The sequence below is a fragment of the Miniopterus natalensis genome, chromosome 5 (genome assembly GCF_054644295.1).
Source record: "Miniopterus natalensis isolate mMinNat1 chromosome 5, mMinNat1.hap1, whole genome shotgun sequence".
Taxonomy (NCBI): Eukaryota; Metazoa; Chordata; class Mammalia; order Chiroptera; family Miniopteridae; genus Miniopterus; species Miniopterus natalensis.
In genome coordinates, this window is record NC_142085.1 from 15,760,861 (window position 1) to 15,829,619 (window position 68,759).

Sequence of the window (68,759 nt, forward strand, 5' to 3'; positions counted from 1 at the left end):
CACTGGGTCTCCCCGCTGTAAGCATGGGACCCAGTCTGCTGTGCTCCTTGGTTAGCAAGTCTCCCCCACATTAAGTAGCATATGCCTCTTTGGGAAACACTTTCCCTACAGCCTGTTCACACATCATTTTCCTCTCCTTTTTTCATCGAGGTGTGTCACTGGTATTCACATCTCCAGTTTGTAGTTTGTCTACCTCCCTTCCTGTGGAGAGGACTTGTCTTCTCCCCTGACCTCCGCCGGTGCTTCCACAGCGCTTCCCCCAGTAACCCCTGGAGCATCTGTGCAGTGGTCCCGGGAAGGATGGAGCTCCCCTTCATCATATCTGCAAGGTGGTCCTGTGTCTTTGGCCCACTCCACTCACAGCCCCTCCCCACTCCCCCAGGTAGATGGCCCCCCCAGGCCAGGACCTGCGGACACCCCTCCCTCCGGCTGGCGGATGCAGTGCCTAGCGGCTGCTCCTAAGGACGAAACCAACATGAGTGGGGGAGGGGAGCAGGCCGACATCCTGCCGGCCAACTACGTGGTCAAGGATCGCTGGAAGGTGGTGAGTGACCCGCAGAGGGAGGGGCCGGGGGACGAGGCGAGGAGGGGAGGAGGGGGTCTGGAGACCCGTAAAAACAGGTGCCTTTAGCGCACCTGTCCTAAGAGGGAGGTGCTCCTGAGCTCATTTGCACACTGCTGGCAGGTCGTTATTTTTGCCTACACTTGTGGACAGTCGCTTTCTCCCAGGGCCCTCTCCTCAGCCCCGCCCTCTCTCACCCTTGCCCCGCTAGGTCACGCTGTCGGTCCCAGGCGGGAACGACTCCTGGTTGGAGGCCGGAGCTGGAGCTGCAGAGCTCCGTGGGGGAGGAGGGAGGGTGGGGGAGGGGGCTCTTTCTCCGCCGGACCTTGGGGAAGGGCGGCGAGTGAGCAGGTGCCCCTCCGCTTCCGCAGAGGACGGAAAGGCTTGGGTTCCGGGAAGAGGCCCCGCAGGCTGCTCCCACGGCATCTGCGCTCCATCTTCTCCATCCACCCTCCTCCCCTCACTGGTTCCTGCGGCAGGTGCAACACGCCGAGACTCCATCTCCCAGCGTGCCTTGCTCCTCCAGCCCAGGACTTCAGGCTGCTCGGCCTGCTGGGAGTTGTAGTCCGAGCCTCCTGGGGGTTTGGGTCTGGAGAGGAGGGGGACACTTGAAGGTTAGGGAAAAGTCTGTGCCTGGGGAACAGGACCTACTGTAAATCAATCCCTGTCCCACCCCCACCCCCCTTTTTTCCCGTCCCATAAGAGCTTCCTGCCTGCCTGCCTCTTTTGATTGTGGGGGCAGGCTCATGTGGAGTGGATTGCGGGGTGATAGTGTGTGAGCTGTGGGTCTGCACCTGGATAGGGAGCCAAGAGGAAGAGAGGGAGAACGGCACAGGTCAGGTCTATAGTGAGTCTGTGTGTGTGTGTGTGTTGGGGGAGAGGCTCAGCTCCCTTAGGGATTGAGAGGAGAGTGGGGCCTGCGTGCAGGTGGGTCTCCATGGCAACAACCACCCCACTGGGCAGGTCCCCTAGAGGCCCAGGGATAGGGGCAAAGGTGGCAGCCTTGTCAGAGATGTCTTGGAAGGGGGGCACTGGAGGAGCTGGAGAGCTGAGGGTAGGGGCTGTCTGTTTCTGCAGGGGGACCTCCTGAGAGGGAGAGTAACAAGACAGAGGTTGGGGGAGGAGGAGCCAGCCAGTAATCAAAGGAATGAAGGTCTGGTAAGGTGAGGAGTGTTACAAGAGCTTCTTGTGCTGGCAGATTGGAGGCAGGACATTTGCACTGAAGAGGTGAGAAAAAGATGGTGTTGGTGAGTTTGGGTTAGAGCTTTTTTGTGCTTCTTGAGGGAGGAACTGGGAGATGAGTGGCAAGAGACATGGTAAGTGGGAGTTGGGGAAGGGAGGCATGCATACAATCTGCCAGCTTTCCTGTCTACTTTCACTTACTCCCTGCCCCCTGGACAGCTAGAGATGGCGGGGTACCAGATGCTTCCCATCAGCGCATCTCCCTGTGAACAGGACCTACTGTGAAGGATGGGACAGAGGCATGAGGCAGAGCTCAGGAAACAAGAACAAGTTGCCCAGGGATGGGCTGTAGCCAGGAGAAAATGAGGATCAGTGACACTAGGTGGAGTATTTAAAAATTGTAACATTTTCTTCTTCTTGAGGCAGGCTTCTCAGAATTAGAATAGCAAACAATAATAGTAACAAAAACTTAGTATTTGTTTTGAGCACTTACTATTGCCAGACGCTGTGAAAAAATGTGGACACTGTTAGCCCCGTTTCACAGGTCTGAGAATAGAGGCACAGAGATTAGTTAATTTGCCAAGTTACCTTGGCTGGTAGATAGAAACAGGTCTGTCTGAACCCAGCCATGCTGGGTCAACAGTCATGCTTTCCAAGAATTAGCCCATCCAAGAATCAGGACCATAGAACTGATGGAGTCTGTGACCAATTCCAGTCCAACTCTCTCATGTTACAGAGGAGGAAAAGTGGAATCTAAGAAAATTTAAGAAACTCACCTCAGATCACCCAGAGCTGGGCGAAGAAACCAGGCTTCCTTTTTCTTAAGTGAATGCGGGTCCTATTATGTCATATTTCTCCTCCAGTTTAGGGAGGTTCTTCAGCAGGGAAGGGGATCATGAATAGGGTCTGGTGAAGGGGTTTGAGAGAATATTCCTGTTACTGGGCTGAGGGCAGGGCTGCATTATGGCTTTCGTGGGTCTGGGGCACTTCTTCTCCTTGGGCCCCTTCCTCAAAACTGTATTACTAAAAATTGTATTTTATGACTGCATTGGTATAAAAAGGAATAAATTAATATTACATATTAAAATTTTCTTTTTGACCTAAAAGTTTTTTCTCCTTCTGATTTTAAAAGAAACTAACACATTTTCATTGCCTCCTAAAAGTATTATGAGCCTAGTCTCTGTGCTTGCTGTGGCCCATGAATAAGTGCCCAGGGAAGAGGGGTGTTGGGTGAGTGGTGGGTGCAGATGCCTGGCTTCCCATCCCAGGGAGGCCCTGTAAAGGGTGGGGGTGGAGTAAGAATGGGACTAAGGAAGGAAAAACAGGCTCTGTTTGGAAGTGAAGGTGGTGGAGAAATACCGTTGGGCACCCTAGGAAGTTGGGGAGTAGGTGTGAGAAATGTCTTGGATGTCCCGGACCCTCCTTACCATCCCCAGCAAGGATTTTGAAGCCTAGTAGATCTGAGCTTGAATTTCAGTCCTGACAGTTTTAATCCCAGTGTGATCTACTGTCCCTATAGCATTGTGCTTCAAAGTGTGGGTTCTACGTCAGATTGCCTGGGTTTAAATGACTCCTGGCTTTGCTACGTACTAGCTCTGTGACCTGGGGCCAGGTACTTAACTCTGTGCAAGTGGTGAGTCCTGCGACCTTCCTCACCTGTGTTGCTGGGAACCTTTGGGGATGAGCTGAGATGACATCCCTGCCCTGGGATGCTGGAGGAGGAGCATCTAGAGGGTTAGATGTCCACTGCACTGCCCCAGGAATAAACAGATTCTTGCCAAACCTCCATCCCCACGTGCTCCCACAGTGTCCCCTGCCCCAAAGAGGGGGCTCACCTTGGTTTTGGGCACCTGAACAGAGGCCTAGGAAGTGATGTGAGCCTCAGTAGCAGGTATGGGCAGTGAGCACTCTTTCCTGAGTCTCCTCCCCCAAATACTCCCCCTACCAATACTCTGGTGGCACCTTTTAGGATTCTGCCAACCCCTTCCTGGAGGATCCGCCCTGAAGCTGGGAGGTTCTGGAAACTGGTTTTCCTTCTGGAGATTGCTCAGTCTGTGCAGGGGATTGAGGGGAGCATGATATTTATTGTCCTTCCAGAGAAGAAAAGATTCACGACAGCCCATTATCTCTTCAGAATCCCACATAACCTTGTCTCCATGTCTATATGAAGGCACACATGTCATACTCTTCCCCACTGCCCACTCTGACGCCTGGCCCTGTGTGTGTGTGTGTGTGTGTGTGTGTGTGTGTGTTTGTCTACCTGTGGGCTGAGCTGTCTGTCTCCAGCACTAGGAAAGGAGGTGGGGGCCCTGGTGGATGGGGCAAGGAAGGGAGACGTGAGGTCCTCCCCTCCAAGGGTGGCCCCTGCCCACATCAACAAAGGATATGACCCAGCAGTGGATGGGGTGAAGAGCTGCTCAGGCTGATCCCTCTGTCACCTATCCCCCCCACCCCAACCTGTCTCTAGCTGAAAAAGATTGGAGGCGGGGGCTTTGGTGAGATCTACGAGGCCATGGACCTGCTGACCAGGGAGAATGTGGCCCTTAAGGTGGAGTCCGCCCAGCAGCCCAAGCAGGTCCTCAAGATGGAGGTGGCTGTGCTCAAAAAGCTGCAAGGTGCGGGCCTAGGGCAGGAGGATGGGAGGGAAGAGGCGATGGAGCCAGGGGCTAGGAGAGGGGATGGGATAAGAAGCTGGGAGGAGGTGTAGAGGGGCGGAGGGAAGGGGCTAAGGGGGAGCTGATGGACAAGGTGAGATGGACCAGAGTCTAAGAGCAATGACGGGGCTTAAGGGCAGGGGGTGGTGGTAGGCAAAGTGGTCGTGGGGCCCGGGCTGGGGGCCCGGGAATCCAGAGCGCGCCAGGAGCCCACCTAAGGGTTGGAAGTGAGGAGAAGGGGTAGGAGTTGGGAGACGCCTGTCTGTGCCCCTCAGGGAAAGACCACGTGTGCCGGTTCATTGGCTGTGGCCGGAATGAGAAGTTCAACTACGTGGTGATGCAGCTCCAGGTGAGTCCCCGTGGTCCATCCTCCGTCCGTCTCACCCAAGGACTTGGGCTGCAACCCTGGTGGCCCCCCAGAGGAGTGGGGAGTGGGCACAAGCCTCAGTGGTGGTGGGTAGGATGGTCGATGAGCAGGGTTACGCCCCCACCCCCAGGGACGGAACCTGGCTGACCTGCGCCGCAGCCAGCCGCGAGGCACCTTCACGCTGAGCACCACGCTGCGGCTGGGCAAGCAGATCCTGGAGTCCATCGAGGCCATCCACTCCGTGGGCTTCCTGCACCGTGACATCAAGCCGGTGAGGGCCACCCCACCCCCTCTAAAGCACGCCCCCTCCTCTCCCTCTCTGGTCCCGGATTCTTCTCCAGAATAGTTTCTTCTCCATCCCAGGCCCCATCACTGCCCCTCACCTGCCTCGCAGGAGTACACACCCCTGCCCGCCCCTTGGCCATGCCCATGCCCATGCCCATGCCCCCTCCTGCGCTTCTCTTCTCTTCCTTTCCCTCATCCCTGACCTGAATAGTCCTTGAACATAGAAAGGTGAAGGGGTTGAGGAAGGATGGATGGGGGAGATTGAGAGAAGGGGACCAGGGGCTGGGGCTTTGTAAGGAATCCCAAATAGCTAATTTTGTGACATCTTGGATCTTGGTTCTGAAAAAAACCACCAATCTTAAGAGGTGAAAACTGGGGCCCAGAAGGGTTGGTTGAATGGCCCAAGGTCATATAGCAAGAACAATGTAGGTCCTGCTGCCTTAGTTAGACTAAGCCTGCTGAGGAGTCCCAAGGATTCAGAGCCAGACAGACCTTGTTTCAACTGTCAGCTGGGTCATCAGTTGCTGTGTGACCTTGGATAAGCCCCCTAGGCTCTTTGACCTTCAGCTTTCCTCATCTCTAAAATGAAGATAATCCCACCTGCCCCTCCAATGGGTACAGTAACGGGTCAGGGGTTTTACTCTTTCGTGAGTGTAGATGGGCTGAGGGCCCCTCCCCTGTTTCTTGGCTCCCCTTGAGGTGAGCTCACAGCTGCTGTCTCCCTGCAGTCAAACTTTGCCATGGGCAGGCTGCCATCCACTTACAGGAAGTGCTACATGCTGGACTTCGGGCTGGCCCGGCAGTACACCAACACCACGGGGGACGTCCGGCCCGTGAGTACCACTGCGCGCAGGAATCCTGGCCTCCCGGGATCCCTTCGCCAGGTTTCCCTGCAGCTGCCTGAATAGGCCTGGCTTGTGTTCAGTATCAGCAGCACCCAACTCTGTGCCCACACTCGCCATCCCCTCTCTCTAGCCTGGGCTCTTGATGGCAGCCACACCCACACTCTGTGGTCTGTCTGCCCACTCTGGCCAAGGACAGACACAGGGGCAGGCGGCAGGCTTAGGGCTGAGGATGGGTGTCAGGTTTGTTCCTGACCGGGCCAAGGTGGCGGGGGTGAGGGGGTGCCTTGGGGAGGCGGTCAGGGTTAAGCAGGCAGAGGTAGGCTTGGTAAGCAGGGTTGAGCAGGGCCAAGGTCAGGGGCAGCAGGTGAGGTTCCTGGTGGTGTTCTCTCCTCTGCAGCCTCGGAATGTGGCCGGGTTTCGAGGGACTGTTCGATATGCCTCGGTCAATGCCCACAAGAACCGGGTGAGTGGCAGAGCCAGGACTGAGGGGCCTAAGGGCAGTAACAGGACAGGGGTGGCGTGTGCCGCTGAGGGAGAGGGTGGGGAGGGCAGCTCTGGAGGTGGGAGAGAAGTCTGGGGCAGGGGCTGGAAGCTGCCACTCCAGAGACCCCTACTGGAAGAAGGCTCTGCCCTTGACTTCCCCTTCTTCCGTGTTTGTGGGGCTCCTCTCCTCTCTGTTCCCAGCACAAATCTCTGTGGGGTGAGAATGCACAAACGGAAGTTTTGACTGGGACTCTATGTGTGCTGGTCAGGGAGGGAGCCATGACTTCGGGGAGACCCCAGTTCTGCCCATAGAAGCCTGGGTGTCGAGCCTCCTTGACTCAGCAAAGGGTCAGTGCCCTGCTCCCAGGGGAGGACCTGAGAGCTGTGGGTCACCCCCCCCCGTTCCCCACCCCTAGGAGATGGGGCGCCACGATGACCTGTGGTCCCTCTTCTACATGTTGGTGGAGTTTGCAGTGGGGCAGCTGCCCTGGAGGAAGATCAAAGACAAGGTGAGCCCAGTGCAGCTGGACCTGCGGTGGGTGTGGATGGGCAGGGGGCCCCATCTGCCTGTGTCTCTCGCCTCCAGGAGCAGGTAGGGATGATTAAGGAGAAGTATGAGCACCGGATGCTGCTGAAGCACATGCCCTCTGAGTTCCACCTTTTCCTGGACCACATCGCCAGCCTTGACTACTTCACCAAGCCTGATTACCAGGTGGGAGCCTGCCGCCGCCTGCACCCCGGACACCTCTCTGTGGGCGACCGCTGCCAGCAGCACCCTCCTGCCGAGGCCCCACGCCCCTGCCGACTTGGCCCTGACCATCTCCCCCTGGTCCTCCAACTGCACGAAACTCTTTTGCGCTCTTACGAACAGTAGGCATAGCTAAGATTTATCAAGAGCTTACCTTGTTTTCAGTGCCTTCCATGCCTTCATTCATTTAAGCTTCAAAACAAGCCTTTGGTGATAATCGTGTGTTCCTTATGTTATTATTTTGGCATTCAACAATTAATTAAGCCAAGTGCTTTCAATTACTTTACGCCAAAACTGCAGGAGTCCAAGTGGGATGATTGTCTCCATGTCATAGATGAGAAAACTGAGGCCTGATAGCCTGGTTAGGAGCAGGCCTGGGCTCAGGCACATCTTCTGACTCCAAGTCCAGTGTTCTTTCCAAGGCGCCATCCCCAAACTCCTATGGGATCCATGACCCTGATCAGAGAGTGGGGAAAATGTCAGCAATGTTTGCCCAGGTTCCACTGTGTGCCACCATGGGGAGCACGGTGTCGGGCATACAGTGGGCACTCAATGAAGTGGGTCTTGCCAGCAGAGAGAACTTGCCCTGCATTCTGGAGAGAGCGAAGTCAGAGCGGAATGGTCTGGGGGCCTAAGAGGGTATACAACTGAGCACAGAGCCCTGGTTGCTGACAGAGATGCCTCACTTGGGGAATAGGAAGCCATACACACCCTAACCCCCCTTGCTCAGCCTCGTGGGGTCCCCCAGACCAAGCAGCTGAGAGCACACCCTGTGCTGGGCCCTGTGCTGGCTGCTAGAGATGTAGAGTCGGCAAGTAGGCGTGCAAACAGTTCTAGCCCATGCACTGTGCCCAACCAAGGGAGCTGAGAGGCGGGGGAATCAGGGAAGGCTTCAGGGAAGAGAGGTGGGTGGGAAAGGCATTGCAGGCAGAGGGAGCTGACTGCACACCCCTGACCCCAGGTGGTGGGTTTGGGAAACTACCAGTGGTTCTGGGCTGCTGTTGCTTCTGCTGAGATAATGGAAATAGCAAAGGAGTCTGCAGCCAGTGATCAGGGAACAGATTTCAGGGGGCTTCTATCCAGTCAGTGGGGCTTAAACCAAGATGATAATTTGCATGTCGATTTGCATATTGTGTGCATGTTTTCATTTAAAATCAATGTGCCCTTCTCCTTCCGATGCCTCTTCTTGGCCCACCCTGGAAGGCCCCTTTCTTTCCCCTGCAATCCCAGAAACTGTCACCTCCTCCTGGCTAGCCCCAGGGTCACCTCTCTGTCCTCCCCCAAACCCCCACCCCACCCCCTGCAGTTGATCATGTCGGTGTTTGAGAACAGCATGAAGGAGCGGGGCATTGCCGAGAATGAGGCCTTTGACTGGGAGAAGGCCGGCACCGATGCCCTCCTGTCCACGAGCACCTCTACCCCGCCCCAGCAGAACACCCGGCAGACCGCAGCCATGTTTGGGTGAGTCTCAGGAGGGGCGATGGCTGGGTGGGGGACCACATGACCGCTGCCTGGAGCTGTCATCCCAGAAGCCAGTTCTCTCCTCTCCTACCTGGACACACCTGGTTTGTCTCTCCTATTCTTGGTGCTGAACAGTAGGGTTCTAGAACCCCAGGAAGTTCTGCGACACCTGCACCCTCAATCTGGGCAGGAGTGGGATCCTCATTTGAAGCTATTGACCTCGGTGGGGATCAGGAAGCCCTGAGTGAAACTGCCCGAGCCCCACCATTTGTTATTTCTCACATGCGCTCATTTAGGGAACATGTCTTGAGCCCACACCGCTTGACCCGGTGGGAGCACAGGAAGAACGTGCAGCCCCTGCCTCTGCGTGCTCTCAATTGTGTCTATGGTGTTTGTAATTGATGGGTCAGCAATTTCAGAGCAATGTGACAAGCACAAAGACAAAGGTGGCCAGTGTGAGAAGAGGCTCTCCACCCAACTCCAGGAGCGAGCCAGGGAGAGACGTGGGCAGGTCCTCCAGGGACCTTTGGGAAGGAGGCTCAACAGGACTTGTCAGCACATTATGGTACTCAGTCTGTAAAGACATCGCTCTGGGAACTTCAGAGCGATCCTTGTCTTTAGCCCCACTCCTGGTCTAAAGGAAGCCAGGCAGTGAAATGCAGTGGCAATCCCTTAAATAGGGCTAGGTGGTGGTGTGCCCAACCCAGCAGCCACATCTTCTTACAACCCTCTGCCAACCCGAGGATGGCCTAGTCTCAGAGGTTTTGTGAGCCGGGTTGGTCATGGGCCAAAGGACACCCCCACTCCTGCTGGGGCCTCACCTGTGCCCACGCCCATCTGTGGCAGTGATCTCCAGGGCCTGTGCTGGTAGGAGAGGGCACCCATGCCAGCCTTGCCCATCGCCCCCTCCTGGCCTCTCCAGGGTGGTCAACGTGACACCAGTGCCTGGAGACCTGCTCCGAGAGAACACAGAGGACGTGCTGCAGGGAGAGCACCTGAGTGACCAGGAGAACGCACCCCCAATCCTGCCCGGGCGGCCCCCTGAGGGGCTAGGACCCGGACCCCACCTCATCCCCCATCCTGGTGGTCCTGAGGCTGAAGTCTGGGAGGAGACAGATGTCAACCGCAACAAACTCCGGATCAACATTGGCAAAGTAACTGCAGCCAGGGAGAAGGACAGGGGTGGCCTTCCCAACCTGCGCCCCCCCCACTGGTCCCCCTGACACCCTCTCCCCAGCTGCAAGCCTGCTTGCCCCGCCTCTGTGGCCTTGCCCCGTCTCAGGTCACCCGCATCCTTGTGCTCCACTTCCTCGTCTCCTTCACCCTGAGAAAACCACCCAACCCACAGCCGCCTTGTGAGCCCCAGCTCATGGAACTCCCCTCTCCTGCAGACCCCCTGTGTGGCTGAAGAGGAGCAGAACCGAGGTGTAGGGGTCCCCAGCTCTCCAGTGCGTGCACCCCCAGACTCACCGACAACCCCAGTCCGTTCCCTACGCTACCGGAGGGTCAACAGCCCTGAGTCAGAGAGGCTCTCCACTGCGGATGGGCGGGTGGAACTCCATGAGAGGAGGTGGGTCTGGGACCAGGGGGTGGTAGTGGTGGGGGGGCCCTGGTTCCCTCCCCCCTCATCTGGTTGGTCTGGAGGAAAGGTCAATTCCAGGCAGAGGTGGGGGACTCTGGGAGTGCTGAAAGGCTTGTACTTGGGTCTTTAGCCAGACTCAGAAAGAGTCAGTGACAGGGCTTGGAGTGTTGGTGAGTTTAGAGCTAAGATGAGCCTTGGGTGGCTGATGACCAGGAGGGACCAGGGCCAGATCTGGTGGGTGGGACAACCTCAGAGGGAAAGGAGATGTCCCTACCCTCACTTGGCTTTGGGTAGGGCTTCACCTCATAGCAGGGCTGAGGCCACTTTGCAGCAGGAAGGGGATCGCTTCCCCAGGCCCAGCTCTGGAGAGGCCCTTTCCACACGCAAGCAGTGCGGTTCTTCATGCTTCACCTCAGCCATGGCCCCTCCTCTGGTTTCTCCCAGAAACAACACCCCACCTCCAGGATGGGGCACAGTGCTCCTTTGGGGCATGGCGATGCCCGAGACAGAGGAGCACTATCCCCGTCTCTGTGGTGACAGGGAGATGGGGATCCTATCTTCAGGGAGCTGACAGCTCTCCCACTCACGTTCACACTCCTGCGGGTTGCCTGCATTTTCACCCTGGGCAGCCGGGTGGGTTCTGGGAACAGGGAGCGTGAGGGGGGCAGTGTGGAAAGGATGTGAGTGGAGGGGGGAGATGGGCAATGCTCTGAACAAGGACAGTCCTGAAGAGCCAATTGCTTTGGCTCAGAGTGAACCCTTGTTCCAGTGATGGTGGGTAAAGGAGAGAGGCGAGGAGGGATTTTTCTGGAAGGGAGTTTTCAGGATCTCATAGGCAGGGCAGAAGGGTTTGGGTGGGCTCTGGGGTACTGGGGAGTAGGGGGGTATGAAGCAGATGGGAATTGTTCCCCCCCCCTCAGCTTCTACGCCCCTCCTTGCCCCTGATCGTCAGCCCCTCTCCCCTTCGCTGCCCTCTCTCCTGTACGTCCACCAAAACAACGCTCAGGAAAGGAAGCGGCATCAGCCATTTACATGGGAGTATAAATGTCAGATCATGAGTGGCCTCCCTCAGGGGTGTTTTTATTTTAAGCCTTATTAAAAATTAATAAAAATATTGTGTAGAGTCCTAGTTGGCAGATCCTACGTGGGCAGTGGTGGCCTTATGTTGAGAAAGCCCCACAGGTGGCTTCCATCTGCACCCCTCCCCATCACAGGCTGGGGGGGCATGAAAGACAGCCCTCTGCCCCCAGGCTGAGTGTGAGGAAGACCCCACCCCAGATCCAAGCCTCCACGGCTCTCAGTGGGCGCTCCCCAGGCATTTGGGAAAGGACAGTTCTTTTGTAGTGGCCCGTCCTCCACACACTGTCATACATCCAGAAATATCCTCACGCTGGGGCCAGTACACCCCTGGTTGACAATCTCTGGAAGTAATGTGAGAGTCACAGCACAGTTTAATTTAACAACAAAGGAGATGTCTCAAGGCAGGATCCAGAGGTGAACAGTCAGATGGGCCCTGCCTGGCAGAGCTCACAACCCCTTGGGAGGCAGGTACGTAACCTCACATGTGCTCCTTTCTGTGATGAGAGGGGACACAGGAAGCACCAGGAGGGCAGACTAACCCCTGTGAAGGATGGAAAGGCTCCCTATGGAAAGTGACATCTGAGCTGGGATGGACAGCAAAGAGTAGAAGGACAGGTCTTGTGGAGGGAATGGCACGTGCAAAGGCACAGAGTTGTGAGCTCGTGGGCAATTTGGGGAAAGCGTATGAATTTGAGATGGGTCTGGCTGGCTAAGGGAATGGGGAACCGGGCTTTAGTCTGGCAGCCAAGGACCCTGAGTGCCAAACTAAGGAATTTTGACTTTGTCCTTGGGGCTGGGAGCCACTGGAGTTTGTTGGAGGTGAAACCAGCCAGGGAGGGCTGCACGGTGGGAGTAGAAGAGGCTAGAAAAACCATCTGTAAACTCAAGGGCCAGGTGGGCACTTGCCCTGGATGCAGCAGGAGCAAGGGCCTGATGGGGTGTGAGCACTGGACAGGCAAACAGAAAGCTGGCTTTAGGAAGATGAAGTTTCACTGCGGTGGTCTGGAGGAGAGAGCACTCTTGAGCACAGGAACCAGGCTTTATTTCCTGTATGTTTATATTCCTGGAATACAGTAAGCATTCAAAAACGTGTTGAGTGGATGTATGAATGAATAAATGAGATCTTCACAGGGAGTGAGGGTGGAGGGTGACAATCCAGGAGGCGACGGGGCCTCTCCCAGGGTGGGAGAGTGCCATGGTCAGGAGGGTCCAGGTGTCACGGTCCACCCTGTCACCTACATGGGGTCCTTGGGGCTCCAGAGAGGCCGGGCACTGAGCCGCACCTGGGGTGGCTTTGCAGGTCACGGATGGATCTGCCCGGCTCACCCTCGCGCCAGGCCTGCTCCTCGCAGCCGGCCCAGATGCTGTCAGTGGACACAGGCCAGGCCGACCGGCAGGCCAGCGGCCGCATGGACGTGTCGGCCTCCGTGGAGCAGGAGGCCCTGAGCAACGCCTTCCGCTCGGTGCCGCTGGCCGAGGAGGAGGACTTCGACAGCAAGGAGTGGGTCATCATCGACAAGGAGACGGAGCTCAAGGACTTCCCCCCGGGGGCCGAGCCCAGCACGTCTGGCACCACCGATGAGGAGCCCGAGGAGCTGCGGCTGCTGCCTGAGGAGGGTGAGGAGCGGCGGCGGCCAGGGCTTGAGCCCACCCTCCGGCCCCGGGGACGCAGCATGCAGACACTGGCTGAGGAGGACCTGCGACAGATGCCATCCCAGCTCCCACCACCCCAGCTGAGTCAGGCCGATGGCCGGTCAGAGACTTCGCAGCCCCCCACTCCAGGCAGCCCTTCACACTCGCCCCTGCACTCGGGACCCCGCCCTCGACGGAGAGAGTCAGATCCCACCGGCCCTCAGAGACAGGTAAGGTTGGGTTTGAACCCCACACCCCATCCCTGGACACCCAGTCTTGGTATGGTAGCTTGGAGTGCTCCTCATGTGCTCCACGGGGCTACCGACCAGCAACCAACAGTTGCATGTTGTGATGAAGGCAGACAGGTTTCAGGGCCTGAAATTATGCTTGGAGGGCAAGTGAGGCTTCCTAGTGGAAGTACTCCCCAAGTTCTGAGCTGAGTCTGGCATTATGAGCAGTGTCACCCAGGTGACAAAGCAGGAGAAAGGCCTCCCAGGTCAAGAGGACAGCACATGCAAAGGCCCAGAGGTGGCGATCAGAAAACACTGTGCTGAGTGCATGTTGCTGCAGATGAGGCCTCCAGGCAGGTCCTAGGGCCATGTGCTGGAGGCCTTGGGGCTAAGCTAAGGGGCTGGGGCCTGATCTGAGAGCTTGATAAGCCACCAAAGTCTTTTAAACAAGGGTACAACATGATTACATTGGCACTTTTTGAATGACCCCTGTGGAAAGTGGATTGGAAGGGCACAGAACTCTAAGCAGAAAGGCCACATGGCAGGCACCAGCAGGAGAGTCCCCTGTGGCTTGGATCAGGGTGGGGGCTCTGGATGTGGGGCAAGGTGGACGGAGCCAGAGGCATTGGGGCTATGACAGACTGGAGGGGGTCTTGGCTGGTGCCCAGCATTCTGGCTGGACGGTGGTGCCGTCACTGAGTGGTTCGAGGGGAACATGGACTCAGGTTTGAACACAGTGACCCCCTGGTACTATGGGATGTCCACATGGAGGCCTCAGAGCTCAGGAGAGATTTCAGCTGGAGACATGGATTTGGGAGTCATGGAAGCCACAGAAGTGGGTGATGTCACCCAAGACAGCTGTGTGGGGTGGGGAGAGCCAAGGGTGAGGGCAGAGCCAGGGAACACTCACCTCTGGGGGTGGAAGGGCGCTGAGAGGAAAGGAACTTTCGAGAAAGACTGAGAAAGAGGGACTAAAGTGTGGAAGGAGCACCTGGGCAGAGGAGTCCTGGACACCAGGGAAGGGGTGGCTGAAGGGGGTGAGGGCAGCAGGAGGGTGGGTGGTGAACCCTGAGAGCCAGGATGAACAGACAGTGATGGGAAGCAACAGAGCCAGGGCGGGAGGGACCCTAGACTGGGCACAGGGGCGGGCATGTTGGGGCCCTAGGAGGACCTGGTTAGGTGGCAGTGGCACTTTCTTGCATGGGAGGACTGAGGGACAAGGCTGGAAGGATAGGGGTGGGGGTGCCAGGCGGTGGCTGAATCATGAATGCCAGGCAGGCTGAGGCTCTGCAGCATTTCTCACGGTATTTTGGTTACTTTCTTCCTGCAAGGATGGGGCGTGAGAATAGGCAGAAGGCCACTGGCCTGGCCTGGCTTCTCTGTGTAGGGAAGAGGCCAATCTCTGTCTGATCCAGCAGGTGGCGCCAGCTCTTACCCTGGGTACTGAATGGGGCCCATGTTCTCTGAGAGGGATTGGGTGAGCCCAGGAGAGGATGCCGGAGGGCTCAGGGGCTGTGCCGCGTTCACTATATCGGGCCACACTGGAGACATGCACCAGGTGGCTCTAGGATATGTGAAGGTGCAGGGCCGGGGCCAGTCTGTTGCATGCTCAGTTGGGAGGTCGCACCTGGGAGCATGCAGGTGCCCTGGAGAAGGGCAGCTCCAGGCAGGGCTCTATTCAGACTCCATCCATGTGTCTAGGAGAGAGGACCTCTGAGTTTAGATCCTGAGGAGTGTGCATTCTGGCCTTGCCCTGGACTCTGGAAAATTGAGCCCTCACCCAGAGAGGACCTAGCCAGCGCTGGGGCAGGGTGTGGGCCAGCACGCCTGTGTTGCTGACCTGAACAGTGTCCCCCAGGACCTGTTCCTACTGCCCTGGGGAAGCAGTAAGAACAAGATCTGTTTGGGGCTTCTGCACTGCCCTCTCATTCATTCACTTATTCACTCATTCACTTGTTCATTCCATACCTACTGAGCACCTACTCTATGCAGGGTGCCTGAGGCATCAGAGATCATATGCACAATAGGTTGTCCCCACAGGAAGAGCAGTCTAGGAAGGAGCCAGACAGTAGTGGTGTGGGGCGGAAAGAAAGCCCAGAATTAGAGTCAGGCGGCCTGGGTCTGGCCCTGGGTTCTACCAGTCCCTTCTTGGTGACTGTATGACAATTGAGCCTCAGAATGAGGGAGCTGAACTGTCTGGGAGGTTTTTCTCACTTTCAGATTCCCATCCATCTCCTGGGAATCATCCTCACATTGGGGAACTCTGGCCAAGGGGGTGAGGAGAGATTTGGGGGAGCAGGCATGGGCCTATTGTACTGTCAGTCAGTCTTGGACTCAGTTTCTGGTTGTGACATGGGTAGGCACGGCTCGTCCCAGTGAACGATGGCTTGTGTGTCTGGAGGGGGTGTTTGGTGACTGCAGACCTTGGTTTACCCACAGAGGAGAGGATGATTAGCATTCTACAACATGTGTGTGCATTTCTCTGTCAGCTTAGCTCAAGAGTGCGATGGTGTGTGAGTGCGTCCACATGTGTGCACATGCGTGTGGGGCACACGGCAGTGCGCCTGTGTGAAGTCAGTAGTGGGTCTGCGAGTGTGTAGAGAACCACAGAAGCCTGGAACGTCAAAGCTGGAAGGAGACTAACAATCACAGCGATAATTCTAATGGCAATCACAGTAGCTGTCACTGTTCTGAGCACTTTCATATTTTGCATGTGTATTGCCCACAACAACACTGTGAATGGGCAGCCCCCATTTAAAAGGTAAGGAAATGGAGGCTCAGAGGAGCTAAGTTTTAGCTCAGGGTCACCAGCTGGTAAGTGGGAGGGCCGGGATTTGAATCCAGGCAGCTGACTGCAGGGTCATGCTCTGGGCCACTCAGTCTGAGGCCTGTGAGTTTAGGAGAGGCGCAGACACAGGCCTGAGAGAGCAGCGGGCTTGCGTGGGGTCAGAGACAGTTAGACTGGTGTGTGTGTGTATGTGTGCATATGTGTGTGTGTGTGTGTTGCATGCAATCCCTGGCTGGACCATGTCAGCAGGTATGCTGGTGGGCATGTCAGTGTGCATGGTGGCCTCTGTGTCTGTGTGTGAGCACATGGGGTGTGACTTGTTAACTGAGTATTTCAGTTCAGCAGGGTGGAGCAGAGACCTTCCTTGGTCAAGGGGATGGAAAGAGGGAAAAATGGACTGGCATATTTTTCCTTTTTTTTTTTTGTCTGGAGAGAGTCCTGAACTTGTCTCTGAGGGGGCTCCCAAACCTGGCTGCACATTGGAATCACAGTTAGTGGAACTCCCCTCCCTCCAGTCCTATAACTAGATTAAATGGCTTGGGACAGGCAGGAACTCCCACCCTGCCATCTCTTTTCAAGGAATCCCTCCTAGACCTAGCTCAGCCTGCTCAGAGTCGGATGTATGAACTTCCTCATAACAGCAGTCCTTAAAGAAAGAAGCACCTATGACTCTGTCACCTGTCCCCATGAGGAGCAGGGACAAGGATAATGTTGGACCAGGAACGAGTTTGGAACCAGGCACACCAGTAGTTTTTGGTGCCCCTGCCATGATGCTTTAAATGTTTTTCTTTACACACACCTCATGTTCTTCTCTGGGAATATAAGGTGCAAATTGGAAGTGGCTGGGAAGGCTAGGGTGGAGGGGAGAGTGTAGGTCAGTGTGTGGTTAGGGGTGGATGTTTGCGAGGTCATCTCCGGCTGATAACAAGGTCAGCATTCCCGGAGCACATGGACATTTGCTGGCAGCCGCTAGGACATTTCCCTGCCAAGTGCCACGCAGTGCACTAGGGGCTAGGGGACAAAGATAACAATGTGGCTTCCAGTCCTGCTCTTTCGGAGCTCGAAGTCAAGAGAAGTGGGATGCAGAGTGTAGACATGGAGGTTCATGATCAAGGGCCTGGGGAGAGAACAGAGAACTCTTCTTTGCCAGGAGCAGGGAGACTGCCTGGGAAGCTGGAGTGGTCTCCTAGAGGTGGTACTTCAGCTGGGCGTTGAGGACAATCACAGGAGGTACCTGGCCTGAATCCTCCTGGCAGCTGACCAAACTCTGGCTGGGCTGTTACACTCGAGCCACCCACATGTGCGTGAGAGGGGCTGTGGGCAACTGTGGGTGCCTCTGTCCCTTGGTGAGTCAGCGTGTGCCTTAGACTCCCACCTTCAGCGCTAACAGGACCAGCTCAGAGAGATCTGGTCTTGGCCAAAAAAGAAAAAAAAAAAAAAGAAAAAAAAAAGCTGGAAGGAAAAGCAGGGTGAGGGCAGAGCCAATCCTATCAGAGTATTCTCTCTCCACCCCTCCCTGCTGGAGGCTCCGTGTTGGGTCCCTTTGCCCCCATTTGACATCTGCAAGGGGACACTGAAGCTAAGTGTCCTGGGCCCCCTCCCCCTTGAACCCCTAACAGCTGGCCCAGCCAGTCCTCACTTTCTCCACCAAAAGCTAAACTGGCCTCAGTCCCAGGAAGAGGTAGGGGTCAGGACAGGGAAAATCTGGTGACACCCAAGCCACCATTTCCATCCTCACATGGCTGGGACACTCAGCCCCATTTTCCTTCTGAAGGCACAAGGGTAGTGAGGTGCCCAGGTCCCTGCCCCTGCTGCCTGGTGGCTCAGCCTTGGAGAGGACAGGGGAAGAGCCACTTCGGAGAAATGATTTCTGTTTGCCCCACCTCCCTCCAGCTTCTGTCCCTTTCCTCACTCTCAAGAGTGATTTAAAGTATAATAAAGCCGCTTACAGGACATAGCGTTTACTCCGTGGCAGGTGCCGTTCTAGTTGCTCTGCGTATTATAACATCTAATCACCGTAACAACCCTGTGAGGTAGGAGCTATTGTTACCCCATTTCACAGATGAGGAAGCTGAGGCATGGAGAAGCGAAGGAAGTAACTCGCTTGAGGTTCCCCCAGGTAGCAAGTGGTGGAGCTGGGATTCAGCCATGAGCAGTTGGACCCCAGAATCCTACCCTTATGATAGTTGTCGCTGAAACCCTAACACCCCCTGTGATGGGGTGGAGGTGCCAAGGCAGAGGGTGAGCGGTGAGAACATGGAGTCCAGCTGGGGACGCAGGCGGATGGGGAACAGCTGCTGACACCTGCATGGCAGGGACGGCTGCAGAGAGGATTCCCCAGCCCAGAGGGAACTCTGAGCTAGGTGGGGCTAAGCCAGGAAAGCTTCCTGAAGGAGGTGAGTGGCCAAGGCCTCTGCAAAGAGGCCGCAGAGAGGAGGAGAGGGATGGGCGCTGGAAGCCAGAGCCTAGGTTCCGAGGCAGGACGGGGCGGTCCGCGCCCCTCCCCCCGCCCGACGCTGCCCACCCGCCGGGACGCCGTCGCCGCAGGGGCTGTGCGCGGTGGGTGGTCCCCGAGACGGAGCCGTCGAGTCTGTGCCTGACACCTCTTTTCCCTCCACTCTCTTGGTCTCTTTCAGTCGGAGGAGGACAGACTCTCGGGGCACTCCCTCCCGCGGTACAGCCCCCTGCGACGACTGGCGTCCTCCGTGTTCTCCTCCTCCACGCTGGAGACCGAGCATTACCCTCACCCCGGCGGCGGCGGCTCCTCGGGCTCCTCCGGTTCCCTCATTCAGCGCAGCCGCTCGGCGGAGAGCAGCCCCGTGCGGGCGCCCCACCGGCGCCACGCGCCCCTCGCCGCCGGCAACCACAGACTCGTCCCCTCGGTGCTCCGCATCTCGCGGTCCCAGCTGCAGCAGGTGTGGGCCCGCTTCACCCACAAGACCTAGGCTGGGCCCCCCCCCTCCTGGAGGGGGCAGGTGGGGGGGGTGGGGAGCAGACAGAGACCGTGGTTCCTTCCCGGGACGCAATAATCACACTCACACGCCCCATCCGCCCCACCGTGCAATACAGCCCCCCTAACTTGGCCCAAGGTACTGTAATACCCCTCCCCCCGTCTCCCTTTGCCCCGTGCCAGCCACATGGTGCAGGAAGGGTGGTGCTGTCTGCAGTTTCAGGGACAGGACGGTGGTACTTGGCTGGAGTCGTCGGTGAGTCCAGAGTCCAGTAGAAACCAAGGTGTCAGGGAGATGGGTCAGAGTCAGTCTAGCGTGGGGTTGGTTCTGTTTAATCTTTGATCTCTTGGCATGGCTGGGCCCTGTCCGCTCAGGTGGGGGTGGCAGAACTGGGCCTCACGTGGCGGAGCGCGAGTGCCCGCCTGTCTGCTTGGGGCAAGGCAGCGGCCCCGTGTGTGAGATGGAGGCCTGGCCAGCCAGGCCTGGGGTTGCTGGGGAGTGCCTCTATACTCAGCGCTGCGGGGAGGCAGCCTGTGACCCGGCGAGCCTGTCACATGCCCCTGTCACAGAGGACACAGTCCCCGCCTCCCACATCTCAGCCCAGGAGGCCTGGCGCTGGGTCCGCTGCAGGCTGCCCCTTCCCCAAGGCGTGTGTGCTGTCACTCACTGGCGGGAGTGGTTGCCTGGTCTAGCTCCTTGGGAGCTGAGGACGGATGAATGCAGGCCTGAGATCTGCCCTCCGGAGGGAGCTGGCGCCTAGGGGAGAGGGTACACAGTCTAGAAGTAGTGACAGAGAGGGTGATTGTTAAGGATGAGGCAGGACCTGTGAGCTCAGGACAAGCCCCACCACTGCCCACCACTGCCCTCTCTGAGGGCGACTTCTTCCTGTAGGTGCTCAGCCAAGCTGGCTGGTCCCAAGGGACCACGGTGAAGTCAGCACGGGGGAGGCAGATCAGACGGGGACCTGGAGATAGGTGGGGGATCAGGATGCCAGATTGCTTATGCCCTTTCTGCCCATTTTTCAGCCCCTAACCTGTCAGTGCAAGGATCCCCAAGGTTCCCTTTCTTTATTCCTGCCCATGCCAGCCAGCACCTCTGTTCCCCGAGGTAATGAGGTAGTGATGAAGGACAACGCCTGTACAGGGACGGGAGGAGGGGGGGGGCCTGAAGGTGCGCAGAGCGTTTGCTGCAGTGAGACTGTGCCCGTGCCTGTGTGCATGCCTGTACGCTTGTGGGTGGGTGTGAGTCTGCTTCTATCTGAGCATCAGTGCGTGTGGCAGGGCTGCCGTGGGTGGTTGCTTAGGCTGTGCACTGCACAAGTCTGTGTGTGGGTGTGCGTGGGTGTGTTAGGGAGTCAGGAAGATATCTGTGCAGTCCTCGATAGTTTCCTATGCACCTACTCTCATCCTGGCTCTTCTCTCTACCCCCATCTCCCCGACCTCTGCTGCCCTCCCAGCTCTCCTCCGTCCACTCCCCAGCTATCTCTGACTGGAGTAGAGGCCTCAGGGACCTCCCCCCCAGCCACGTCTGGGCCAGGAGCACCTTCCCCATCTAGGAAGGAAACTTGTCCCCCACCCCACCCCAGTCCTGGTTGTTCATTCTTAGGCCTTCTCTCTGGGCTATTTTGAGTCACAGAAGCTAGAGGGGGGGTCAGGGTAGAACCTTCTTAAGAAAGGACAGAAAACACAAAGCACAAAGGTGAGAGGTGGGCGAACAGTAGCCCCACTCCCGCCTTCCTGCACTGCCCGCCCCCCTCTGGCCCTATCCGGTCCTCCCCAGCTAGCGGCAGGGTGAAGTGAAGGGGAGTCAGTCCACCAGCCGCTCCAAAAGTTGGCGGCAGTGGGGGCAGGCTGAAACCAAGCACTCTCTTATCCGGCATTCCCTTCTAGAGGGTTCCACTACCCAACCCTGAGCACAGCTCCCACTCAGTGACCAGAACCCTGAGGTACTCTAAGATCCCAAAGTGCCTTGTGACTTATCAAAGACGGTGGCACTACCTTCAGCCTTGTTTTAGCATTAAGTGCATATTACTGTTTCCAAAGCCTTTGGAGGTGGGGAATCCATTCCAAAGGTGGCTGAACTTCCACACACACACACACACACACACACGCACACACACACACACACACGCACACACACACACACACACGCACACACTCACACACACACACACACCCAGAACTGATACCTGTGGGAGAGGGCGTGTCCTTTAAAGTAAGATCGTGATTCAAAACATTTTGTCCTTTGGGGAACACTCTTTTGCATGCCCTCTGTGTGAGGGAAAGAGTGTCTTATAAGCCATAAAGCTCTGAGCTAACTGGAGGTGATCTTGATAATATTATCTTTTGAGGGTGGCTTTGACTTTTGGAAACAGCTAAGTCCATTTGAAGCCACTTGTTCAAGTTCACATGAAGCTTGGCAGAGCCCTGCCTGGTTTGGAGTTGAGTCACTGTCTCCAGGTCGCAGGCTGGGCGGGGAAGCTGTGAGCCTGCGGTGTTGTCAGGCTCTTCTTTCTGAAGGTTTTCCCAAAGAGGAGAAGTGATACTCTGCTCTGGGAAAGTGCATAGCCTCCCCAAAGTCAGCTTTGAAAGGAGGCAGTGCTCTTGGTTGTACTTTGGAAATGCTGTTTTCATACTTTATAGTCACACCCAGCATACTGGATTGACTTCCAGTTATTTATTTTTTATCTTATTTAACAGTCACTGGCACCCAGGGCTTATTATGTGCCAGGCAGTGGTCTAAGCACTTTACAAAATTAACTCATTTAATCCTCATAATAGTCTATGAGGGAGATCCCAGTATTATCTTCATTTAATGGATTAATTAGAATGTTTAACTTACAAAAACTTATTTTAAAAACACCTCTGTCAATGCCGAATAACTGAGGTCTTGTTTGATAGGAATTTAAAGTATTTCGGTCTGTGTACTGGTCTACTTACTGTCCTTCCTGGTTGGTCCCTCCTCCCCCCATCTAGTAAGAAGGGAGTTGTCTGTGGGTCAGACTCCGATGGTGTTCAGGTGGGGTCACTCCAGAGTACTGGGGTTGTTTGAAATGGCAGAGCCTTTCTCTCCAGAGACCCCAACCTCTCAATCCCACACCATCCCAAGCATCCTATGGCAGCTCTGGGAATTAGGTGGCCGAGTAAGGGTTATAGTGAGAAAGCAGATGCTTAAAACTTTGACCTTGGTGGTCTCGGTGAGATCCTTGGGGTCAGGCTCACAGACAGGGCAGGTACTGAAGTTGGTGAACGTTGACCATGGGATTTCAGCTCAGTGTCACTAACTCACTGGTCAAGAGGAGCCAAGCAGTGTCAGGGAGTGGTAAACAGGGGAACTACTATATCATCCTCTGCTCAGCCAATTGTTGCTGAAATCTCCAATTTTTACATGAAGTCTCTCAATTTTTAATTATTGGCATCTAATTTAAAAAAAAACACAACTTTTTAAAGAAAAATCACTGTGTGAACCTAACAAAACCTGTTTATAGGCAGAGACCCCAACTCAGTTTGCAACCTCTGTGAGCCTGAGCACTGTCTACCTCCCTTCTGTCCAAGGCTGCAACTCTCAAAGGGACAGTGCTCTTCCCCCAGTCAGGTGGGCTGCTTAGCAGAGACAGCTCACAGCCGGTGGGGGTGTGTGCTGTGCGGATGTATTGTGTGTGTCTGAATGTATGTGTGGGCCAGTGGACTGGTTCCTCGTGAGAGGGGCCCTCCTCATAGGACCCGAGTCAGTGAAAAATGCTCTATTAAATTCTCCATAATGAACAGACACCCCCACACTCTCAAGGCAGCTTGGGTCACAGCAATAACCACTCTACACTCTTCCAACCACTAGCATCCCTAACCCTGCGATCTCCCTTTGCATTTCCAGTTTTGGGGAAAATGGGCCTAAAACTGCCCAGGTGGGGAATGATGGATGGCATCTCTGAGCCATGCTGGCACATTAACCCTTGCTTCCCCAGCCAGAGGGGGCAGGCCTCTCCAATCCCAGGACCCTCCTTGACTGTTTCTCTCCTCTGCCCCGCCTAGGTCCCTTTTTCTGGGGAGGGGTGGTGCTGTATTCGAGGCAGTGGGGGAGGGGAGCCTGGGCTACTGGGCTTAGCAGAAGGAGCTGAGTCAATGTGTCTGTACTGGGTGGCCAGGGGAGGGGATCATGCTTAGGGGGGCTGTGGGTGCCCTTGGCTGTCGGAGCACAGAGAATGCTGTATCCCCTGCTGCTCTTGGGTTGATTTGAGGGTGGAAGCATAGACACTTAAGGAGGGCCTGAACTCCTCCCCACCCTACCCCAGGCTCCACTGAGATCCCAGCCTGAAGGGCAGGAATCAGCCCACCTTCATGGGCAAACCTTGGTAATAAGGAGTGTGGCAAATCGCTCTCCTTAAGTTGGGGGGCATGTCCCCAAAGTTCACATTCCCACTAGGAGCAGAGGTGCCCCTGGGACTGGTGGATCAGCCTCTGAAAATTTTAAAGCATCCCTCTCCCTAAGGGAGAGGCTCCCAGGCTGAGGACCACACCCCTCAAATGTCCCTAATGGTTCCACACACCACCCGGTGGGTTCCCAGCCCAGGGAGCCCCCCCCCCCCCCCCCCCCCCCCCCCCCCCGAGCCTGAGCGGCCCCTCCTCCGAGTAAAGAGCTGAGACGCAGCAGCAGTGGGGGAGGAGGGGCAATGAAACCCAAAGGAGTACGGGAACCTTCCCAGGGCTCCCCCCTCACTTGGTCAGTTCCCCCACATACCGTCTTTTCCACCTGCGCAGGCTGGGTTGGGGTGCGGGGTGGGGGTCACTTCGCCACACTAACCGGCACACACGCGCACAGACACGCTCCGAGCTGTGCGCGCCCTCCATCCACTCTCCGGACAGCAAACTAGCAGCCCCAGCCAGCGAGAGCACAAGGCCCGCGTTTCCCGGCACCTCTCACAGGTTTCTAAGTGTAACGGGACCCCAACCATCACTTCCCACTCTGTCGGGGTGCCCGGGACCCGCCCGTGTCACACCCCTGTCCGCGCCGCCGTCGCACCACGAATGTACGTTCCGTCTTTTTAACTAATTAGCTGCTACGCCCGTGACCAGAGGACCGCGCGGCCACTGAGCCCCCCCGCACCCCACCCCCGTCCCTAAAGTCCGCAGAGCTTCCCTCCCGGGCGCCAGGCGCGACCCCAGGGACTTCAGCCCCTGCCCTGCACCCCAGCCGCCGAGCTGCCTGCTGCTAAAGACTCCACTTGGGTTCCACCCCCTGCGCCCCGACGTCGCGCTCAGTCCTGGTTTGCTTTCCCCTCTGCTGGCTCGCGGCCGCTGGGTCCCTGGCCCCGGGGAGGGACGGGGGCTGGAGGGAGGCTCGCCGCCCCCCCGCCCCCAGTGCTCCCAGGTCAGGGGTGCAGATGAGGGGCTGGGAGGGGGAGCTGGCCCGTTTTCCAGGCTCGAATAGCCCCGTCGCCCCACCCCGGATTCCAGTTACCTCACCGCCCACCTGGCTGTCCCCACCCCCCAAATAATTGGCCTTGTATTTGGATGCCAAAGAGCCCAGAGTTGAGGGGGAGCCAAGCTTTGAGCCTCGATCTCTCAGAGCCACCCAACACCCCCTTTCGCCCACGCCCCAGAGTGCGTATCTCCTGCCCCACCCCACTCCATCACTGGGGGCCCTGGGGTGACCTCAAACTTGCCCCCACTTCCGGCTCTTCTCCCTCCCCAACCCCGAAAATAAAACTCAGGGACCAACATCTGCTTCCTTTGCACTTGCTCCGCCGACCCCTCCCCTCACTTAGGAGGGGCTTCCGTGGGGGAGGGGGCGGGGTTCGGGGCGCTTAGGGCTGACAGTACTGAGCTGGAGAAAGCTGGCCCCGGCCCCCGGCCCCCTGAGAGGTGGGACTGGAAGGATGGGGGGAGCTCAGCCCCGGGAGCCCAGCTGAGCCCCTTCCCTCCAAGCACCCGAGGACCCCCTCCCAGCGTCAGGAGGCGCTCCCCAATCGCGGTGGAGAGGGAAGCGAGGAATGGGAAGGGGGTGGGCGAGAGGACCCTCCCGGGTCCCAGCTGGTTGATTCCTGAGCCCCCCTCCCATCATAACCCCCTTGTGCTGCAGTAATCCTGTATTATAAGCTTGCACTGTTCCCCGGCCTCGGCCCGCGAAAGCATGCACGAAAAACTCAAAACCACACACACGAAGATGGGACGCTCTTTTCTCTCTCTCCGGGGTGCGTCCTCAGTGTACGCAGCGCCGTCGGGGCCGCGGGCCCGGTGGGAAAGCAGGCGCCGAGCCCCGCCCCCAGGCTGCGAGTACTGTACAAATCCAACACTTGAAACCGACACGCACACGCGCGGCGCCGCCACGGGGTGGGACACGGACACGCACCCACGCGCACGGGGCCGCGCACTGGCGGGGGTGGGGGCGCCCCGTCGTCACGTGTCCCTGTGCGAGGGATCTTGTGCCTTTTTAAGTCCCTGTATGTTAATGCAGACAATCCGGAGAGCTTGTGTACTACCAAATCCTGATTAAAGACGCCTTCCAGGAGCCCCGCCTCGCCTGCTTTCTTTAACCCACCTCCCTCCTGACCCACCCCTCGCCCGGACCCCAACTCTGGAGTCGCCCTGTCGGGCAGAGGGCAGGGGCTAGGCTTTTGCTGACTCAGGGATGTGGTGGGACCAAAATCTGGATCCAGGTTCTCCATCCCCACCCCTACCTCAACCCTCAGCTAAGATGGGCGGATGGGGAGGGGGAGGGGTCCCCCGGAGGTCGCAGCCAGGTTGGACTTGAGCAGCTCACTCCCTCCTAGCTGGCTGTCGCCTTTCATTCGGGGGAGGAGCTTGGGGCTGGATTCTGGTCTCTGGGGCCCTACTCCAAACTGCCAGATTGCCACCTTGCCAAAGCCAGGAGAGGTAAGGGGTGGACCCACTCATAGTTTCTATACGGATCAGACTGTTGAATCCATGGGTGCGGTGGGATGGGAAGCTAGGATTCCAGAGAGCTCTGTGAGGCTGCCCCAGGAGCCTTCCCCTGCCCCTCTGCTCCAGTGGGGGCTCTGAGGTAGCTCTGGCTGGGGAGAGGGTCTGTTGAGGGAGTGGGGGTGCTAGGATAGAATGTGAGTTGTGGGACTAGGTCAATGAGAGGGTGGGGACATGGCCAAGGAGAGGATTGCACAGACTTCTGAGACTGCAGAGGGTGGGGTGCTTTCCCTGTCCTCTCTGATCCCCATCACCCCTGCAGGCCTGCTGCCACAGTGCCAAAAGAGGGAGACATCTTCCTCCTTGAGGCCTGAAGCAAGTGTGGGGGCGGAGGAAGGGCAGGCTACAGCTGCATTTCTGGACCTCCAGAGCATTTACAATGCCCTGGGCTGTCAGCTCCTTGCCCCCGGGACAAGGGATGGGTTGGGGACAAAGAGACCTGGAGATGGAGTGTGTGAAGATCTGCATAGATCTAGGGTAGGCAGTCACCTTCCACCCAGAGGACTGTCACTGGCCAGTGAGTCTGGGGTGGATGGGACTCCTGGGTGTAGGGTGGAGGGATAGGAGGAGGACTCCTGGCTCAGCAGATGTGGTTTGAGAGTGGAGACACAGACAGATAGGTAAAGAATCTGGGAAAGCCGTGGTGAGCAAAAGAGGCGACACTGTTGACTTCTCATCTCCAATTTTCAGGCTGGGCAATTATGGCAAGGAAGAGTTTTCCCTGGGGAAGGGGGGGATAGGAGGTGTGTACCTGGTGGCTGCTGAGGAAAGAGGAGGGGGGCACTGCTGTGAGCGGCACAAAGCCTTCCCCACCCCCACCCAGCGGGGGAAGGGTGGGCATTGGGGCTCACCCTCCTGTTTCTGTCACTCAGCAGCCCCCCTTCTTCGACCTTGGGACCCGGGTGCGGATGTGCAGTGTGCAGTGTCTGGGCTTGGCCGGGGGCCAGGCAGGAGAGTTGCTCTATGCACCCTGTGTGGGGATGGAGGAATGTGGAGTAACCTGCCCCCAGTGTCAGTGTCAGAGGGTGAGAGCTGAGGAGAGCCAGTTTTGTTGGTGGTAGGGGAAGATCAGAGCCTGGCCTGTCTACCTCCCTTCACTTTTCCTACTGACTGCAGGAAACATGAACTTGGGCTGGGCTCTGAAGCTAGTGAGGCCACAGCCCTCTGGTCCGGGCTCAGTGGGGGCAGGGAGAGGGCTGGGCCTTACGTTCTCTCTACGTGTCCCAGCTCCAATGGCCTGCTTTCCCCTCCTACTGCGATTCACCCTTATGACATCTGCCTTTTGCCAAACTCCAGTAGACTCACCAGGAAACTTTAAACAGATAGATTTCTGGGCCTCATCACTGACCTACAGAATCTGGGGGAAGGACTCTGTATATATATATTTTTAATCCTAACCTGAGGATATTTTTCTATTGCTTTTCAGAGAGAGTGGAAGGGAGAGAGAGAGAGAGAGAGAGAAAGAGAGAGAGAGAGAGAGAGAGAGAGAGAGGGAGGTGGGAGAGACACATGGATTGGTTGCCTCCTGCAAGTGCCCCAACCAGGGCGGGGCATCAAGCCTGTAACCAAGATACGAGGTATGCACCCTTGGCTGGAATCAAACCTGGGACCCTTCAGTCCATGGGCCGATGCTCTAATCACTGAGCCAAACCAGCTAGAGCAGGACTCTGTGTTTTTAAGAAGCACCCACAGATAATGCTGTGCAAACCAGGCTAGAGACCCATAATAAGCAGATTGAAATCATAAAAGGTCGCTGCCCTGGGAAGGGAGCAGGAAGGTCTGAGCTTCCCTAGACCTCTGGGTCCCCTGCTGACACCTAGCACTCTTGCTTCCCTCTGAGCTGGAATGAGGGGTGTCACTGCTGTCCCCTTCCCATGGTGTCCTCAGCTGCCAGGGCCAAGCACACAGAGGCTATCTAGTGATCGCTGACTGAGTGAATGAGCACTGGATGGCGTGGATGAATGAATGAGTGCATTGGGCTTAGGCGCCCAGGATAGACCAGGAGAGAATGAGGGAAGACTTTTTACATGGAGCCAGATGTGGGGATGGGGGTGGGAGGCAGAGGGATTTTGAAACAGAAAACCCAGCAAACCCAGGTGGAGGTGGACTTGGCAGTGAATGATCCGTAGGATAAAGCTGTGAGGTTCACAGCCCTTCCTGCTAAAGGGCAGAGGGTCCCAGGTTTCCCTGCTTGGGAGGATGGGAGGCCAGTGAGGCAGTGGACAGAGTTCTGGTCCATTCTGGTTGATGGGCTCTGTGACTTGGGCATGTCAATGCCTCTTTCCAGCCTGATATTATCACTGATGCCTGATTTTCAGTTCTCATGTAACGACTTTGAGATGGAAGGAGAGAGGGTTCCAGCTGTGACCATCTAACGTGGGCATGGGCGCTGTGAGAGGCAGGCCCATCCTATGGGTGGCGCTTTTTCAGAGAGATCCAGGTCCTGGCCAGAGGAAAAGGTGGTTCTGCCAGGTACGCCCAAAGCGTCAGAGATGGGGCAGGGAAAATAGGCAGAGGCTCTGCTGAGAAAGGATGCCTGGTGAGGTTGAAGGATATCCCTGCCGGGGAGAATGTGTCTCGTGTTGGGTGGGTGAGTTCTGAGCTGGACAGGAAGGAAGACAAGATCAGAGCTCTGTATCTCTCTGCCTGTCCCTGGCTGTCAGTGCCAGCACCTACCCCGTGGTCCTCACAAACCCAGGAGCTCACAGCAACCCCCTCCACCTCTGCCCAGTCATCTGCTCTAGCCTTGATGTTGGTAACTAAACATGGCAAAGGGTCCCAACACAAGGCCTGGCACAAAAGCAGTGTTAATGTTTGCTAAATGAATTAATGAATAAATGAAGAATGAGAATGCTACAGAAAAACAAAAAATTGCTTGGGACTTCCAGCCTGGATATGAAGGGGACAGTGCTCTAAGGAAGTTCTCTGTCTGGCTCAAACAGGGTATATTGGGGTCCTGTCTGGGGTCTGATGATGTCCCTTCTTGTACCAGTCCCCCCTCCCAACCTCCATCCATCAAGTCCTCACCTAATGGTCTGATAGTGGGAGATTATGGCAGTTGGGGCAGACCCTTGGCTTTGGGGATTTCTGCCTTCCCCCTCCACCAGCCTTTGGGCTGACTATTTGCACAAAGACCTCAGCTAGCAGACCCCCTCCTTTTCCTATCACCCTATCCCCTATATATGTGGTATCCAGGCATTTCTGGGGTCAGGGAGAGAAGCAATGATCTTCAAACCAGGCAGGAGGAGGGTGGGAGGGAGCTAACATTTATCAAGAAACTGCAACATGCCAGACCCATTGCCTGTATGACTTTATTTATGATCACGGCCTTGGGGGAGTATGCATTAGCCCCATTTCCCTTCCTGATATAGAGATTGCACACTCCATGAAAATAAGGACCGTGTCTCTGTTGTTTAACACTGGATTCAAGTTCAGGACTTCTCGAATGGGTGGATGGATGGATGGATGAATGGAAAACCTCAAGGGGCTTAGTGCTTATGAGGAGAGAAAACCATGCAAATACCTGTATGTGGAATAGAGGGTGGAAGGTTCTCTAAGGGAAGGATGTGGGAAAACACGTACCAAGGAGGGTGATGCGGCCTGCTTGGTAGGTGGACAGGAAGGCTTTTTGGAAGAGGAGCTGTTTGAGCTGGGTCCTGGAAGAAGAACGGGAATTTTTCGTGTGAATAGAGGGCATGAGAAGGAAACTGCCTCGGGAAAAGGCCCGGAAGTGTGAGATGCATGACACATTTAGGGAACTACCCGCAGCATCTGAGTGATTGGGGTGGAGGGCGGGGGATCAGAGGGTGCTGCTAGAAGTGAGGCTGGAGCAGAAGGTAGGGGCCAGATCATGGGGGAAGGGGGGTTTCTCATATGCCAAGCCAAGGATAGGCATTGTCTCCTGAGGACTGTGGGGGCCAGTGGAGGTTTCTGTAGGTTTGAAGCAGAGAGATGGGGTTTGATTTAACTTTCAGGAAGATCCCTCGGGCAGCTATGGGGTGGATGGATGGGCAATGTGGGATGCAAAAAACAGGTCAGTGGGGGGCAACCATCAGGCAAGACAGGGCCGTGTCCGTGGGGCTGGGGCAGCAGACACAGATGTCTAAGAAGGTACTTGGCAGGACTCCCTGAGAGTCTGGATGCCACCCAAAGGTGTTGGGGCTGTCAGGATCTCTCTGGGGCTTCTGGTCTGAATGGGCTGTTTAGGAAGACGGAGGCCGTGTGTTCAAAAGGCTAACACGGTGCTGGACACTGTTAGCACCATCACGCCTGGAACAAAGCCAAGTCAGTCTGGATGGGGCCCGGTACATTGTGGGGGCCCGGGATGTGTGTGGATTCACAGGGCAGAGCTGGAGAAGATGCAGCAGCAGCTTCTGATAAGAAGTCCTGATAAGGTGGTCGGGCCTTTCTAGTCTGGAAGGAAGGAGGCTAAGGGGGCATGCGGCAGGAGCCTTAGGAAACCAAGATCAGTGAAAAGAAACTGTCTTTTCACAGCTCGGCTGTGAATTCCTAGAGGAAGTACAGACTCCAAACACCTGCAGAGGTCTGAGAAATTCCTGGCTGACAGGGCAGGAAGGGGCAGGAGAAGGGTCCTGGAGCTCCAGTGGCCCAGGCTGAGTTTTGGGGAGTTGGGGCAGCCTGAACTTCGCCTTGTCCCACACAGGTCTTGGTGGCCTTGGGCAGCCAGCTCCTGGCTGCAGAGGAACTATGCTCTGTGAGGAGGCAGTGAGGGCCCCTCTCGGGACCTGGTTTCCTCTACTGTAAAAGGGAGGGTTGATCTGCCTTGCAGTGGTCATTTGACTCTATTGATTGAACTAGAGTGGCTCTGGGTTTGGGGATGCATGTGGTGAGGAGAGGAGTGGGGGAAATGGGAGACTGAGAAACAGAAGAGCCACCAGGATCCGGGCCTGGGACCTCAGGGGACCGGGAGCATGGACACAGTCATTCATGGGAGATTTACTGAGAACCATTCCAGGCCCTGGGGATAGAGCAATGAACAGAACAGACCCAGTGCCTGCCCTCGTGTTGCTCACACTCCGTGGGCACGCCTGCGGGCCCCCTAGCTGTGGGTGCACCCCGGGTCTTCTTGGGCCCAGGAGGGTGGGTGACCTTGGTGGGTCCCTGTGTGTGTCCCCTGCAGGTGTTCTCCGTGGCGCCCCCGTTCGAGGTGAACGGTCTCCCACGAGCTGTGCCCCTGAGCCTGCCCTACCAGGACTTCAAGAAAGACCTCTCCGATTACCGGGAGCGGGCTCGCTTGCTCCACAGGGTCCGGAGGGTGGGCTTCTCCCACATGCTCCTCGCCGCCCCCCAGGCCCCGCTGAGTCCCCTACAGCCTCAAGCTAATGGGAAGGAGGAGGAGGAGGAGGAAGAGGAGGAGGAAGAGGAAGAAGAGGAGGAGGAGGAAGAGGAAGAAGAGGAGGAGGAGGAGGAAGGGGAGGGGGAGGAGGAGGCAGTGGCTCTGGGGGAGGTGCTGGGGCCTGGAAGTGGGTCCAGCAGCGAAGGGAGCGAGAGGAGCACCGACCGGAGCCAGGAGGGCGCCCCGTCCACACTGCTGGCCGACGACCAGAAGGAGTCCAGGGGCCGGGCCTCCGTGGCCGACGGGGACCTGGAGCCTGAGGAGGGCTCCAAAACCCTGGTGCTCGTCTCCCCCGGTGACATGAAGAAGTCGCCTGTCACTGCCGACCTGGCCCCTGACCCTGACCTGGGCACCCTGGCTGCCCTCACCCCTCAAAACGAGCGGCCCCAGCCCACGGGCAGCCAGCTGGATGTGTCTGAGCCAGGCACCCTGTCCTCCATCCTCAAGTCTGAGCCCAAGCCCCCTGGGCCTGGGACAGGGTTGGGGACCGGGGCAGTGACCACAGGGGCAGGGGGAGTGGCAGTCACCTCCTCACCCTTCACCAAAGTTGAGAGGACCTTTGTGCACATTGCAGAGAAAACCCACCTCAACGTCATGTCTTCCGGTGGACAAGCCTCACGGCCCGAGGAGCTCAGCTCTGGGGGCGAGCTGGGCCTGGAGGTGCCCTCTGATGGGAGGGCTGCAGAGGAAAGAACCTCTGTGCCCGTGGAGAATGGCATTGCCCAGTCAGGGCTGGAGCGCTATGCCCTATCTGGCCCTCCTGGGGACACCCCCTTGGAGGTGGCCAAGGACTCACTGCCCAATGGATCATCGCTTGCCGACGGGCCAGCCCCAGCATCCCTGCTGGAACCAGACCCCGAAAAACTGGCCACCATCTCCCCCAGTCACCGTGCCACGCCAGGCCCTCGCTGCAGGAGCCGTATACCTGTCCTGCTGTCTGAGGAGGACACAGGCTCGGAGCCCTCGGGTTCACTGTCGGCCAAAGAGCGGCGGGGCAAGAGGGCGAGGCCACAGCAGGACCTGGCACGGCTGGTGATGGAGAAGAGGCAGGGCCGGCTGCTGCTGCGGCTGGCCTCCGGGGCCTCCTCCTCCTCCAGCGAGGGCCAGCGCCGGGCCTCTGAGACACTGTCGGGCACCGCCTCGGAGGAGGACACGCCTGCCTCTGAGCCCTCCGTGCCCAGCAAGGCCGGGCGGGCAGCTGCCACCCGCAGCCGGATTCCCCGCCCCGTCAGCATCCGCATGCCCACGCCTGCCCCAGCCCAGCAGTCCCCTGGCAGACCCCGTGGTGCGGCCCCAGCATCTGACACAGCCATCACCAGCAGGTGAGAAACCACTGCCAGCCCCAGGGACTGCCCCAGAGCCAAGACTCAGGAAGGACCCCCAACTACACCTCCTGTCCCCCGCCTCCCCAGCTAGGTCTCTCTTCTGACTCAGGTCCCAGCCCTGCCCCTGGGTTCATGGGGTGGACACAGTGAGCATGCCTGGAGGGGTGCCAGGGAGGCCAGGTTTGGGAAAGGTTGATGGGAGCCTCTGGTGTGCCATGGGGCATTTGAAGCTAAATGGGAGGAAACTTTATTTTAATATAAACATGGATATATTATAGAGCAGAATGCAAACTCCATGAGAATTCGAAAGATGAAACACAGGCCTCAAGGAAAGCCTGCAGCAAGCTCTGCCGGAGGGGCCTGGGAGGGCGTGGCCCTTAGAGGTCCTGCCCTGGAGGATGGAGCATTAGGCCTCAGTTTATCCATCTGTGCCATGGTCTCAAACAGGTTTGAGGATGCAGGACTCCAGGGCTCGGTGCGATTCTGAAAATGTCTCTTCTCCGCCCCTCTTTTCTCTTGTTTCTCTCCTCCGCTCCTCCCGCAGGCTCCAGCTGCAGAAGCCCCCAGGGTCGGCCATTGCTGCTGACCTCCGTCCCAAACAACCCCCGGGCCGAGGCCAGGGCCCAGGGCGAGCCCAAGCCAGCACCAGGTCCCCAGCCCCGCGCAGTCCGGGCCTCCCCGCCTCCACCACTCGCAACTCCAGCGCGTCTCCCCGGAGCCAGTCCCTGTCCCGCAAAGAGAGCCCCTCCCCCTCGCACCAGGCCCGGCCCGGGGGTCCCCCACCCCGGGGCGCCTCACAGGCCCAGGCCGAGCCTGATGGCACCTCTTCCCCAGGGGTCCCCAAAAAAGGACCCAGAGGGAAACTCCAGACTCAGCGCTCAGCAACCAAAGGCCGGGCAGGTGCGGCGGAGGGCCGGGCGGGGGCCAGATAATGACGCGCGGGCTCCGCGCGGCCCCCGCCCTCCTCCCGCTCCCCCGCAGCCGGCCACACTGGAACCGCTCCCAGCACAGCCTTACGCGCCTGACGCGCGCCACCCGCGGCCCAGCTTCCCGCCCGCCCCGCCGCGCCGCCGCCGGCCAGGCTCCCCTCCCCTCCCTTTCCCCAGCCCCTCCCACCCCCGCGGCCCCCCGGGTGGGGCTGGCTCACCCTCCGCCTGGGGAAGGCCCGGCCACTCCTCACCGAGGACCCCACTAATCGGGACAGCCTGCTCCCCCGCCAGGCCTCCGCTGCTCCCCGGGCTCCACCCCCGGCACTCCTCTGCTTTGACACCGCCTACAGAGCCTTTCCCCCTCCCGGCCCTCCTCCAGCCAAAGCCCCCCTTTTCAGAAAGGCGGCCTCAATGTCCGGAAGTGGTGGCTCCAGCCTCCCCTAGGGGTCAACCCCACAGTCTCCTGGGAAGGACCTCTTTTCAGCGACTAGACTGGGGGTGGGGAGGTGGGACCTAGGGGCCATGGGTCTACTCAGGTGTGAGGGAGCAGGTATGACCTGCCCCAAGGTCAGCTCCATCCTGGACACCCCTGTGGGAGGCAGTGAGCAGGTGATGGAGGTTGCTCCCCTGCACCTCTAAAGTGCAGATTCTCTTCTCCCCCCTAAATTTGGGTGGGGTCTTAGTGAGAACCATAGAGTGTGGGCTGCCTGCCTGGGCAAGTATTTCCTAGTGGGAAGTTGGAGGAGGGGCTTTAAAGAAGTTTTCACCTGTCCCTTGGCCCTCAATCTAGTGCTCAGGACCCCTCACCATCAGGAATTCCTTATTGCCATCTAACCTCAATCTTGCCTACTGCAGTTTCGGCCAACTCCCTTCCCTCCTGGGTTCAGTGGAGGTGGAGAATGGCTGGTTATCATCTCTCACTGGCCCTTTGGAGATTCAGGGACACAGTTCTGGCCAGGTCACCCTCCCTGTTCTCCTGGCTGTGACCATCATCTCCCTTAGTCATCAGAGAGAGCAGAAACAGACAGCTAGCCCCTGGACTCAAGGCAGAAAGGCCCTTTTAACTTCCAGATTGTATGCTTGTGCGATGGGTCCAGCCCAAATCCTCTCCTCCCCCAGCTCACCCTTCAGCTTGTCCCCTCTTGTCCTAACCCCAAACCATGCAGCTGAGCTGTCCCTGCAGAGATGTGAGGACTGTGCTGCTCCATGAATACATATGGGCTTCCCCCTGGGTCTGGTTCCTGCATAGCTCTCATCCCAGCTCATCACGAGCCTCAACTGCCCATGTCTGGGCCAAGCAGTGCACTGGCTGCAGAAGGGACATCCAACCCTGCCTATCTGGAACAGGTCCCCAGCAGGCTCCTCCATGCTTGGAACCCACAGCCCCTGTCCCCTGGCCTGCCCCTCTATTCTTCACTGGGTCATGGAGAACAAGGCAAGAGAACCAGCGGAAGAGGAAGAAAGGCCCCAGCATGCCCCAGTGGTCTGGCAGCACCCGGCCACCATTGCTTAGAAGGATGCTCATGAGGAAGTTGGACCAGGGAGCAGCCTGGTGGTGCCAGCTGAAGCCCCTCATGGAGAGTCAGCAGGCTTGGGCAGCTGCTTCCACACCAAGGTGGTGGCTTCTCTGCAGACCAGCCTAGAGGAGGACTCCAGGGTGGACACCCCCGAGGTCCACCCCATGCTGACGCAGAAGCTCCCAGAACACTCAGGAAACCTCTCTGGACAGAGCCCTCTTTGTCAACCCGAGACCCTCCCAAGGCCTCTACTGCCCTCTGGGTCCAGCAGAGGGGGTGGAGGAGGGGCCGAGCCCTCCCACCTAGAGCTTCTCTGAATGACAATCAGCTCCTGCCAGGTGGGGACCAGGGCATGACCCCTGGTGCCCAGGTCCTGGGCCTGCTCCTTGCCACCAACCGAACTGTGAATGTAGGGCCCCCAGACTCACCCCTGCCCCAGGACCAACAACACCCTGGTTTGGTGTTGAGAGGAAAGGGGGGTGACCTGAGAGAGCCCCAGGCCCATCCCACTCCCCAGTTTCACCCAGCACTGAAGCTGGGCAGAGCTGCAAAACCCTGTCTGTCCTTGGGAAACCAGACCTCCCTAGGGCTCCCAACTGACCTCAGGCCTCTGCGTCATTGAATGTCACCAAGGTTGGGGGAAGAGGAGCAGGCGCGAGTGTGGGAGGAGGCTAGAGGACTCTGCTTCTCTCCCCAGGAAGGATCTAGGGCAGAGGAAACCATATCTCCCAGTGCCCCACCCCCAGCTGCAGCCTCTTCCTCCTTGAGCACCCATCCCCTCCACCAAGCCCTGCGGGTCCTGAGCCCCTTCTCTGTAAGAGTGTCACACCACCACCACCACTGCGCTCCTCCGGCACTTCATCATGACAGCCTGTGCCACTGGCCCAGATGCCGGGCTGCTCACCCCAGAACATGCCTTCCCACCCCAGCCTCACTGTGCACCAAGAGGGACTGTGGAGAGGGACTGTGCCCCAGGTACGTGGGCTCCCCCCTTCCCAGCTCCTCGCAGGGGCCTGGCTTGCTCAGTCTTCTCAGCCCTGGGGACCGGCCCTGGTGGGCGGGGGTGGGGGGCAGGGAGTTGCCCTCCCCCTCCCCAAGGAAGCCACTAAAGAATGTTTACATGCCAAACAGAATGTAACACCCTCCCCCACCCCGTCCCTGTCACTGCATGGCCTCTGCCCACCCCGCACTGTCCACCCCTACCCCAGCACCCTGGAAGCCGCTGTCATGATTAGATCGGGTCTCAGAAGGGAAGTAGCCATCACACCATTAAAAAGCCTGTGGACCTTTCTGCTGGCCTGGACTCTTCTTCTTTTGGGGGAGAGGGCAGAGCCCGGGCCCTGGGCTGGTAGTGGGCAGGAGAGGACAGCACAGGTTGGTGCGCAAGTGCCCAGGGACCGTTGTGAAGCAGACTGTCCCACAGGCGAGGAAATGGAAGCCCTGGAGGATGCAGGTAACTTGCTCAGGGTCACACTGGTGGGAGGAGGCTTCCTGCTGTCCCTGATGGCAAAGCTGTGCCCTTTCAGCTCCCTTGGCTTTCTCTCCCAAGGGCCAGAGACTCTAAGTTTAGCTTTCTGCAGAGAGGGAGGGAGGAAGAATTGTCATTGCCCAGAAGTTAACAGACAAAAGTGAGCGTGTTTGGAAAACTGAAGTACAACAGCTCACAGACAAGGAAGAACTTGGTCACTATTCTAGTAAAATCTATAAAAATCACAAATGAACACAGCCTGTGGCCCAGCACTTCTAGAAAGGTATCTTCTGTATACACTTATAAATTCACAAGATTGCATGTCTAAAATCATTCATTGCGGCATTCTTTGTACAGCTCCACAAAGCCTCATCTGTGATTCTGAAGCCGAAAAAGTTCTGAAAACTGGGAGTTTTTCCATTAGATTGGTACAAGCTTGTTTGGTACCAAACCCTGACAAGACTATTTGTGGTCTTTATTTATTTATTGAAATATATCTTTATTGATTTCAGAGAGAGGAAGGGAGAGGGAGAGAGAGATAGAAATGTCAATAATGAGAAAGTAGTCATTGATCGGCTGCCTCCTGCGCGCCCCCAACTGGGGATGGAGCCCGCAACCCGGGCATGTGCCCTGGCCTGGAATCAAACCGCGATCTCCTGGATCCTAGATCAATGCTCAACTGCTGAGCCACGCCTGGCAGGGCAATTTGCAGTCTTTATTAATTCCACTTGTCATACATGTTTGCAGTAGAAATGTTAATGTGTTTGATTATGGAATATGCACAGAATTGTATTACATACGTGTGTGTGTGTGTGTGTGTGTGTGTGTGCGAAATCTGAATTCTAAAAGAAATCTGATCCCAACGGTTGGTATGAGAGACTGTGGACCTGTAAAAGCAGAAGTTCAGATGTAACTAAAAGTCTGTTTGTTGGGACTGATTAATAGAATGTGGCCACCCATACAATGGGGACCCTATTATGGGGTACTGTGATGCTCTACAGTGAAGCAGGTGGCTCTTTGTAGGCACCTGTGGACTGGTCTCTAAGACTAAGTCAAAGAACTGTGTGTATAATGTGTACCTATTTGGACAAGTTAGAGGTCTCAAGTTGCTTCTGGGAGGAAAGCTGGGGGAAGGAGGCTCTCGTGCAGTATATCCACTGTACCTTTTGCACTTTGGACCCTAGGTTCACTAAGTGTGAATCTTTCACCCAGGTAGTACCATAAACAATTTCTGTCCCAGGGCCCTACCTGGGGATCAGAGGTAAGAGAGCCCAGGCTCCAAAGTCCTGCTCTCCCTCTGAGCACCTCTGCCATCCCAGAACCTGTGTAACCATCTTCGGTCCCCTTGGTGGCCTCCTGGAACCCCTGTTCTCCAGCATGGGTGCCAGGGGGCGCCAGGGCCTGACTCGCAGCCTTCAGTGGGGCGTTAGTGTGCTTCCATCGCCCTCCTTGTTTGAAAGTGTCACAAGCAGGTCATGTTTTCAGTAAAAAGGCAAAAGCTAAAAGCATATAAACTAAAATATGAGAGCCCCCATCTATGAATATGACTATGTAGAGGTAGTGTACTCAGAGCTGCGTAACCATCGCCACAGTAAGAATGGGGGGGGGGACACATTTCCAACACCCCAACGAGAAACTCCACGCCTATTAGTTTGCAGCCACTCCCATTTCCCCTTAACCCCTCCAGTCCTCAGCAACCATGAATCTACTACTTTCTGTCTCTATATAGATTTTTTTATTTTGGACATTTCATATCATTAGAATCACGCAGTATGTGGCTCTTTGTGACTGCCTCCTTTCATTCAGTGTTTCGAGTTCACCCGCGCTGTAGCCCGTATCAGCACCGCATTCCTTTTTATGGCTGAATAATATTCTGCTGTATGGATCGGCCGCATTTTGCTTGTCCATTCATCGTGGACTGTTTTTTTCCTACTCGTTGGCTATTATGAATAATGCTGCTATGAACATTTGTTTACAGGTGTTTGTGTGGACATACATTTTCATTTCTCTTGGATATATAGCCTGTGAAAATATCCAAAATAGAATTGCTGGGTCATACGGTAATTTTTTAATACTTTGAGGAATTACCAACCTTTTCCACAGTGGCTACGCCATTTTACATTCTCACCAGTAATGTATGAGGATCCTTATGTTCTTTTAAATGGCTGCTTAATAGTCCATGGCATGAATGTTCCATAATCTATTTACCCAGCTCCATGTTGACCTCCCATTAGATTTTTTCCCAACTTTGCACTATTTCAAATAGTGCCAAAATTAATAACCTTCCTTTGATCTTTGCTTACTTCTCTATGTCTAATCCTAGGGGAAATCCCCAGAATAATAAAATAGATGAAACTGGTATCTTTTTCTATTTTTAATTTCTTTTATTATTATTGAGAATAAATGAGTGAAAGAATTCTATGGATCATTCATTATTTTGCATTCCTTTAATCATTCATTCATTCCACTAATTCTGCAGGCCACTGCTGAGCCCCACATGTACCAGAGGCTGCCAGACATGGGGGACTGTCGAGCATTGAGACAGTGTCCAGTGAGCTGTGAAGGAGGTGGTTGAAAATTAACTTTCATGTGCTATGTACACTGATACACGAGGCTCAGGCAGACTTCCAGCCCAGACTGGGAGCTTCAAAGAAGGCCTTCGGATCGATGTGACTCTTAGACTGAATTTTGAAAGACAAACAAGAGTTAGCCAGATAAAGAGGAGAGGTCATTCTCGCAGAGGGAGCAGCATGGGCATGGAAGGTGAGAAGGTGTGAGAACTGCTTGTGGTTCAGTGTGGTGGTCACAGGTGTGAATCAGGGAACAGAGAGAGGAGTGAAGGGGGCAGGACAAGGCCTGGAGCAGGGGTGGGCTATGCCCAGGAGGATGGCTTTAGAACTAAGGTTGCAGAGAACCTTGCCCATCCCCTCTCCCAGGAGCCTGACACCTGTTGGGCATACTCACTTCCCAAAGGCCAGTCAGGGCCTACCTGATGCTCCACACATTAGGACCTGCCTAGCCCCTGGCCAACCTCTTCCCCACTCCCCCAGAAAGATATTTCTCTTCTGTGGCTAAGAGAGCTCGGAGGACAGGGGCACAGAGAAATAAGTGGCTTGAGTAAGGTTGCTCAGTCAGGGGCTACAAGACCAGGGGCATTGGAGGGGCCTTTGCTAGTAGGGAAGAAAGGCCCCTTGGGGGCCTTGGAGAAAAGAGACCAAGGTGAGAGTGTGGAGGGTGTCATGTCTCTGATCATCAGACACTGGGGCCTGTGGAGATTTTTCCATTGGCTGCTCAGGCATCAAGACCAGGACAAGAGCTGAGATTAACAATATTGAAGGACGGTCAGAATGACTTTCTAGCCCTCAGCAGATGCAGGAGCCTGATTGTTGCCTATCGTGATGAGGTGATGGGGCTGGAGAGTCAGCATGGTCATGGGAACTTGGCTCTAGGTCAAGGAAATACAATACAAGCTCATTTTCATCAGCTCCAGGTGGCATCTTCTTCATTCCTTCTTATCCCATGTAGTATGAAACCCAAAGTGGTGTAACATCACCCATTGTTACCACCATCAATTTTTATCACAATCATCACTATCTCCCTTACTCGCCTCCAGCACCATCATCACCCAAATCGCAGATACTCTTCTTCCAAACTAGGCTCCGTCACCACCATCACCATCACCATCACCATCACCATCACCATCACCATCACCATCACCACTAGGCTCTGATGACATAATGATTAACAAGGTCCTTGCCGTCAGGGAGCTTTCACATCTTCACCATCACCACCACCTTCACCACCACCTTCACGACTACAACCGCCACCACCATCAGCATCATCTACATAATCCTCGTCATCACTGCCCTCGTAACCGCATCACTACTGCCACTATCCCAGCCCCAGCCCTCATCCTTACTTCAGTCACCCCATCATTTCTACCATCAGGACTCCCACCTCCATCACCACTACACCATCCCATCGTCACACGCACAACTACAAGGATCCCGTCATTACCGCCCTCATCAATGTAGGAAATGATTACGTGCGGTATTGCTCAGTGAAACTCCAACTAAGTGGGGAGGTTAGCTGAGGTAACTCAATGCAGAGAGGGGTAAAAAAGTTTGCAGTCCTAAAGTGTAAGAAGTCCCTATTGCAAGTAATCCCAAATAGGAAACTGTTTATCTTAGGAATTTATTCTTCCCCAAATCCTCCAACAGTGCTAGTAGTAATTTCAACTAAGGAGTTGTTTTTTTTCCAGTGCACAAGGCTCCTTCCCGTCTAGTCTGGTATAAATGAAGGTCTCCTCTACTGTGGCCTCCGAGCTCAGGTTTGGATTTCCAGGTTGGAGGATGGGGATAGTTAAAAAGTTAATCAAAACCAGTTCCTGACTGGTGATTCAGAGTTGATTTGTCTTCTGATTCGGCTCTTGGCATTTCATATCTTGCCTGTCCAGCTCCATCATCTGCCTCTATACATCACAGTCATTGTCACCATCATTCCTTGATGACATCAGAGAGGAGAGCTGCCGTAAGGGCCAAAGGCACGGAATAAGATGAAGCCACGCCTGGCCGGTGTTGCTCAGTGACTACAACCACCACCACCATGCACCAACCCACACACCAAGAGGTCACTGGTTCGATTCCGGGTCAGGGCATGTGCCCAGGTTGCGGGCTCGATCCCCAGTAGGGGGTGTGCAGGAGGCAGCTGATTGATGTCTCTCTCTCATCGATGTTTCTATTTCTCCCTTTCTCTCTCTCTAAAAAAATCAATAAAAACATTTTATTGATGAAGCCAGGGGTACAGTTAATGTCAAATTACTCTCTGTAGAAAGTGGCTGCAGATTTAGATCTGAGTTTCCTAGGCGACAATGCAAAGAAGGAGATGTGGCCACTATATGACTACCAGCTCTTTTTCAGGTTAAGGCAGGAGAGAAATCCCTGTTGTGAAAACAAAGGCATCACAGCCAATGCCCAGGGTTGGCCTCATTGGCTGTCATCTCAGGCTATGGGAAAACCTCAGAGTCTTCCCCTGTGGAGCCACTGGATGAGCCTGGAGATGAGATGGCTGCAAAACTTACCTCTTAGGAGCTGCAAAGGGTTATGGTGTTTTATATTTTAATATAAATAATATGAATATATAGTATTAAATGAGGGAGGAACCAACAGCGTGGGGATCACATGTGAGGGATAACAAACGGGACGGTTGTTGCCTCACCCTTGAGCTGGTCTCCAAGATGCCTTGGGCATCCACCAGGTGAATAGGAGGGAGGCCAGTGAGGTGCCAACAGGCTGGTGTGTCTGGGGAACTGGAGGGAAGGGGGCCTAGTTGGGAGGGGCCAGAGGCAGGGTAGAGAGGAGCCAGTCTTGGGGATCATATGGGCCAAGTTAAGGAGTTGGACTTCCACCCTCCAGCAGTGAGAGCTGGTTTTAAACAGAGACACTCCCCTGTCACATTTGTTCTAAAATGTTCATTGTGGCAGGTGTGTGGAGAGTGGGTTGAAAGGGGTGAGACTGGAGGCAGGAAGGTTTATGTAACTTGTTTGAACCCTCCTGGTAGACTGCATGCTCAGTGAGGGCAGGGGTTGTGTCTGAGACATCTCTGTATCCACAGAAAGCTTAGGTTGCACTAGAAATTCAACAAATATCTCTTACTATTATTGCCTTCTCTCACCACCTCCAAATCCCTGCCCTCAGTCCCATGCCTATTACACCTCCATGAACACACACCATGTCACTGATTTAACTCTTTTCCCAGAGCTCTTTGAGGGAGCCCAGCCTAGTGCAGACCGGAACATCTCGAGCTCAGTAGCTGGGGCCAAAGACCTGGGCTAGAGTCAGGGGTCCTGGTTCCCTTTTTATTTCTGCTGTTGAGTCACTATGTGACCCCAGCAAACCACACCCCATTTCTTTATCTGTTCAAAGTGGGGACTAGATTAAATTAGTCATTTTCAAACTTTTTAAAAAGCTTGGGCCCTTAGACACCTATTTGCTTAGAAATCTGGAGCCCTGGGAACACAATTTGACAACCTCCCAGCTCTGCTGATGTGGTGTTTGGAGAATCAGATCAAAAACACTTGACATCGCTGGTTTCTGCTGTGCTTTTGTGGCAGGGCTGTGAGAGAATTGAATGGGGAAGACAGACACATCCTAAATCTTAGGCATTGCAGATACCTCTGGCAGGACCTTGGCAAACCCTCTCCTTCCCTACCCACCCCCTCAGGGGTATCTAGGAAGCTCCTGAAAATAGGGGTGGGTGGGAACAGGCAGGAGGGACTGTGTGTATGGGAAGAGCCCCTGAGTGAAGACGTGGGAAGGTGATAGGTCTGAGATCCCCAGATTGGCCAGGCTGCTCAGGGTGGTTCCAGGTGTTTCTCAGGCCAGGGCATAAGGTCCAGGTGGGGACATAAATCTGACAGGGTACAGAGAGCCCTCATGGCTCAGCAGTAAGAACCCTTCACCTGGTTTTGAATCCTGGGCTGCTGGCCAGGCTGTGGCTGCAAATAGGCAAGGCTCACCTAGGGTTTCATAGGACAAAGGGCACCCAAGGAGAGCTGGCATCATGCCCTGGAGACTCCTCCTTCTAGGGATCCTTGGAGCTCTGCTGATCAAGGGATTATGGGCTCATCTCCTACACACCCTCCTACCCATCATAGGGGCCTGAGGATACCCCATTTTGTCCCTGAGCACCAATGTGTAAGTCCCAGAGCCATGGAGTCCATGACCTCTGAATGGCTGGCAGCCCCTCCTTCACAGGCAGTGTAGCCAGGGTGGCCAGGAAAGGTCCAGTCTTGGGTCAGCCCCTGAGGGCTGGATTGTGGCTGCAGGCTCTCCGCCCATCAATCTATCTGCTCCCGCCTCTAGAGTCCAAGGGTCCACTGCGCTGAGTACTACAGAGGGAGCCCACACTGGGGACAGTTATTGGTGGGTGGCATGGGATTCGAGGAGCTGCTAGACCAGGTGGGTGGTTTTGGGCCCTTCCAACTGCGGAATGTGGCCCTGCTGTCCCTGCCCCGAATTCTGCTGCCCATGAACTTCCTCCTGCCCATCTTCCTGGCTGCTGTGCCTGCCCACCGCTGTGCCCTGCCTGGTGCCCCTGCCAACTTCAGCCACCAGGAGACATGGCTGGAGTCCCACCTTCCCCGGGAGCCAGATGGCACACTCAGCTCCTGCCTCCGCTTCACCTACCCCCAGGCCCTCCCCAACTCTACGTTCAGGGGAGAAGGGCAGAGTCCTGGGGAGCTGCAGGGTGAGCCCTCCACTATGCCATGCCCTCAGGGCTGGGAGTACGACCACTCAGAGTTCTCCTCCACCATTGCAACTGAGGTACCTGAGCCAGGAGGCTGGGGGACACGTGAGTGGGATGGGTCTGCCATTGCCTTGGGTGGTTGCTATGTGGGCACTGGACACATTCTTTCTTTCTCAGAGTCTCAGTTTACCCATTTGTAGATGAGATCTATGAATTTAAAGTGCAGAGCTTGTAGTAAGGAGCCCATACATGGGAGCTGCTATTATTAATCAGGAGGTGATTAAGGCAGGGAAAGGCTAAGGTGGCTCCACAGAGTTGGGGCTGAGGATTGAGAAGGGTGTTTCTGCACTAAGAGGTGGAGAAACAATAGAGGCCTCCTCTTTCTTCCTCATTTGGGCCCCAGGTCTAGGACTTACATAATCCATCTGGAGGTGTGTGCAGGTGGGGGCAGAATCTCTCTGGAGAGGTACAGGGCTCCTGTTGTCATGGTCAAGGCCCTCCATGGGAAGAAGCTGAAGCTGCAGGACTGGGGAGGGGCAAAGTCTCCCACTCTCAAGTTGAACAGTTGGGGGTTTATTATCTGACATGGAGGTACCAGGATGGCACAGTTGACCTCAGAAGGCCCCGGGGTCTGGAGAGAGGCCTGTGCCCATGGGAGGCCCCTCCTTGCCTGTCCCTACAGTGGGACCTGGTGTGTGAGCAGAAAGGCCTGAACAGAGCCACTTCTACCTTCTTCTTCGTTGGTGTCCTGGTGGGGGCTGTGGCCTTCGGATACCTGTCTGACAGGTAGGGTGAGGTGGGGGGCCAATAAGGGAGTGGGGTGGAGAACCTTCTCCCACTAGCTGGGGTCTGGGCCTAGTCTACCTCTATCTTGGGACCTCCCCTCCGCAGGGAGCTAACCCTACATGATCCCTGTGCAGGTTTGGGCGGCGCCGTCTGCTGCTGGTGGCCTATGTGAGTGCCCTGGTGATGGGCCTGACATCTGCAGCCTCAGTCAGCTACGTCATGTTTGTCATCACCCGCACCCTCACTGGCGCAGCCCTGGCTGGCTTCACCATCATTGTGCTGCCACTGGGTGAGGCAGGCAAAGAATGCGTAGGGCCTAGAGGGCTGGAGGGATACAGTGGTCAAGAGTGAGACTGATGTCCCTTGCTAACTATCTTCCTGTCTCTGGCTGTGGACCTAGAGTTGGAGTGGCTGGACGTGAGACACCGCATCGTGGCAGGTGTCCTGAGCAGCATGTTCTGGTCAGGGGGCGTGATGCTGCTGGCACTGTTTGGGTACCTGATACGGGACTGGCGATGGCTTCTGCTGGCTGTCACCCTGCCTTGTGTCCCAGGCATCCTCAGCCTCTGGTGAGGCCTATGGGCAGCTGGGGAGTGAGAGATACAAGAAGCCAGAAACAGAATTATTTAGAGGCTGAGAATTGAAGACAGAGAGACTGAGAAAAAGAAAATGAGAGACAATCCATGACATGAGAGTGACAGAACCAAGTACTAACTTAGGTTGGTGCCCTGGAGGGGTGGGGATAAGGACAGGGACAGGATGGAGGTAGGAAGTCCAGGTAGGAGGGAAGGTCAAGTAGGGTGGGCATTTCATTGCCTGCCCCAAATGAACTGGCTTTGGATGACACCTCTGGGTATGTATGTCTGTATGTCTGTCTCGCTTTCATCATATGCCCTCCTGTCACCTGTAGAAGTGGGTGGCTGGTCCTGGGGGCTGAGGTCTTGGGGGAGAGACCAATTCAGTTGAGCAGAGAAGTGACTCCTGGGCTATGGAGAACCTAGGCCTGGGCAAAGAAGTGTGGGAAAAGGTGGCTTTTAAATTGGGCCTTAAAGAATGACTGAAAGTTCACCAGGTAAGGATGGTTGGGAAGATGTTCCAGGCTGAGGGGCCAGCGTGTGGTGTGTCCAGGAGGGAGACATGGCTTAGGGTGCTGACTGACTGAAGGGCCTCCTGCTGTCCCCCAGGTGGGTGCCTGAGTCTGCACGCTGGCTTCTGACTCAGGGCCGTGTGGAGGAGGCCCACAGGTACCTGCTCTGCTGTGCCAGGCTCAATGGGCGGCCTGTGGGTGAGGACAGCCTGAGCCTGGAGGTGAGGGTGAATGTGTGTGAGTGCATGCAAGCACATGTATGTGCGTAGCCTGTGTCAAGCACTCCCGTCCTGGGGCCCACTGTGTGTTCAGGAAAAGCTCCTTTCTCTAACGTAGAGCTCTCCCAGAATGTCCTCTGGTGGGCCATACCCTTGACTCCACTTACTCTCCTCAGCTCCCATGTGCATCCCTTCCCTCCAATGCAGAAGGGAGGAATAGAGACCCAGAGAGAGCAATGTGCCTTGCTAAGGCCACACAGTCAACTCCATGTCACAAACTTTCCTCCCCCACCAGGCCCTGAGCAAAGTGGCAGCTGCAGAGAGGGTGGTCCGAAGACCTTCATATCTAGACCTGCTGCGGACACCACGGCTCCGACATATCTCACTGTGCTGCATGGTGGTGTGGTGAGGAGAGGGCAGGCCTGGTGGGGTAGGGGTAGGTGGAGGGATGCTGCTGAGTGTGACAGGAAACTGGACAAGTGTAACTGTGGAGGGCCAGTGGGGGTGGTGGGTGAAGGGATGGGGGGATAGGGCTGTGGAAGGTCAGAAGATGGCATAGGCATCAGTCACGTGGGTTCAAATTCAGGTTCTGCCACTTTATTGTGAGACCTTGGACAGGTGTTCCTTCTGTAAAATGGGATGCTGTTAGTTCCTACCTCACAGAGTGGCTGTGAAGATTAGGCAAAGGTGCTTTGGCCACAAGGGAGAAGTGGTCTCTAAAAGACCAAGGTTCCCTGAGAGGATAAGGTGGGTTGGGAAGGAGGCCCCTGAGTGGCATTGTGACCCTTCCCAGGTTTGGAGTGAACTTCTCTTATTATGGCCTGAGCCTGGATGTGTCAGGGCTGGGGCTGAACGTGTACCAGACGCAGCTGCTGTTTGGGGCCGTGGAGCTGCCCTCCAAGCTGCTGGTCTACCTGTCGGTGCGCCATGCCGGACGCCGCCTCACACAGGCAGGAACGCTGCTGGGCACTGCCCTCACCTTGGGCTTCAGGCTGCTGGTGTCCACCGGTGAGCCTTGCTCTGGGGCCCTGCCTCCTGGCCAAGAACCCCCACCCTTTCCTGGGCTCTAGGCCAATTAAGTCCTGCCCTCTCTGGAAACTCCACCTCCTATCCTGAACCCCTTTTCCTCCAGAGATGGCGTCCTGGAGCACTGCCCTGGCGGTGATGGGCAAAGGTTTTTCTGAAGCTGCCTTTACTACTGCCTACCTGTTCACCTCAGAGTTGTACCCTACTGTGCTCAGGTGAGGGGAGCCTGAGCCCCAGCCAATCTGAAGAGGGGGTTGTTAGTCTCATCTCTTACCAACACCCCCACTTACACATAACACACTGCACCCCAGTCCCTTTCACCCATTCTTTGCACCACACTCTGTTGGCCTCAATCGGGCAGAAGGTGGGGCATTTTATCTTCTTCACTAAGTGACCCTGAGAGAGGTCAGACAAATTCTCTGGGCCTCCCTTAAAAGAAAACAGTGGCAAAAAACCCTATCTGCCCATCCCATCCCATCTCCCCACAGCCCAGGCCGAGCTGCCCTTGAAAATTGTCTCTGGACATAAGGCCTGGGCCCTTTCATCTAGCTATTGGCAGGTGAAGAAGAGACTTGTAGGCAGCTGGGTATGGTGAGAAAGCCTTGTACCTCTTCTAACAACATGGCAGAGTCTATATGAGCTGCTGACCCTCTTTCTTCCATACTACTCTTTCCCCATTCCATTTCCAGTGATTTTTTTTTTTTCCTTCAGTGACATCTGACTGGCACTCTGTCAGAATGGGGGCCCCATCCTCTGGTGGGTGTTGGCTTGGAGGGCCCTGGCCAGGGGGTGGGTGGGAAGACCACCTGAAAGAAGCCTCAGCTTTCTTAGCTATCTAGGGAGGAAAGGGAAGGAGTACCCCCTGCCAACCTGGGGGGGTGCCCCATGAGGCATGACCCCAAGTAGCTGAGAGCACCAACCCTCTTCCCCATCCTTTCTCTGAACAGACAGACAGGGATGGGGCTGACTGCGCTGGTGGGTCGGCTGGGGGGCTCTTTGGCCCCATTGGCGGCCTTGCTGGATGGAGTATGGCTGTCACTGCCCAAGCTCACTTATGGGGGGATTGCCCTCCTGGCTGCCTGCACTGCCCTCCTGCTGCCAGAGACAAGGCAAGCACAGCTGCCAGAGACCATCCAGGACGTGGAAAGGAAGAGGTGTGTGCACTTGCATGTGGGTATGGGTGCTCAGGTATCTGACACCTCAGGTAGGACTCAGAGGAACACGTCTGTATCTAGTGCATGTATGCTAGTATGCATGGGTGCATGGCCTGAAGTATGTAAACTGCGTGTATAAAAGCATACATGAATCCATATCCATATCCATATGTGTGTACATAAATACCCAAGACTGTCCAAGAAGAGTTGGGTATGTGCACACTCAGGTATGCCTGCACATCAGGGATGTGTACAAGCATGTGTAGGAGTCCCTTGTGGGAGTACACGTTTATATATCAGGAGTTAGGGAAGCCCTAGGCCAGCACTGATGGGGCAGGCTGTGGTGGTAGGCCTCAGGGGCTAAACCCTACCACTGCTCCTGACTCCTTCCTCCCCAGTGCCCCATCCAGCCTTCAGGAGGAAGAGATGCCCATGAAGCAAGCCCACGACTGAGTGGTTTCAAGAGCAGGCCCCCCACAGAAGTCCTGCATCAGGGTCTGGGAGAGCAGAAGGGCAGGCCCTGTGACCGGGACTGGGGGCATTGAGCCCCGTGCTCAGGGCTGGATTTGCCACCAATGACCTTCTCTGTGCTCATCCAACTTCTAGCAGAAGTGTGTCTTCCTAGAATGCAGTGGACTGCTGGAGAACTCTGGTACTGCTCTCTTGGCTGGGGAGATTCTGTAAACAAAGGCTCCCCTTGGGTTGGGGCAGCAGTACGGAGCTGTGGGGTGAGCCCTGAATGGGAAGCCACTGAGTCTGGTGCTGGCTTCTGATCTCAGCTTTGCCACCGATTTGCTGTGTGACCTTGGCAATGTGACTTTCCCTTTTTGGGCCTCAGTCTGTTCGTCTCTCAAATGAATAATGAAGCCTTTTTACATACCTCACCACAGGATCTATCTGTTGTCATGTTCAGTGAGGTGCTGAATAAGGTGCTTCTTCTAGAGATGGTGCTAAAGAAGGGACTGTCCTATGATGACTTCTGTGGGCATGCTGTTCACTGTGTGGTGCTGGGGGCTGCCCAATGCCAGGGTCAGGGGACCAGGAGAACAGAGCTCTTTGTTTCATGGCTGGCCTTGCTAACTCCCTGGCACTTTGCAGGGTAATGCACCCTCCACGCCCACACTCCCCACCCTCTAACCCACTATCTAGGCTTCATGCCCAAAGAAGAGTTGAAGGCATGGGAGCTAACATTTTATTGGAGAAGCAAGAATAAACACAAGTTTTATGAGTACCATGAAGTTATAGAATTTGCTGGGGAAAGGAACTGGGAAGGCCAAGAGGCCACCATTCAAAATGAGGTTGATCAGTTCCTCTGAGCAGATAGGAATGGGAAAGGGAGGAGTTGGCAGAGAAAGTCTAGACTTTCTGGTCTACTATGGAGCTGAGGCCCAGGCTGCCAGAATCCCACCTTCCCCTACCTCCATGGGACTGAAGAATTCTGTAGCTCTCATTGGATGACGGAGGGGATGGTGGGGGGCCTGAGTGAGGGTGACGACTTCTGTAAGCATCTCACTTGGATTTTATCTCCACGGGGTCATAGATGTAGCAGCCCACATCACCAATGTTCACACCTGAGGGAGAGAGCCCAATCACCCAGGGCCTTGGGACCAGGGGGTACTGGGCTGAGGGCTAGAAGGAACTGGGAAGAACCTGGGGTATATCTGACTACAGGGGAAGTTGTCCACACATCCCCACAGACCCACATGCCATACTTTAGGCCCAATGTCTAGGGTGGGGCTGCCCACCTTTGGGGCCAAACAGGTAGCCGTAGCAGGGGATGTGGCAGTAGGGGTCACCGTCATGCTGGGACACAGAGAAAGAGAGCACTCTCAGCTTGACTCTTTTCCTATCTCCAGCCTCTCTCCTCCCAGCATAACCACCCATCCCTTCCCTGCTCACCTCAGCATGACTCCCAGGAGTCAGGGTCTTCCGGCAGCGCTGGCACCTCAGACAGGGTCGGTGCCAATTTCTGCCCAAAGACATCACCTTCTCAGCTGGTGGTGGAAAGAAGTAGTAGCCCTAGGGGCAGGGCAGGGAGACCCACCTGCCTTGCACCACCTCCCTGTCCTTTGATGCCCACCTTGCACTCCCCTCCTTACGCTTTCTCTTGTCACTTACCAAAATAGACAGGTTCCTCACAGCCGGGGCACAGTGAGGTCTCCCCAGTGAATGTCTTCGTGTGGGAAGGGCCTTTAAGGGGAAGAGGCCCTGGCTAGGGCTGAGGTGGGGGCCAGGCCTAAGTAGGGCCCTCCAGCACCAGCCTGCATATGGTATTGCCCTCTTCCAAAAGCCATGTTCATCCCAGAGCCCCCCACCCAGGTGGCCATAAGTATGCCTTCCTCAGACAGAGCTGCGTCCCCTCTGACCCTACCTCCTGTCCCATCCCTATCTGCAGGAGGGACCACCTGCTTCCTTCTCATCCTCCCAGGGGTTCAGGTGCCCACCAGCCCAACCCTGTCCTGTCAGCAACTCAATCCTTAGGAAACCTGAGCTGATATAGGAGCTGCCCAGGGCAGGGGTGTCAGGTGTTTGGGGAGCACGGTGTCACTGCCCACTGCAGGGGACAGGAGAAAGAAACAGGGAGAGGGGAGAAGGGGAAGAATGTGAGGGATTGGCTCCATCTCAGTGACTCCTCATTTCATAAGTCATTCCTTCCTTGGCCTTGGCCTGGGAGAGGCCTGAGTTATAGGCTAGCTTTGCCTCTGACTAGCTGTGACTACACAAGGTCACTTGCCCTCTCTGACTTCAGTTTCCTCACCTGTAAAATGGGGCTGGTAATGCCATCTACCCACTTAACCTCTGAACTCAGCAGCTGACATGAGGAAACATCAAAAAAGGGAATCTTGAATAATGGAAGATTTTGCGAGGCAGAGGATTTGTGAGAGACTGCCACCTGGTCCCACCCCTGGTTCCAGACTGGGAAAGGTCGGGAGGAGGGGTAGCTGGGGCTCAGGCTCACTTACTTTTCTTGCGCTGGGGGAGGCCAGTCCTGGGCCTTGGGGGACTGAAGCTGCTGGGGTTGAGGGGAGTGGTGTTGGCACGGGTGGGAATGGGGGAGTTGTAGAGGTAGGAGCCCACACCACCAATGTTCACCCCTGCAGAGAGAAGAGGGGAAGTCTGCCTTGAGTATCCAGCTCTCTGCCATAGGGAGAGTTTCTGCTGCCCTGACTCCTTCAAGGCTGGTACTTACCCCTGGGTCCGAAGAGAGTCCCATAGCATGGCTTGTGGCAATACGGCCTCCCATTGTGCTAGGCACAAGCAGAGGAAAAGGGGTTGCTCAGGGACAAGGGGGCATTTCCTGTGCCCCACAGACCTTCCCCCCAAACAGGCTGTCAGGTGTGTCTGCCAGCTGGGAGAGATCAGGGGTGGGCTGGCATGCCAGAATTGCTACTGCGGTCAGAGAAAAAGGGCAAAAGCAGGCCAGGAAGCAGTGTCGCTGCCTTCTCCTCCCCCTCAAATGGCATGGGGCTCACCAGCACAACTCGGTCCCCAAATCGTGGCTGGTATGGGACCCACACTTTAACTGGACTTGGGAGTTGGCACTGAGATTGCCTCTGGCGAGCCTCCAGGGCGGCAATGGGGCTGGTGTCTGGGGGACAGTGACAGACGTGGGGCTGTGTGCCCCAGCCAGGTCTCACCTCTGCATGCCCTCCTGGGGACAGGACACTGTGGCAGTGCTCACATTTCAGGCAGAAGGGGTGCCAGTTCTTGCCCAGGGAGCTCACCTTTTCCGCTGTAGGAAACAAGGTGGAACAAGGCTGCCAGGCGCCCTCCTTTCCCTCCTCAACCCCGTCCCGCTTCCTGGAGACGGTGGGGAGTATCTCCAGCAGGCTAGCTCCATCCCACCAGAGCGCCAAGCCCCACAGGTAGAAAGGGGGTCTGGGATTACACCCGTGCCAGCTCCTCATGTCCTCAGGGAACCCAGCTGCTCACACTTGCCCAGTCTTCTCCCGCTCCTCAGCCCATGCCTCACCGAAGAAAACAGGTTGCTGGCAACGTGGGCAGGTCCAACTCATGGCTCCTCTCTGGGAAGCTGGTGCCGCACACAGTAGGAACCCCGCAGAGACTGTGTTCCCGCCCCCTCAGCTGGCTCCACCCATGGCTCAGCTTGGAGCCTCATTGGGCTGAATACACTGTTTACTGAAGTCCATTAGACACCAGAAATTTAGCACTACTCCACCTGGGGGACGTAGGCAACTTCGCAATTAGTTCCAAACACTAAAGCCTCTGTTGGGAGAGGTGAGATGATCCTGAATCCAGACTGGGAGAGGAGGGAGCAGTGAAGACACCTGGAAGGGTGGCACTAGTTTCTGGGTTGGTACCGAGAGAGAAAATGCCCAGAGTGTAGACACCATGAAAACACTATTATTTCAAACCCAAAGCAAGGGGTTAGGCATTATTTGAAATGGTTTAATTACACTTTGACAGTCTTGCAGGTGCTTAGGAGCAACGGACGCTGGAGCGCATCTCTGCTATTTACTTTTTGGCTTCAGGCAAATTACTTAACCTTCCTCTGCTTCAGTTCTGTATAATGCTATGATGATGTCTCTACCTCATATGATTGTTGTGATAATTAGATAAGTTAACACATGCAAAGTGCCCCAAAAGTCCTGGCATATAATGAACTCAAGACTCTTAGTGTGGAAGCTTCAAAGCGTGGTCTGCAAACAATGGTTTGCCTGTAAAATTATAATGCTTATTAAATTTAAATGTATAATTTAGACACCAATTACATATTCCTAATTTAGTTTGTTTTAAAATGTTTTAACATTTATTAAAAGTAGCTCAGCAATGCTTCAAAGGACACTTCAAAAATTGAAATTCACAGAATGGGAGAAAAATATTTGCAAACATGTATCTGATATGGGTCTAGTAACCTGAATAGATAAAGGACTGTTACAACTCAATAATAAAAACACAACCCAATTAAAAAATGAGCAAAGAATGTGAATAGACATTTTTTTCCAAAGAAGATATACAAATGGCCAAAAAACAGATGAAAAGATGCTCAACATCATTAGTCATTAGGGAAGTGAAAATCAGAACCACAATGAGATACCATTTTACACCTATTAGAATGGCTATAATAAAAAAGTGAATAATAACAAGTGTTAGTGAGGATGTGGCAAAACTGGATTCCTCGTACATTGTTGATGGGAATGTTATTTTACATTTTGTACAACCTTTTGAAAAGAGTAACAATTCTTCAAAAGGTTAAATGCACAGCTACTACATGACCCAGCAATTGCACTCCTAGGTATATACTCAAAAGAAAGCATTTGTCCACATAAGAACTTATACATGAATGTTCACAGTACTTCTATTCACAATAGCTAAAAGGTGGAAACAGCCCAACTAATAAACAAAATGTAGTATAACCATAATAGAATATTATTCAGCTATAAAAAGGAATGAAGCATTGATGGCATGCTATAACATGAACCATAAAAACATTGTTTAGCCAAAGAAGCCATATACATACCACATATTTTATGATTCCATTGATATGAAATGTCTAGAATAGGAAAATCCATAGAGACAGAGATTAGTGGTTGCTCAGGGTTTGGAGGAGGGGCAACTGGGAGTATTTAATGGGTATGAAGTCTCTTTGTGGGGAGATGAAAATGACCTGGAATTAGATAGTGGTGATAGTTGCACAACCTCATGAATATACTAAAAATCAATGAACTGTACACCTCAAAAGGGTGAACTTTATGGTATGTGAATGTCTCAATGTCTTAGTATGATATAATATCTCAATAATGGTGATGATGATAACAATAATAATGCCTGCAGTGAGCTACTTAAAAAAAAAAATTTGTAGGGAGAGGAGAGGGAGCGGATTACTTTGTGCCCCAGCAGAGCAGAAAACCCCTGGAGGAAATATCATGGTGAAATGAAGATTTTTCTGGAGTAAGTTCCTGGGTTTTTGTTTGTTTATTTGAAATATGTTTTTATTGATTTTAGAGAGAGAAGAAGGGAGAGAGAGAGAGAGAGAGATAAACATCAATGTGATTGCCTCATAAGCACCCCAACCTAGGAATCAAACCCGCAACCTGGGTATGTGCTTTGATCGGGGATCAAACCGGGGACTTTTGGGTGCACAGGACAATGCTCAACCAACTGAGCCACACTGGCCAAGGCTAAGTTCCTCTGTTTTGTGAAGTTAGTTCAGAAGGGCTGAAGGGTGTGTGTGTGATAAACTCATCATTGGGCTACAGTGCTGTGCCTTGATGGATGAAAGGAGTCTTATTTGTGTCTGAAATCCAACACCCTCTCTGAACTTCAGTCTTCTCAACTGGGCCACAGGGATGGGACTGGTGTCTACGAACTGCCACTTAACATTCCTGTTTCCCTCACTTGTTTTCATCAGTCCATTTTGCTCATAACTACACTTGTTTTACCCTCCTCAATGATTTATAAACATGGAAGGCTTGCACCTGTGAGAGAAACTTTTCTATACTTTCTCATTATTTGTTTCTTGTTTTGGGGAATATTTCAAGGTCCTTAGATTTATAACTGTTTCTTTGAGGGCTTCTTTAACAAACTTGAAAAATATTCCAGTTTTGGTCTTCACTGGTATTTTACTCTCTTGTTTCTGCCTCTCTCATTTGTTTCTTTTTGAAGAAGGCAGCTCAAGGTTCACTGCCTTTGCTCTCTATGGCACTAATGGAGAAGGTCCCACTTCAGGAGGTTGGGAGGACGTGTATTTATTCTTAAATATGCTGCCTCCTTTAGGAAGGACTAGCTTCATCTGCCCAAGGATTCATCCTCAGCATTTCCAGGGCACATCATATAATCCTTTTCTAAGACTCTAGCTCTTTCTGCTTTGGATCACATTGTATGTGTGCCTCAGCCTTCTAGACAGGTTGTCTTTACCCTAGCATACAGCACAGGGCCCTGCTAGAAGAAACAGGCTTCAAAGTGTGAGTACCATGCTGCTTTTACACAACTTACAATGTCAGTGGGGCAAGTGCTTTACTGCTCCCCATCTTGACAAACATAGTATGCCTCCATCTCTTCTATTTCACTGCTTAGGGAAGACTAGTTGAGGTTCTTCTTTTTCCAAATATTTGCCATCTATTTGCAGATATAGCAAATCACAGTATTCCACTCTTCTTCCTTCTCTGATGTCCATTACTCTGACTCTAAAAGAGGCTTTGTGGACTGGCCAGGGAAGGGGGCATTGCCAGGTGGGCACTGAGGAGAGGCAGTGGGGGAGGAAAAAAATAATAAAAGAGGCTTTGTAAAGAATGCTTATGGGGCGCTCTCCCTCCCTGCGCCCACGCCTTTCTTCCCTCTTAGGCATGCATCTCCTAAACAATAAGGGTCCCCATGAGACTTGCAACCAGGGGAGCAATGGGCAGTGACAGCTTATCCTAGGCTAACCTCCTGAACCTGTCTCCCAGGCCCCTTTTCTCTGACCTTCCAGTGAGCAGCCCCACCTAGGCTCTCTCCTATTGCTTCTTCTATCCGAAGCCCTTCCTTGTTTCAATGTCCCCAGCTTTAATAAACACACTTTCAAAAAAAAAAAAAAAAAAAAGGATGCTAGTAGGGAAAATAAACATTTCTAGTAGGAATGTATTCGCAGTTACTGACAGTGGCTGTTTTGAATACTTTGTGACTAAAACCTCTAAAATGATATTATAACAAAACCCACGAATGGATTAGTCCAGTTGAGTGTAGGTACAGTGGTTCCCCTTATCTGCAGGGCATACATTCCAAGACCCCCAGTGCATACCTGAAACCACGGATAGTATAGAACCCTGTACATACTGTGTTTTTTCCTGTACTACCTATGATAAAGTATAATTTATAAATTAGACACAGTAAGGTATTAACAATAACTAATAACAGAACGATTCTAATAGAAGCAAAGTAACGATTACTTGAATGCAAGCATTGTGATACAGCAGCAGTCAATCTGATAACCAAGATGGCTACAAAATGACTAATAGACAGGTTTCATATGCAGCATGGATATACTGGATAAAGGGATGACTCACATGCTAGGTGGGATGAAGCAGGACTACGTGAGATTTCATTACGCTACTCAGAAGAGTTCACAATTTAAAACTTAAGAATTATTTCTGGAATTTTCCATTTAGTATTTCAGACTGCCACAGTTGACTGCAGGTAACTGAAACTGCAGAATGTGAAACTGCAGATAAGGGGGGGCTACTGTATATTACCTACTAAACTGTCAGGGTGCAGTTTGTGTAATCCTTTATAAGGAGGCAGGCTCCTCTTTCATATAGATGACTGTTTCTTTGGTGTCCTCCACCCCGCTTTTCCTCCACAGACCTCTGTCACAGTATCTGTAAATGCTGTATTATATTTATTTACTTGTCTGACTTTCTTCAATTGACAGGACTGACTGACTAATCTGTGTATATATAGCCTAAGTATAGTGTGGGTGCTTAGTAAATGATCCTTTTGTTATTATTATTAAAATCTACCACTAACTTTTTACTTCATGTTTTTAGGTAGATGTATGTTTTTAGGATTGTTGTGTTTTCTTGATGAACTGATCCCTTTATTGTTGTTAGGCAAGAAAAAAGCTTTTCAACTCTCGGTGAGTAGTGGATATAATTACTTCAAACACCTGGAGGGATATCATATGGAAGAGGCATTAGGGACACTACCAAGACCCCTGGCTAGAGGGGTCTCAGTAGAAAAATACAGGAAAGCACATTTGGATTCAGTCTAAAAAAAGAACTTTCTAATAGAGCCCAAACATGGAGTGGCTGCTTCAGATGGCAGTGAGCTTCCTGTCTCTTGATGTTTTAAGTAATGTTGGATAACAAACGAACTGATTGTCAGTGTTGCAGAAGGGATGCAAGACAGATGGACCTTTAAGGTTTTGTCACAATTTGAGGACATACGGTTTTGTAATTCCATTCCCAAAGAGGAGTTTGAAATTTGTATTAGCATGAAAGCATTGCTAAAATAGTGACAGCTACCACCTATGGAGTGCCAGTCATATGTACTGTACTTATTTCTGCCCCTACAACCACCTGATGAGGCAATTAAATGTTACATTACCAATTGTACGGTAAAGGAAGTAGCTTGGAGAAATTAAGAAATTCATTCAATATCATATAGACTCAAGCATTCTGATTCTAGAACTCATACTCTTTCTGTTCTATGCTCCCAAACATGGTTTCTGCTAAGCTGTCCGTGTGTTTCAGTCTGGAAGCATGTCTATACCTGAAGAGGGCCTATTCTGGTAAATGTCATTAAATCTTTCCCATGGCTTCTTAGTGTCCTCAAGATAAAATTTTTAACTTGACTCCAGGACTCTCCACCTTTTCAGTCTTCTAGTAATTTCTCCTGGGGCATCAACCCCTCCAACCATACTAAGTGAGCTGCCAAAGCTCTCTCCTGCCTCAGGGCCTTTGCAAATACCATCTCTTTCCCAGAACTTGCCTCCCCAATATCTTCACCTCACCAATTCCTCTATAACCTCAGGTTCTTCTCACCTACCCAATAACAGGCTATTGGCCCCAGGCACTCTCATTTAGCATCTTGTGCTGAAGCATAGAGGGAGTACAACCTGACAGGTGTGTTTTCCCTGAGAGCTGAACCAAATGTGGAAAAAAAGGCAAACAGAGACCCATGATAAAAGGCTAGGTTTGTAGCTTAGTGGGAGAGGAAAATAGGTCTGCCAACTTCCTGCTCTCCCCCCCAATCTAGGCTTTGTCTACCCCATTAGTCTATGTGCTCCAGGAGGGCAGGGACTAGGACTGCTTTGCCAACCACTGTGTATGCTTCCAGTACCTTGTTCAATCTCTGGAACATAGTATTCAATAAATATTTGTTGGTGAATGAATGTTAAATGTTACACACAAGTCTCACTCAAGTGTCAGTAGATGAGCGCTAATGGGATAGATGTGGGATTAGGAGGGGAAGGGTAGAGGTTGAGAGTTTTGTTACAACAAAAGCCCCGGAACAAGGGAAACTCAGCTGCTTAGGAGTAAGGACTCAGGAGTTTGTTTCTTAATATATATAAGGACCTGCGGATATGACACAAAATGGAATATGATTTAAATTGATTATAAATAGTAGGTAACTAATAAAGTAAAAAGACAACTGAAAATTTTCTTTGGCAGGAAACCAGCCCCACTAACTACAGTAATTCACAAGAACTTACTAATTAAGCTTAATTAACAGGTAGCACAATTATGTCTATCATTAAATATCTGGCAAATGAGAGAATGTGGGAAAGTGTCATGTAAACTGTAAAGCACCTTACAAATATGGCTGCTAATTATGTCAGGTTAGCGTTGCAGTGAGTTTTGATGACAACTATAAATTCTGCTCATTTTATATCTTTGTAGACTTGTTCAAGTACATGGCTATATGCTTGTGACTTTTAAGGCATTATCAAAATCTTTGTTCCTACATGACTTTTTTGAAAGGTTTCACTCAGCTCTGGTATGTTAATAAAAAATCAGCCTTACCTCTTTATTGTGCTTCTTAACCTTTATTACCCATAACCCTTTTTCTTTCTTATTCCATCTTCTGAATATACCCTCCAACTAGAAAGCTTTACTTCCTGTAGTTTAAATTACTTTAAAAAATGAAAATAGAAACATAGCCCAGCTGGGCGTGGCTCATCGGTTGAGCCTCAACCTAGGATCCAGGCGATCGGGGTTCGATTCCCGGTCACATGCCCGGGTTGCGAGCTCCATCCCCAGTTGGGGGTGTGCAGGAGGCAGCCTATCAGTGACTCTTTCATCATTGATGTTTTTATCTCTCTCTCCCTCTCCTTTCCTCTCTCTGAAATCAATAAAGATATATTAAAAAACACACACCATAATACAAAACAAAAACAGACTGAATTGCTTTCTTAAATATATACTAATCCTCCCACTTACAGAGAATTACTGCTGTGCAATCACATTATTTATGGTTTTTGTAAGAGTCTGATTTTTGCCTTTTTTCCCAGCATCTACTTGCCATCACATGAACCTGTTGAAAGTACTCTGTATATAGCTACTTGTGGTTAGCTGCTTGGAGCTACTGAGTGGGCTACATTTTGTGATTCAGTGGCATCAGCTGAACTAATTCAGAATTAAGACTGCAGGGAAGGGTCTCCTGACCCTCCACCATGGCTGCCCATGAAGAAATCAACAACAGCTTTAAAAAAGTGTTTTCTAGTTTGCCGGGCATGGCTCAGCGGTTGAGCATCAACCCATGATGTGGAAGATCGAGGTTCGGTTCCCAGTCAGGGCGTATGCCCGGGCTGTGGGCTTGATCCCCTGTGGGGGGCATACAGGAGGCAGCCAATCAATGGCCCTCTCATCATTGATGTTTCTCTCTCTCTCTCTCCCCTCCCCCTCTCACTTCCTCTTTCTGAAAACAGTAGAAATATTTAAAGAAAAAACAGAATGTGTTTTTCATGCAAACGTGTATTTGGTTTCTCAATTACACTTGGAAATGCATATTTCATCTAAAAGTATATAAAAATAACTATCCATAAATAATTTGAAGCATGAAAAATGTATCTATATGCTGGAAACTGAGAAGAAAAAAAGAGAAGTGAGATTTGGTAGTCAGCTTGCTTATAAAGGGTGATGATGCTCCTTGGTGTGAACTACCAGCAATTTCTTCATCTTCTAAGGTATAGGGGGTAAATTTTTTTACTATAATATGCAAGAATAGTTCTTACCACCATCACCACCACCAATACCCACACTCCCAAAAAAGAATAGTCCTTCCAGGTCATGAGACTATGTTAATGGAACTAAAATAGTTTAATCTGATGAATTAAGAAAAGTGCAAATGCTTACCTTTATAGTTTTTTAGTTCCTTCATGAAGGTAAAGTTCACATAATCAGGAGTCAATTTCCAACCTCTTGCCAACTTCAAAATGACTGGACTTTTTCTCTTCTTCTGAGCTTTTGGAACAGGCAGAGCTATAAGATCTTTATTTCTAATCTCTTACAAGTCCCCCACCCAACCAGTACCAAAAAAAGGATAGTAATTACCAGTATCTTAGTGGGGACAAGAACTTGAGCACCTATCTCTTGATAAGAAGCCACAAAGAGAATGGGTACAAAGAAGGCACTGAATCTTTGCAGCTCTATAGGGGACATTTTATTTTCTACTTAGAAGCATTTCCTTCAGAGAACCTCATCTCCTCCCATTCCACATTAATTCAATTTAGTCTAGATTGTTCAGTAGGGTAAACTCTGCCTTCCCATGGTGAGTTTATGACTAGGGCCTGGTCTGAGTACTTCATCAACCTAGCCACAGTAATTGTTCAGGGTGAGAAATGTGGCCCAAGTCACACTAATCAATATCCTCCCTGAGACTTTTTGGTGTTATATGGAAAGATACACTCTAATTTCTAGAGAGAAGCCTATAAGGACCATCCATGGTAGCTTGAGATTGCAGGACTGTCTTGCCCCTGAGTGGAGAGAAAATGAGGCCAAGCAGAGCTGAGGGAAAGAAGAAAGAGTCCTGATGACATCTCTAACCTCCTAGATCTAACTCTACCTCAGTTTCTCAGTTACCAAGGCATAAATTAACCTCTATCCATTTTTTTCCTTAAGCTTGTTTAAGTTAGAGTTCTGTTACAACCAAAAAACATGTACCTTTCTACAAGGTAGAAGTGCTCCTTCTTATATTTTAGAATTACATCATGTTGTGTGAAGTTCTGACACTGTAGATAGCTCTGTTCTCAAAAAGTTATGGCTGAGAATATTGCCCTGTCTGGTAGTTCCCTGAGGGATGTGTGCGGAAGCTGATCTTTGTTTTGCCCCCCTCAAGCTGGAGCAACTTTCCAAGTAGCATCTGTTGAAAGCATTTAAAGACCATTCTATCTGTGGCTGCCTAGAGCAAGGGACAGTGAATGGGGGAAAAGGCAGATGGATCTAAAAGCCTGGAAAGGAGAAGACTGAGGAGGAAGATACATGAAGAAATAAGGACTTTAAAGGGCTACCAGTGTATGGGGAAATCTGGCAAGCAAAATGCATGCCCAAGGACTAATGCATGTTCTACGCCTGCACATTTGGCTGAGTTTTGAGATCTATGCAACCAGGAGGTAAAGGCTAAGGCAGCATTTTAGTCAAACTGGCTTAGCATTGAAGTAGTGTTCCAACTCAGAGCCAATCTGCAAAAATGAGGAGAGGTTTTTTGTTTTCCCCCCCATTGTTTTGTTTTTCACTCTAAACATTTAAGGAATGTTTGAATTATTTCATCATTCAAAATATATATGAACTCTGGAGGCGAGAAACAAGATGGCAGCGTAGGTAACAGCTGCACCCGCTGCCTCCCACAACCACATTAAAATTACAACTAAAATACAGAACCACTATCACTCAGAGCCTCCTGAAATCTGGCTGCACAGAAGCCCTACAACCAGGGAACTGAAGGAGCATCGAGAGCAGTAGGAAAGGCGGAGACGCGGGCGGATTGGGGCTAAATAGCAGAAACGTGGCCGCAGGCCCACACCCAGTGCCTCGGTTGAAACCCGGGAGGGACATCTCGGCGTTGGGGGTTTCCTGGAGGAGTGAGAGGTTCTAGCTCCACAGCAGGCCCCAGCCCAGGGCTCCAGGGGTGGGAAGAGAAATCCCTACAACTCTGGGCTGTGAAACCAGTGGGGACTGTCTCTGAGGGTTGAGGAGGCTGCGGGAGCCCCAGCAGCTCCTCTTAAAGGGCCCGGCACGGACTCACTCAGACTGCACTGTCTGAGCCCCAGTGCTGGGCAGCAGCCTGAAAGAAACCTGGGACACTTGGGGAGGAACTAACCTGCCTGAAATCCGGGTGAGAGGTGGAGGGGCAGCTCTCTCCCAGACAGAAGAGCTGGCAGAGGCCACTGCTCCTTTAGAGAATCCTCCCGGCATACAGCTGGCAGCCAGGCGCCATATTTGAGTCACCAGCACCTGACTCACACCTTGGCCCCGCCCCTCCCTACCTGCAGGCTCATCCAGGCTATTTCCGGTGGCTTTTCTGTGCAAGTGGCCTCTCAAGCCTCATGCTTAGGACTTTCCTAAAATCTCTCAAACAAGCAGCAGCGTGCCCCATACGGCTTGATAAGTGGCCCCAGGCCTGGCACTAGTGGCAGCCTGCATTGGTTCATAGCTTGGCCTCTCCTGGACACCTCCAAGCCCAGCACAAGTAGCAGCCATCTACAGATTGCTGTGTAGCTCAGGCTGGGTGGCCCTGGGCAAGGCACTGGCACAGGCTGACTTTGCACCTCCCAGGAAGCCTCAGAGACAGTGCACCTGGTTGTCAGACTTGACCACGCTGGATTACAACCCTGCCACATCCACAAGTGACACATTCAAGGGGCGCACTTGGTGAACATCAAAGCTCCACTGAAGTAAATCCTGCTCCATAGGGGTGTCTCCAGCATAGCAGCTCTCTGGCTGTAGTTGCAGTTGGTCCTCACAGCTGATTGGTCTGGGGATCAGTTCCTCCCAGTGACGCCAACAACAACCAAGGCTCAACTACAACAGGACAGTGCACATAGCCCACACAGGGGAGCACCTAGAAGGCCCAGCTCAGGTGACCGGGGAGGCTGAGCCACTGACCCTATAGACACCTACTACACAAAGCCACTGTACAAATTCCAAGAGACATAGCAGCTCTGCCTAATACATAGAAACAAACACCAGGAAGCAGCCAAAATGTGGAGGCAAAGAAACATGTCACAAAGGAAAGAATAGAAGAAATCTCTGGAAAAGGAACTAAATGAAATAGATCCAAGCAAGCTAACAGATACAGGGTTCAGAATAATGGTTATAAGGATGCTCAAGGATATTAGTAAGAGTATGACAAAAATAATTGAGAAAATCGATGACATAATAAAGGACCAATTTGAAATGAAGGCTACACAAACTGAAATGAAGAATAATTTACAGGGAATCAACAGTAGAGTAGAGGATGCTGAGAATCAAATCAGCAATTTGGAACACAAGGAAACAAAAAACACCCAACCAGAAGATCAAAAAGAAAAAAGAACCCAGAAATATGAAGATAGTATAAGGAGCCTCTGGGACAACTTCAAGAGGCCCAACATTTGTGTTACTGGGGTACCAGAAGGAGAGAAAAGAGAGCAAGAAATTGAAAACCTATTTGAAAAAATAATTACAGAAAACTTTCCCTACCTGGGGAAAGAAATAGACTTACAGGTCCAGGAAGCACAGATGATCCCAAACAAGAGGAACCCAAAGAGGCTCACAGCAAGACACATCATAATTAAAATGCCAAAGGTTAAAGACAAAGAGAGAATCTTAAAAGCAGCGAGAGAAAAGCAGTTAATTATATACAAGGGAGCACCCATATGACTGTCAGAAACTTTGCAGGCCAGAAGGGAGTGGCAAGAAATATTCAAAGTGATGAAAAACATGGAACTACAACCAAGATTACTCTACCCAGCAAAGCTATCATTTAGAATTGAAGGTCAAATAAAGAGCTTCACAGATAAGAAAAAGCTAAAGGAGTTCATCACCACCAGACCAGCACTACAGGAAAAGTTGAAGGGTCTTCTTTAAGAAGAAGCTAATGAACGAAAGAATCTGATAAACTAAATAGATCTAGAGACATTGACGCATGTAACAGACAATCATATTTCAGAGGGAAGAGGGAAGGGGGGGTGGAGGGTGGGAAGAGATTAACCAAAGAAGTTATATGCATATATGTATAACCCATGGACACAGACAGTGATGGGGTGAAGGCCTGGGGAGGGAGTGGGAGCGAGGTGGAGGGGGCCAATTGGGGGGGAAAAATGGTACACCTGTAATACTTTCAACAATAAAGATAAATGAAATATATATATATATATATAATGAACTCTAGCATATCAAATAAAAGAAGCCAAAAGGGAAAAGCATTCTAACAAATGTTTCCTTTCCCCCTGCCCATTCCCCAGATTAGCACACTTTAGAGGTAGACTTTAGATACCACTGGAGAATGGAGGTCCAAGCAGCAAACTAGGGTCCGGTTAGTAGGTGAGTTACAGTTAGGAATGAAAACTGTGTCCAATACCCTTGATTGCCCATGAGCAGAGGAATGTGGTAGCTGATGAGAAACAGATCTTGGGCTGTAGAAAGGGAGAGAAAGTGGTGGTGACAAAGTGTTGGCAGCCCTGGCACCAGGCTCCTTTCCATTGCTTCACCTACAGGGTCATGCTTTAGGAATGAGTAGTCCTTAACTGTTGTTAAGTTCAGCAGCAAGAGCCCCTGAGATACTTCTTACCCCTTACTTCTTATTCTATTGATGGCTTTGGTTGTACATTTTAAAACATTTATAATGTTTTGAGTATTCCCCAAAATTACTCAAACCATAGATTTATTTGGGCAAAAACTAGACTTCCAAGACACTGAAAGTACCTTGATTTACATATCAGGAACAAAACTAGGCTAATATTTTTAAGGGTAAATCTGCAGTGGGGGAAGCTCGGATTTAAATGAATCAAGAGCTTAAAGGACTTAAAGCTCAGCTAAATTTTATTTGGTTCTCATTCTCACTGTGTTCCTGAGCCTAAGTCCCAAAGTACAAAAGAAGTACCCATTGGCAATTTAGATGGAGAGTAATGTGTTTCCTTGGTATTTTGAAACGATGCTTGCCTGTGTGTACCTGATGTTCCAATATATGCAGGAGAGATAGTAAGACTGAATAGAAAGTGGTTAACAGCTGTCCTGAAGTCTGAAATCCAGAATTGTTCAAATACCCCCTTTGTAATCATCTCCCTTTTTTTGAGCCCTCTTTGTCTACTCATAGCCTCTCCTCTAAGGACATACCTATTTTTTTTACCTTGACTCTTGTATGAACCAGTAAGGAAGGCTGAAATCAAAATATGAGATGTTCTCCTTGCTGGGAACATTTGGACCCAGGACCCAGGAGGCATGAGAAGATATGAACTCCACACCTTTAACGTACTATGGCACACAATGAGTGATGGAAGTTAGGAGATAATTTGAGATGAGGAGCAGCAAGTTTAAAATATATCCCTTCTACGCCTATCTTCATCTTGTTCCTCCTCTACTGGTACAAAGATACAGACATATGTACATATTTGCTTACCCAACTCACCACTTACTGGCAGCTAAAGTGACAGGGCCTCTCTACAACTCATTCCTGCCCCGGGAACCATACCCACCTTCTGGAAGTCAGACCCTAGAGTTGACTGTCTACTGGCCTCAAGGGCACTCATCATTTCCGTGGTATCTGTGGCTTCCATCCCTGCCTCCTTGGGGCAGAGATGTATTCTGTAGTTCTTTCTTCTGGAAATCTGAAGACTTCTACAGTTGCTCCTGAAAAGAAAGGAGGATAGGTAGGTGAGAGTCAGTAAATATCATCATGATTTATTCTTATGTAGGTAGGCTATAGGAGAGCAGGACAGAACTTTAGCATGGGCAAAGTATCAGAGATAAAAGAAAAATAATACCTTAACATGGTTGATTTTATTTCTTTGCTTTCTTTCTCTACATCCTCTCCCATTATTTAACTCTGACTCCATTTTTACCCTGCTCATTCACTTCCGTTAAGCATGCTCATTTCCCTTCCTTATTTTCTACAAAACTTGTTTCTTTCCTGATCCTCAACAAGTAGAAGGAAAAGCCAGTAATGCTTTCAATCAATACATCTAGATATGAGTTATCGTGTCTTTATGCTTGCAACACAGACTTTGTGATTCATTTTGTATACCTTCATTAAAGTAAGCTTTGTGAAGACACAAATCTTGATATATGTAATTTAATGTCCAAGAGCTTATACAGTATGAAGGGAAATGCATAACCAGTTCAACAGAGGCAGGGGCAAGAGCAAGGGAACAGAAGAGAGGAAGTAGAAAAGAATGGTTTCCTTCAAGAATGGAGATTCTTAAAGAATGTATGTTGCCCAGCCTTGATGGGAGTAGAGGAATTTAGGAAGCCTTGAGGGAAAAGCAGCAAGACCTGTTGGTAATGATGGAAAACTGACGAGATGAGTGAAGACAAGAATGCACTGAGTGGCAGAGACAACTTTTTAAAAAACCCACATTTTTAATACATAAAAATACATAGAAGGAAAAAGAAAAACCTGATCTATAATTCCACAGCACCAGATAACACTTACTGACATAAATATTATACATTTTTATGTGTGTACATATTTTGTGTATAAAATAGTTGTATTTTATATAAAATCCATTTTCATGGTCAAAATGTTTGAAACAAAAGAGATACAAAATAAAAAGTGAAAGCCTCTTCCTTTTTCCAAAGGAAACCCTTTTTGGTTAATGTCTTTGTTTCCTTCTAGAAACAAAATTGGCAGCTTGATGTAGTTTTATTGAGGTGACAAGATGATGTTGGGCCATGAAGGGTTGAATTACTGGTTCAGTCAAATCAGAGGGATCTGGGGTTTGACCAACTGACTTCACCATGCCTATGAAATCTGGTTGGAAGTAGAAAGGGAGCCATCTGAAAATCAGAGTCCCCAAAGCCTTTTATTGCTAACTCTAAGGCTGCTTTACCCCCATTTCCCATCCTCAGTTTTTCTTCTAAGGAGTTCCAGGGCCAATGTGTCCCCCTTCTGGCCTGGCACCACTATTCCTGAATGCTATTGAAATGAAGGGGCCAATGGCAGCCTTGATATGCACTCATTGTAATAGACAGTGCTTTGTATTCAAAGATCTAAAACAGAAGCAAGAGAACAGACAGTTGGCTTCTGGAGTGCTAAGCACCCAACAAATACAATCAGCAATTTATAGCTTTTACCCATTTATAAATTGCTAAGTATTAACAATCAGTTAATAAAGGATAGTTACTATTACCACATTGATTTTTTTAAATCCTCACCTAAGGATTTTTTTTTTCTTGTTGATTCTAGAGAGAGGGAGGGAAGGAGGGAGGGAGGGAGAAAGAAACATAGATGTGGGAGAGAAACATCGCACATGCCCCAACAGGGGATCAGGCCCGAGACCCTTTGGTGCACGGGATGACTCTCTAACCACTGAGCAACACCAGCCAGGCCAGGGCCTCACACTGACTCTTTTAATGAATTTTCATTGAGCACTCTTTTGTGCCAGGAAACTATGTACTGTAAACACAAAGATGAAAAAACAGTAAGCAATGACAGACTATCGTGCTTTGGAGAGTTTATAATCTAGTTGGGGGGAAGGGAGGCATATATTAATCAAGGAAACACATAAATGTAAAATTACAACCACATTAAGTGCTATAATGAAAACATACATGGCCCTTTGAAAATGTGTAAGTGTTGAGGACAAATCAGGATGGTTATTTATTTACTTTATTGATTTTAGAGAGAGAGAAGGTTGGGGGAAAGAGAAAAATACCAATTTGTTGCTCCAACTATCTATGCACCCACTGGTTGATTCTTGCACGTGCCCTTACTGGGGACTGAACCTGCAACCTTGTCGAGTCAGGATGATGCCGTAAGTGAACTACCTGGCCAGGGCGGTGATTTTTTTTAAGGATAGATGCTTTTCATTTAAGCTCAATTGCTTGGCTTATCAATGAATATTGTTATTGTATACATAACTTTTAAAGTTATATAAACATTATTGCAAAATTAAAATAAAATACAGAATAAATGTGCTCACAACCCCGATTTTCATTTGTCCGTTTTCTCAAAAAATTGTTAATAAATGAAAATCTTATTAGATTTTCATCATTGTCTTGGTAGGTAAGCTTTGTTGAGGAGAGAACCAAGTTTTAGGGATATTTTAAAAATCCCACCTCACTTCCTTTATATGCCATCTCCTCTCTGAACTCACCTCTACCCTTTAAAAAATAATACCCTTAATGTCCCCATTGGATGTCTGTATACTATATGTCCAACCCCAAATATACATATACCTCTCCCCATTCTTCCTCAGTCCCTAAACCTGGCAGTCTAGTAAACGGGCATATGTTCTGTTGTGCTTTGCTACCAAAACATTACTTTTTTGATTTTTTAACGAGATGTAATGGCATGGGGTAAAGTGAGAATACTCAATAGAGAGGTTATTAAGAATATTTTGCGTCCTGAAGCTAGCTGTGAATAGAAGAAAGATGGCTTATAAAGCAAGAGGTCTCCATTCAGAAAGCCAAGGGAAATTTTTAGGGTTTTTTTTTTAATACAACTTAGGTAAAATTAGATGTTTGTCCAAATTTAAACCTAACTGCTCATCAATTGTGCTCACAGTTGAGAGGATTCAATAAAAACTGCTTCTGATGTTTACAGAAATTTGAAACACAGTTATATACCATAAGCCACACATAAAGATTAGCTTGTGCCTTTGTCCCCTAAGGTAAACGTTTATTCAGTACCATGACAGTACTGAACTTCTAGGATATAGCAACTGGGTTAGAGTTCTGCCCTTTCTTTCACATGGCTTCTCTGGATGGGCTCCAAAGCTAGATCCCACTAATTAGAGGAAGCAAGCAATACTTCCTGCCCAGATCACAGGATCCTAAAAGTTCTCCCTCTGCTGGTTTCAAGGCAGACATGGAGAATGCTGTTGGTTTAGCTGTTACAAGGAACATTATTCTAGAAAACCCTTGAGAATGGTAGATGCCTTTGGTATAAAGCTCCAAATTATCAAGAGAGTACAAGAGAAGTTGGTCAAAGTACTCCAGCCCCAGCTACTTGAATTAGTTCTGCCCTTCCTAAATTTTGCCTCTTCCCTTCCCTTCTCAAGTAGTCCCCTCCTAACCTGGAAAAAGATTCTGACTCCCTCGGAGATGAAGTTAGGAGTATGATCTGGATAGAATTAACCCCACCCCACTCTTTTCCTAAACTTGCCCACCTCTCCCCAAAGAGTGGTTAAACTTACTAAGTGAACAGTCCTGAAAATCAGTTACAACTGGCATTTTAAACTCTTATTTTCTCTGAATTCTCTAAAATGGGGAGATTTCTGGAA

At 52.4% G+C, this 68,759-nt stretch overlaps 3 protein-coding genes across 6 annotated transcripts; 2 read left to right on the top strand and 1 right to left on the bottom strand.

Annotated features, from left to right (window-relative positions):
• The first annotated feature begins 391 nt into the window (after positions 1-391).
• Positions 392-33,398, top strand: TTBK1 (tau tubulin kinase 1). 2 transcript variants are annotated; one of them, XM_087817120.1, is made up of 15 exons: positions 392-544; positions 4,212-4,359; positions 4,674-4,747; positions 4,896-5,036; positions 5,779-5,883; positions 6,293-6,358; positions 6,795-6,887; positions 6,965-7,090; positions 8,433-8,587; positions 9,510-9,741; positions 9,979-10,157; positions 12,550-13,111; positions 18,536-18,814; positions 30,926-32,463; positions 33,011-33,398. In XM_087817120.1, exons 1-15 carry the CDS (start codon positions 437-439, stop codon positions 33,396-33,398), a joined length of 4,194 nt encoding a protein of 1,397 aa, XP_087673246.1. In that variant the 5' UTR covers positions 392-436. The 2 variants fall into 2 exon arrangements, with proteins under 2 accessions (XP_087673246.1, XP_016068150.2); XM_016212664.2 differs by lacking the exon at positions 18,536-18,814.
• Positions 33,399-43,258: 9,860 nt separating this feature from the next.
• On the top strand, positions 43,259-48,352 carry SLC22A7 (solute carrier family 22 member 7). Of its 3 annotated transcripts, none has more exons than XM_087817123.1 (10): positions 43,259-43,705; positions 44,311-44,414; positions 44,549-44,703; positions 44,815-44,983; positions 45,599-45,722; positions 46,015-46,124; positions 46,513-46,727; positions 46,852-46,960; positions 47,693-47,899; positions 48,310-48,352. In XM_087817123.1, exons 1-10 carry the CDS (start codon positions 43,313-43,315, stop codon positions 48,350-48,352), a joined length of 1,629 nt encoding a protein of 542 aa, XP_087673249.1. In that variant the 5' UTR covers positions 43,259-43,312. The 3 variants fall into 3 exon arrangements, with proteins under 3 accessions (XP_087673249.1, XP_087673247.1, XP_087673248.1); XM_087817121.1 differs by having other exon boundaries at positions 43,313-43,705; positions 44,287-44,414; positions 48,298-48,352; XM_087817122.1 differs by having other exon boundaries at positions 43,313-43,705; positions 48,298-48,352.
• A 576-nt stretch (positions 48,353-48,928) lies between these two features.
• On the bottom strand, positions 48,929-53,887 carry CRIP3 (cysteine rich protein 3). Its single transcript, XM_016212662.2, has 8 exons — positions 51,873-53,887; positions 51,538-51,632; positions 51,090-51,147; positions 50,863-50,994; positions 50,018-50,089; positions 49,799-49,893; positions 49,645-49,702; positions 48,929-49,470 (listed from the first exon to the last, which is right to left on the bottom strand). Exons 1-8 carry the CDS (start codon positions 51,913-51,915, stop codon positions 49,409-49,411), a joined length of 615 nt encoding a protein of 204 aa, XP_016068148.2. The 5' UTR covers positions 51,916-53,887; the 3' UTR covers positions 48,929-49,408.
• Positions 53,888-68,759: the final 14,872 nt, after the last annotated feature.

Excerpts from the sequence above, each read along its gene's own strand:
- TTBK1 (XM_087817120.1), top strand. The coding sequence starts at position 437 with ATGCAGTGCCTAGCGGCTGCTCCTAAGGACGAAACCAACATGAGTGGG. Across the intron at positions 4,360-4,673 it reads TGTGCTCAAAAAGCTGCAAG|GGAAAGACCACGTGTGCCGG; the intron begins GTGCGGGCCTAG and ends TGTGCCCCTCAG. Across the intron at positions 4,748-4,895 it reads ACGTGGTGATGCAGCTCCAG|GGACGGAACCTGGCTGACCT; the intron begins GTGAGTCCCCGT and ends CCCCACCCCCAG.
- SLC22A7 (XM_087817121.1), top strand. The coding sequence starts at position 43,313 with ATGGGATTCGAGGAGCTGCTAGACCAGGTGGGTGGTTTTGGGCCCTTC. Across the intron at positions 44,984-45,598 it reads CCAGGCATCCTCAGCCTCTG|GTGGGTGCCTGAGTCTGCAC; the intron begins GTGAGGCCTATG and ends GCTGTCCCCCAG. Across the intron at positions 45,723-46,014 it reads AGGACAGCCTGAGCCTGGAG|GCCCTGAGCAAAGTGGCAGC; the intron begins GTGAGGGTGAAT and ends CTCCCCCACCAG.
- CRIP3 (XM_016212662.2), bottom strand. The coding sequence starts at position 51,915 with ATGAGTTGGACCTGCCCACGTTGCCAGCAACCTGTTTTCTTCG. Across the intron at positions 51,148-51,537 it reads CCCCAGGAGGGCATGCAGAG|CACAATGGGAGGCCGTATTG; the intron begins GTGAGACCTGGC and ends GCTTGTGCCTAG. Across the intron at positions 49,894-50,017 it reads TGAGGAACCTGTCTATTTTG|CTGAGAAGGTGATGTCTTTG; the intron begins GTAAGTGACAAG and ends TTCCACCACCAG.